This window comes from Passer montanus, unplaced genomic scaffold (assembly GCF_014805655.1).
Source record: "Passer montanus isolate IOZ18808 unplaced genomic scaffold, ASM1480565v1 scaffold129, whole genome shotgun sequence".
Lineage (NCBI taxonomy): Eukaryota > Metazoa > Chordata > Aves > Passeriformes > Passeridae > Passer > Passer montanus.
Window position 1 is genome coordinate 74,950 of NW_024359721.1, and position 60,948 is coordinate 135,897.

General features: G+C 41.1%; 1 protein-coding gene across 2 annotated transcripts; it reads right to left on the reverse strand.

The window, feature by feature from the left end:
• Positions 1-27,265: 27,265 nt before the first annotated feature.
• Positions 27,266-57,526, reverse strand: INO80C (INO80 complex subunit C). 2 transcript variants are annotated; one of them, XM_039698712.1, is made up of 5 exons: positions 57,148-57,443; positions 37,144-37,254; positions 34,043-34,154; positions 32,285-32,352; positions 27,266-28,003 (listed from the first exon to the last, which is right to left on the reverse strand). In XM_039698712.1, exons 1-5 carry the CDS (start codon positions 57,280-57,282, stop codon positions 27,872-27,874), a joined length of 558 nt encoding a protein of 185 aa, XP_039554646.1. In that variant the 5' UTR covers positions 57,283-57,443; the 3' UTR covers positions 27,266-27,871. The 2 variants fall into 2 exon arrangements, with proteins under 2 accessions (XP_039554646.1, XP_039554648.1); XM_039698714.1 differs by lacking the exon at positions 37,144-37,254 and having other exon boundaries at positions 57,148-57,526.
• Between the last annotated feature and the right edge of the window lie 3,422 nt (positions 57,527-60,948).

Sequence of the window (60,948 nt, forward strand, 5' to 3'; positions counted from 1 at the left end):
ATTCAAGAGAAAACTAATAGCATTTTCATTTTATCTAGTGTTTACCACAAAAATAAAATCTAGCACAGACAATATTGACTGTTCAGAAATATAGATGCAGTCATCAATACAGGAAGAAAGATTGGTAGGACATTTCTCCACTCTTGAAAGTAAACTTTAAGTGGCTGCAGCATTTTTAATGATGTTGACACTTGGATGGTTACAGTGAAGCTTCAGCACAAATGTCTTCTGGAGATGAATGAAGCTGCTTATGATTCAGAAATACTATTTCAGCATATGATAGGTGCTGTTTTCAGACACCACATCAATTATACCTTTTTTCATGATAAAGATTTTCCTCACAAGCAAAGCAGAAAGGTTATACAAACCATCAACCAAAAAAAAAGTCTTTATGTTCTGAAAAAGAAATAATGGTGTCAAATGAAAGAAAAAAAAAAGGTTACTGAGGAATTTTATTTTACTCTGGATGAAAGTTTTGGTTAGCTATAATAATTCCTCTGCTAGCAAATATATTCTTTCTGCTTTACTGCTGACATAGCCTCCCTTCTTTTACTTCTCTGACCTTCAACTTCAGACTTTGTATAATTTTGGTTTCTTCAATAGGTTGTTGCTAAAATTTTGTGTCTGCTTATTTCTGGTTAGTAATATTGTGCCATCTGGAGCATGTTTCATTTTTTGTTTTATGTTGCTTATTATCTGTTTCTTTATAAAAAAATACAATTTTCGAATTATTCATACAAAACATAAAATCTGAATGAGTCCAGAGGAGGGCCAAGATGATGATCATAGGGAGGGAACTCCTAAGCAGACAGTCCAAGAGAGCTGGTGTTGTTTATGGTGGAGAAAAGAAGGTTCTGTCAAGACCCTATAGCATCTTCCAATACCTATAGGGAGTATAAAGAGAGATGGAGAAGAATTTTTAGCAAGGTCATGCAGTGCTAGGAGAAGGGGGAATGTCTTCAAACTGAAATAGATTTGGTTTAGATTGGATATTAAGAAGAAATTCTTTACTGTGAGCATGGTTAGACACTGGAACAGGTTTCCTAGAGAAGCTGTCGATGCACCATCCCTGAAAGTGGGCAAGGCCAAGTTGGATGGGACTTGGAGCAACCTGGTCTAGTGGGTGGCATCCCTACCCTCGGCAGAGGGTTGGAACTAGTTGATCTTTAAGGTCCCTTCCTACCTAATATGATTCTTATTCTGTGACTCTGTGACTTTCAAGTTGTTGAAAGAAATTGCCCTGACAGCACCAAGTATCCACTGTCCTGCTCTGCTGACTCAGGGTTACCAGTGCAGGAGGCTCTCAGAAGAAAAGGGGACATGCTGCCTGCCACCTCCACCCCAGAAGACACTGCCAGAGGGTTTTGAGTGCTCATTGGAGGTGTGAGTGCTCATTGGAGGTGTGTGCAGTAAAGCTAGTCTCCTGACCTCCAAGAAACACTGTGCATGTGGTGTGAATATGGCCATGTTACAGGGGGAAAATGTCTCTCCTTAGGATAGTTTGCCAAGATGCAAAGAGGTGTACAAAATGGCCAGAGCTGGCATCCATGAGAAGTCTTGCTTTGAGGTATGCCATGAAAACCTGTGCTGAGCAGCCAGCCTATATGCATACCAGAGAATAAGCAAGTAGGGTGCATTTTGGTTTGATTTGTCTTTTTCTGGATAGTCTGCTTGTGATTTTTTTTACACAATCAGAGCATCCAGAAAAGGGATTGTAAGGTGATGGTTAGGGAAGCCATCATTTACATGATTACTGAGATTATTTATTCAACAGTTACTTATCTCACCAATTCATCATTGTTTAAATTTTAATTCAGTGACAATGTAACCTCTGGAAAACACTGCTTGCATCTATAATTAATAGATTGTTATGCTCTGTAGTTTAAAATTTGATATACTTCCCTCAAACTCCATGAAGAAATGTTTCATGTGATCTCTTTCTGAATTCACAACAGATGAAAATGGCCTGCTAGGTTTCATACAAGGAGGTTCATTTGTAGGGAGATGCAAATCCAGTTTGCTGTTTGCTGTCTAACACAATTTAGTCGGAACAGCACAGCCCTCCCCTTTTCTCCTGACAGCAATTCTCCCTCCACAATGAGGTTCTGGCAGTCTGCTTTTGTACAAAGTAGACTCAAATGTAATTATGCTGCTATGACAACTTAGTCTTAAAGAACTCACAGTCCTTTTTCTTCTCATCTTCGTAGTGCTGCTATGAGTAGAAAGTGATTCTGTTTTTTCTTCTTCCAGTATAAATAGAAAAACACATCAGTGAAGTCCAAGTTGTACCAGTATAAGGTCAGTGTCGGTCCCAGTATATTAAACACTTGTCTCTTCAAAATATTGTAATGAAAAGAGGGAGAAAATGTAAACTTCTTAGTCCCCCAGCCCTGTCTAAATGAAGGCCATGTTAACCACCCTGTCCTCACATCCGCATGGGGAAGGAAACTTTCTTTACTTTAATATCCACATGGAAAGAGAGCAGCCATGGCCACATCTCTCCCTGCCTCACCTTTCCTCAGGAATAAACCACGTGAATTCTACAGAGCCCTTGGCTGCAGTGTTTAGTCCTTGCAAAAGAGTCTTGCCTGTGCTCCCATGTGGGCTGCTCCTGGGGCTGGGATGGCTTACATCCTGAGTCACTGCCATGTGGGGTGCCAGCAAAGGAAGAAAACACACCCATAGAACTTCTCTGAAGGAAGGCAGACGAAGGAGCTGGGTTCTTCATGGGAAGAGCCAGTGAGGAGAAGATGGCTGGAAGGACCAGCTTACTGGAGGGATTGGCTGTTCTGGTGGGAGAACATCCCAGGAAATGCTTGACAGCAGAGGAATGTTTTATGGAGAGTGGGCACATGCTTTCTGTTCCCTCCTGCCTGTGGCCTCTTAGGGCTCTGAACCTGACATCTGTGCTGAAAGCAGAATCTCAGCTGTAACAGGTTTCAGCTTCCCCTTAGACTTTCTCATCCAGCCTTTGAGGCAGGCAATAGAAAATGTCTTTCGAGGGTGACCTCAAAATTTGGAGCATGGTGCAGGCACACTAAGGCAGAATGCCCCGGGCCAGGCCTGAGGGAAGAACATGTGCTTTCACCATCAAGATGTCTCCGGTAATTACTACCAAAGCCAGAGGTTTTCCATGTGTTTACCTTCGATGAGTTATGTCCTGCAAAAAATTGTAAGTGTAGCCAACATAACTTAATTCACAGTGACACCCAGGGAGCTGTGGAGAGGTGCCAGAGGTGTGATGGAGAGCATTTTAGGTTTGTGTGGCTTCCTGAAACTCCCTAGAGCACACTAAAAACAGTGCAGGTATTTTTTTTCTTTTTATTTAAGGTAAAAAAATATTCCCTTTCCAGCTGTGAAAGCAACTGCATAGGCCAGAACAGAAGGTGTTTGCGGTAAAAAGACAGAGAGGCTTAGCCAGACTATTTTGATCTTTTTTTTCCCTCCCTGAATTCTCCAGGGAGGAGAGGTGCCAGCATCAGAGGATAGAAAAGAGACCCAGGGATTCTATTCTTTTTTTTCTTTCTGAGCCAAGGTCTGGAAGAAGTAGAAACTTCTGTCACTTGATGTCCTCTCTGTCACATAGGCTGAGACCTGAGGTCAGAAAAAGACTGTTCCCAGCTGGTGTGGCTGAGAGAGTGGCCAGAGCCAGTGAAGGGCATGAAGGAGGTCATGTCACTGCTTCTGAAGCAGGCTCTTCTCTGGAAGCAGTGACCCAAACCATACAAGTATCAGAGTCCCTGAAGTCCCATGACCCTCACCCCCATGTTCTTCTTCCTCTCCACCATGCAGTCACCTTGCAGTAGAGATGGAATTCCCCAGATTCTCCCTCCCCAAAGTACACCAGAAGCTGCCATGTCAGAACAGTGTGAGCACCAGGGCCTTAGAGGAAGTCACCCCTCCAGCCACTTAGGGTGCCACACTGAGGCCTCAAAACCAATCTAAGGAATAGCAAGTGTTAATTTTTGGCCCTATGTAAACTGTGGCTTGCCCCCCTGCCTGTGCAGGGCTGTTTCTAAGTGTAACCCTCCATAGCCCTGGAGCACATGGGACCTAATTCCCTAGACAGGAGAGCTCTGACAGCCACAGTGGGTCTGGACTTCTGTTATGCTCTCCCACCCTGAGTGCTCGATTCTGGGTGATCCTGGGTGCTGCAGAACCTGTGCCTCCATCCCTGGCTTCACCCTTCAGCAATGTCTGTCAGCATGGGCATCACCTACACCCATGGGTGGCCTGGTAACTCAGACACAGAAAAGCTGCTTTCAAAATGGCATCTGTCAGCCCTCTCTCCTCTCTCCCCTGCCTCAGAAACAGAGAACAGACACCACTGCAGGTGTTTTCCCTGTCTCGTTTTGACATCTTTGTGAAGTGACACTGTCAGAGAGATATCTTTCATATGAAGGAGCACCTTCTTTTCCACTTGCTCCTTGACATTTCAGTGGCTGAACTAAGACAATTCTGGCCTCTATTTTAATCAAGTAAGACAGATTTCATGTACAGGCTGGTCGCCCTAGAGCTTGCTACAGCATATGAGAGGTGTCTTCACTGAAACACAGACCTAAATCCAGCACTTACAGCACAAACACTGTTTCTGTCTCAAGCCCCATGTTTGCTTCTGCATGTTTTCTGACCTGTCATGAAGTTCTCTGCTAAGCACCTCCTGGCTCAGACCTCACCTTTGCTCTGGTGGGTGGCTCTTTCCCTGGCTCTGTCTTGCTGCCTAGACTTCCTGTGTTTTGCAGAATAAGTTTGTCTGAGACACTCATGAAAGCTGAGACTGATCCTTGAAAAAGTAATGTTGGTCATGGCTGAGCGAGGTGAATCTGGGAGCAGAACTTCCTGTGATTCCATCGACCTGCTTGTCAGATGGTTGACTGCTGCAGCCTGTTGGAGTTCCTGGGGAACCTTTCCTAGGGGAAGACTCAATGCATCTCCATATGCATGGCAGCTGTTCTTCTCTAGCAATCAGTGTTCCCAGGCTGATTGTATATCATGTCCATTTTACTCCCAACCTCCCTTCCCTCTGGCACATACTGTTCCATACACCTCCCCAAAAGGACACCACCACCCCACTTTACCTCTCACCCACTTTGTTCTCAGCTCCGAGGGTACTTTCCATACAATCCCGGTGCAGTTCCAGTCTGCAGCAGGTCTGCTGTGCTGCAGCTGCAGGCAGAGCTGCATCTCAGCCCCACACAATGGCTGCTTCATCCTGTTCACGTGAATAATTCCCCAGAAGTAAAACCCCTGGTTTTATCTGAGATTAGAATACCTGAGCATGTTCATTACTAAAGTGCACCACACTCACAAGAGAAAGGGGCATATGAAAGCTTTATCTTCTCACAGTCTTGATTCTTCCACAGTCTTGTACCATCAATCATATCCCTGCAGAGTACAAAACAATGTCCAATGCTGTCTCTTGTATTTACTTTCTAAAGATGTTAATGACTGTGGGAGCAAAATGAAGTGGTCCTTCCCTGAGGAGATAATACCATTTTGTTCTGAGAGGCAGGTCATAACAGATGGGATGTACGTGCACTTACTTTCTTGTGTGCACTTCTCATTCCTCCTTCCCTGGTTTTTTTTTTTCAGAAGAAAAGTTAGAAGTGACTCATACCAATTGATGGTTGACAGCAAGATAAATATTCTCTGTTTTGAGGAGTTTGTAAGAGAAGAAATGGGAATCACACTCCTCCCTCCTTCTCTGCAGAATGAAGTCTCATGAAATGGTAACTTTCTTCCAGATTATTCTTATACCTAATCTTAACAATAGCAATTTGTGATCAATGAAGTAAAAGTCAACTGATTCAGCAACATAAAAAGAGCTCAGAGCTCATTGGAATTCTAGTTTCATTTCCTTTGTTGGCTTATATAGTAGTTGGACAAACAATGTTTCCTGGTTCTGATTCCATAATAGATTCTATGGCTCTGTATTTCACAGCTACCATAAAAGCAGGTGCTGCAGTGATGGGAGCCATATAAGAACCTGGATAGATGATAAAAATATTGTTGCTGAGCGCTTCAGGGCGTACTTTGTGTGAGGAGACACTTAATCTAAAGAATAAGGGATTGTTAAATTTTACTATATAGCATATGCAATACTAGAATTTATAAGTCTATTGTTCAATACAGGAACTGATGTGCTGTTTTAAGTATTTTTTTAATCCATGACATAAAAGAAGTTCCCAAACTTCCTGACTCAGTTTTCCTGTTTGCAATATGTGAATAGTGTTGAGACTAAGTGAAAGTGCAATAAATTAAACAGCAGAATAGATATATAGCACACAGGTGGAACATGATTCATGTGTGTCCATGAAAAGATCTGGGCTTTCCCCAGGCTAATAAAGGACTGATTTCTAGCAAGGTAAGGGCAGAGAGCAGATACTGCTTGCTCTCCACATGCTTGGGAGTGTGCAGAAGAGCTGTTCGGGGTTATCTATACTGTGGCACTCTTCAAGCTGCCTGTAACCAGTAGTTAATAACACACTGTTGTGTGGATGTCCAAAGCTGAGACAATTCAGTAACTCAGACTCAGAGGGCTGAGCACTCATTACTTTCCATATACAATAATAATTAGTAGAAATTAGTGACAACCTTTTTTTTAATTTCATATGCATGCCAGCCAACACATTTTTTTATTTGTGCATTTACATTCAGTTTCTGCTTTAAATTGACAGGTTTAGCCCATAGCTGCTTTCAGCACACTAGGAGAGGAGAGTGCCATTTCTTTACCTCCCTGCTGTTTGAGGGAAAAGCAGTTGTTCTTTACACAAAATCTCTATCAGTGGCAGCTTTTAAAGACTTCCTTGTGTGATGTCTGAATTTTTAAAAGTTTTGAAGTGCCAGGTTTTTCTGCATAAAAGCTGCTTATCCCTCAATAGCAAGAACTTCAAACAGTGCTGACAGCACGTAGACAGCCCCTAGTTAAATAACTTGAGTTGGTTGTAGCTTCTCTTGGCAAATGGGGGAGATTAAGGGCAAAATCCTACAATGATGAAGATCATTATGCTGAAGTCCCTCTCTGCTCTTGATCTCTCCATGTCTCCAGGCCCAACCAGCATTTCCCTGCCTTGCAGTCAGTGTGCATCTCTGTTGTGCAGATCCATCTGCAGCAACAGCAGCAGCAACCTGTCCCTCTGTGCTCTCTGCATGCTGGAATTTCACTCAGCCAGGAGGCAGCCTGGTGCTTACACATGGCTGGTGTTTGTCTCACACTGCTTTGTGCTAGCTTGCAGAGCTGAAGTGGCTACTTCACCCATTTTGGTGTCTGACACTACTTCATCCCTCCTCCATGCCTCCAGAGCAGTAGAAGAGCACAGTCCATTTATGCTTTGTTAAATTTACACAGGAGGCAGAGAGATGCATTTTAATTATTTTAATCTGGGTATGTGCAGCACAGAGGGACAATGTATTGATTTTTCTGTTTATTTTTTCCATCTCTGAATGAATAAAGCTTTTTTACTCAGCAGCTGTATGCTCATAACTCAGGCTCCCAAATATTTGTAATTTCAGTTGACCCCTCCCTCCAACTTTCACTAACCTGTTTCATACATTGAGGATCTACCTATACTGTAAATGATACTCACAGACATAAAATGTAAGATATACATTGATATCTACTCCTTGGTTTTTGGGATCTGAAAGGAGAAAGCCACTATGGGAATAGGGACATGTAGCAGATGGGAAGCTGACCCCTGTGGCTGTGGTGTGTACAAGATGCCTGAGTGCCTTTGGGAATACAGACTCTGATGTCTGTGTAAATAATCTGCTGTAAAATCAGTACCAGGGTCTGCAGCATCTCTGTCTGTCTATCCACACCCAGTTTCTACTGGAATAAGCAGAGACACACAGGTCAGTATTTATGGGAGAGGAACTTTTTACTGAGGGCTTTTTGGATGCTGTTCTAACACGATTCCCAGCAGCAGGTGCTGGTAAGACACAGGTGATCCTCCTGTGCCTTAGATTCTGTCAGCACTCAAGTCTGGATGCACACACAGGCAGTGTGTGCATCCAGACTTGCATCCTCATGGCAAGCTTTGTCTCTTTTTTAACGTGGTGCAAACACTGGGTGTCTAAGGAAACTCCTCTCTAACAACAGGCTTAGTATCAAAACACTGTTTGTATGGGTCCCCATGTTAGAAACCATATTTTCACCTGACTCACAGGGAAGTCTGCTGCATTTTCACTGTAGATGGAATGAAGATAGGCAGCTTCACAAACCTCATAGAAGTTTTATTTAGCAGGCAGACCAAGGCTGTCCCTGAACACAAAAGATACTTTTGGAATGGAGTGAGGCAAGGTACTGGAACAGGTTGCCCAGAGAAGCTGTAGATGCCCCATGTTGGGAAGTGTTCAAGGCCAGGCTGATAAAGTCCTGAACAACCTGATCTACTGGAAGGTGTTTCTGCCCAGGGAGTTGGAACTAGATGATATTTAAGGTCCTTTCCAACCCAAACCATTCTATGATATCTTCTGGTTTTTATGCTTGTGCTGATATTCCACACTGAAAATAGCTGATGATCCCTGCCTGACTCTTTGGCCCCCTGCAAAGCTCCAGCAACCTTCCTGCAAGCTGTTGCTTTAAACCTAGAGAAAAATGAGCAGCTGCAGCCTTTTGGGTTTATTTGGAAACAGCTGTTGCTTGCCAGTGTGCTCTCTCTCTCGTTCATCTTGCAAGTATTCTTGTCCTTTTTTCCCCTTTGGGCTCCTTTCTTCTTTCATTTTAATGACCTCTGTGATTTAAGAGAATTGGTCATGAGAAGAATTTGGTGGAGGACACAGAAACTTTCTTTCCAGTACCCATATGTGGCAGTGTGCTGGGAAACCTTCTGAAACCCTTCAGCCCTGTCAGAAGGTAGAGATTTGTAAAGCACCAAGGAGCACTGTGCTTCTCTTCTTTGTCTTCCTCCACCCTGTGCATGCATGGGATCACTGGTACGAAGGTGAGGAGCAAAACCTTCTTCCCTCTGAACAGCCTGGTCCAGTGTAAGGTGTCTCTGCCCATGGCAGGGGGATGGAACTAGATCATCTTAAGGGTCCTTCCCTTCTATGATTTATCCCCTCTTTCCTGGCAGCCCTGTGTGTAGACAACCCCCAGAACAGCCATGCCAGTGCCAACTCAGGGGAAATCTCTGCACTGGCAGAAGGTTGTTCAGTCGTTCCTTTCCTTGCCAAGCCCCTAAGTGTGCCAGTCACTGGTGGAAGCTAAGATTTGAAATGCTTTTCCTCTCTTTCTGCCAACACAACATATGAGATGGTTGTACTCTTTGTGATATTTTAGTAGTTAACAAACATGTGCATGCTGTAAGAAAAGTCCTACATGGAAATGAGATGGTGTGTAATATATATGCCTTCCTTACAACACCTTTTAAATTATTTTTCTTTTTTTTTTATTTTTAAGAAGACTGTGGAACTGGAGCATAACACAGAAATATAGGACAAGCTGAGAAGAACCAACTGAAAGGAAAATCTTCAACTTTGTGCTGCCTTCCTTACAATACCTTTTAAATTATTTATCTTTTTTTTTTTTTTTTTTTTTTTAAGAAGCCTGTGGAACTGGAGCATAGCAGAGAAATGCAGGACAAGCTGAGAAGAACCAACTGAAAGGAAAATCTTCAACTTTGTGCTATCAGAGCAAAACGCAAAAAGGTAGGATTACATCCATGTGGTTGTTCATCTTTTGCCCACTCACATTGACTGTAATGAGACTGCCGGCTCTGTGCCCCTGCCTGTTGGACCCTCACTTTATAAAGGTGGAAGGGGACATTAAGACTCCAGAAGTTCAGGGAGATGGAAGCCAGACCAAGGCAGACTTTAGCAGGCTTGTGCTCCAGATGGTTTGGCTCCAGGAAAGCAAGCAAGGGCTTGTAGTGCTCTGCATAGGAGTTGGCCCTCTCCAACCCTGTGTCACTGTCTCTTTGAGACCAGCCCAACTTCACCACCAACTCACATACAAATACATGGAAAAGAGCAAACCCTGCATTTTTTTGCTGAAGCAGCTACCTGCTTAGTGTTCAAAACAGTGTCTTTATTTCCATAATGTTAGATGGCAGCATCATAACCTTTAACAGCACATGAATCAAAAGTTGTCAGCTTTTCCTCTTCTGCCATGAGCCTTGTGATTCTTGCCATGTGCTTTATTTTCTTGTGGTTAGCCCAAGCTTGCATGCAAATTTTTCCGGTTTAGAAATGTCCATCATTTCCTGTGGTCTTTAACGAGAGAGGAACGGCAGCCAAGGCAGGCAGTCTCTCCACACAGCTCGTTGCTCATACACACTGAGGTTGCTCTCGGTAAACAAGGTCGCTGCCTCTCCCTCTCTTGAAACAAATTGCAACAAGACTCTGCTTTGTACCCTTGTCCTGGCAGGAGGGGGGAATTGGGAGGCTGAAGGGGAAAATTTGCTTGAAAATGTCAAAAAACAAACCAATCCCAAACCCCAAACAACCAAAAAGAACTCCACAACTTTTTTTGTTGAAAAAAAAGCCTTATATACTTATGTGGAAATTTTCCTATTACTGCTATTATTTCAGCTTGTAGTTGGCCATGGGAACATTTCCAAAAGAACCAGTACTCTGGGAAACCTTTTGTTTTCCAGAAAGGCTGTTATTCAAAAGCAATTAACATAAAAACATTAAAATTGTCTAACTTCAGAGACAGAAAAATGGAGGAAGGAAATGTGAGAGAGTGTGTGTGTGCATGCAGGAGGGAATACCACAGTCTGGGGTAATGTAAGAGACAGAAGGAGGAGAAAAGATCACTTGGGTCAGCATGGGATGGGTGAAATTGCCAAAGAGGCTTGGGATGGTGAGACCCCATGCCTGTGGGATGCAGAAGCTGTGAGGTCAGCCGGGGGCTGCTGTGACCTTGGAGGGCAGCACAAGGCAAGGAGAGGTGTGGGGCCTGGGGCAGCAGGAGTCCCAGGAGTGACAGTAGAGATGCTAAAATGTCTCTCCATTCTTCAGGCCTGGTATGAAATGTGTATTATGTGTTTTGATAGCACTGAGTGCCTGTTATCATGAGGTGCAAGCTGTGGTTTTGAGGTCAGGCTTGTGCTCAGCAGCTCAGGACGGTGCTCCCAAATCCCTTTGCTCCCCATTGCCAATGCTTGGTGAAGGCACTGACAGCAGCAGTGTTGGGGGTTTTATTTTACATTTGTACTGTGCAAGTTTTCTCCACCATTTCTCAGCAGGTTTTGAACCAGCTGGCTGATTTCAGCCTCACTTGAGAGGGCAGAGGGTCACTAGATATTAAAGTACTGTCTGCTTGTGTGGAAATGGAGTTCGATCAGAGGGAGTTTCCTGATGCCCCAAGGCAGACCTCCCTGCCTTTTTCAAAAGAGCACAACTATTTTAAAGTGTGAACTGTACCATATGCAACCTGAAGTAAGGTGTTTTCTCTTGCAAAGGGGGTGCCATAGCTGTAAATGTACAGATTATCTTTTTTGGCCTTTTGATGTTTCTATCAATTTTTCCTCCTGCTATGTTATCTCATCCCTGACCCTGCTCACGTCCACATGTGTCAGTCTCAGCCAGACTGAAATGTGGAGATGTCAGTCCTCCTCAAAGGGGACCCAGGGGACCTGGGAGTCAGCCAGACATAACATATCTGGGAGGAGACCCATGGAAAGAAGAAGTGGCAGTACTATTGGGAAGGCTATTTGAGTTCACTGTGACTGGGAGACATGAACTGGAGTTGCAGGAGTAGATGAAATATCCCAGACTAGCGAGGATTCCTGAGATCAGTGACACTCAGAAGAGCCTACCTCTGTCCCAGAAGCACATTTGAAACAGAAATCTACAAAGACCTTTGATAGATAAAAGTCGGAAATGCAAAAGCTTGTTCTAAACTAGACAATGGTCTCAAACTCTGAAAAACCCAGAGAAGTGGAGCAAAAAGCATTGCATAAAAAGACAAAAGGCATGTGAACAACAGGGACTGCAGAGCAAAAACTTACTTCAAAAAAGGCTTAGGGTGGCATATAGTGCCACTGGAAGGTGTGGAGACATCTTGGACTGTCCTCCTGCCACAGAGGGAAGCTTTGCAGGTTTTCAGGGCAGTGTCTCTGTGCTGGTGTTTTCCTGTAAGCCTTCCATTAAAAGGGCAAAAAATTATTAAAAGAAAAAACTTTTAATAGATCATCAGTAGCTGGTACAACAGTGTCCCCTACTTCCATCCTTCTGTCTGTTTCAAGATCAAATTTTAATTGAAGCAAGATGTTGTAGACAGGCTGAGCATCTATAAACAGGTTCTAAACTGTCACCTTAAGAGGAATGTATGTGACCCAGTTCAAACACCAATATGAAGAAAGAAAAATTTGTAAACACATAGTCCTATTAGACACAGGAAGGTCCCCTTGTAGATTGTTTTAATCTTTGAAAGATATTTATTTATGCTGGTTCCAGCAAATGATAACGTATTTTCTGCTTTGGTGCCCAGGAAATGCATTTTGATAATAGATTCCATTCATACCACACATTGTCATTGTCACTGAATTTATGGCACAGATAACATGCATGCTTACTAGCTTCCCCTTCTTTCACAATTTTCAAGGAGTTTAATTTATGTATTGTGTTACCTGATATGCAGAAAAGATTTTGTTTGGCTTTTTAACCATATCTTCATTTCAAATATAATTTTTGATGGTATAATATTCTAGGTTGACCAAAAGATTTATCTGAGAAAGCATTTAGAATATTGTAGAGGTTGTGAAACCCATGCAGAGTGTTTAAACTTCCAGTTCCATTTATATAACACAGTATTTAAGTTGTCTGAGCCCCCCAGAAGATTACCTGTATAAGTAGCAAAGGCAGACAGGATTCAGCTTTTGTTATTCAATCTCTTTTCAACATATGATATGCTTTCCCAACAGCTGGTTATGTAAAGTGAGGTTTATTGAGGTTGTTTTTCAGTACTTGACTCTCAGCACTGCATATTTCTCATTTGTTATTTGCCTCACTTTTTGAGGGCTTGTATGTGTAATCCTTACAGCTGAGGTTCTGCAGCAGCCTGTGTATTTTGAGGAAAATATTTATTTGAAGCCTAAATATGTTTTCATGATAAAAAATTCTAATCTCGGAGTGGCTTAAGTATGCTTATGCAAGTTTAAATAAATGCAACATGGACTTTTAAACTTTATCCATATTCACTGAGCTTGATACAGTGTTAGTACAGATAGGCAGAACTCAGAGCCAGCTACCATTTAAAGACCAATAACAACAGTACTGTGTTTCTAGAGGTTTTATCAAAATTAACTGCTCCTTATCTGTTCCGTGAAGCTACAGAAAACTATCCTATAAATGATGCTGGCTGCTTGCACACACACTGCAGAAATTTGCAAATCTTTTTATACCACGCAAGGGTCCAGTTGGAAAAAAATCTCCTCACTGAAAGAGTGGCTAAATATTGGAACAGGCTCCCCAGGGAAATGGTGGAGTCCCTGGAGGTATTCAGTAAACAAGGAGATGTGGCACTTTGTGATATAGTTTAGGGGGCATGTGGTGTTCAGTCAAAGGTTGGGCTTTATGATCTTGGAGATCTTTTCCAACCTTAATGATTCTATGAAATTGCTTGAAAGCAAAGTAGTTACTGCTTCGAGGTTAATACAGCATATTCACCATAGATGCAGACTACAGGCCTTAACAACCAAATATAGGTGTCTTTTTGTTTTGGGTTTTTTGTTTGGTTTGTTTTGTTTTGCCTTTGTTAATTGACTGGTAGATTTAGAAATAACACCCTAATGGAAGCTGTGAGTTTTAGTATCCTAGGCAGTCTTTAGAAGAAGAAGTCACAGAACTTGCATTACAAGATAAAATATAAAGTTGCCTCCAGCCACAGACAGCAAGCAGTTTGTTTTGATAAGGTTTTTGGGACAGGCTGACAGTTTAGTTCATTGACTTTGCTATTGCTTGAATTTGGGGGTTAATCTTGTTATCTAATGGATAAATCTTAGGACGTGTTTTAAAACCTGTTAGCCTGAATACCAGGGTACACAAAAGCAGGATGAAGAGCTGCTTCATGAGCAGGTGGAGAGAGGAGAAGAAGGGTGAGAGGTCCTTCCTCCTCTCAAGAGAATGACAGGAGAAAGAGAGGTCCTCTGTCTACAAGCATTAAACACACATTCCTTAGCAGAAAAGCACAGAAGACAGAAATTTCAGGAGTCAGTGGTCTGCTCCTATTTGATTTTTTTCACCAGTTTGGAGACTTCTGTCTGGACACCACATCAAAGAGCCTCAATTGCTTCCAGCACATTGTTGATCTTTGTGGTGGCAAAAAGTCAATGAGAGAAGAGAACTTTGAGCTAGGTGAGGTCTGAAGTTCCCAGCAACCAAGAAGGCTGGGCTGGCACCTAGGGCTCCTGGACCCTCTTATGCCCCTTACACACCTGAAGCACTGTACTTAGCCAGCCACACCATGGTATGAAGCAGACAGCCCCTTTCAGAGAACCAGTAAATATATAAAGTTTGAAGTATGTGCCATATGAAAGTAAGCATCTCTGTGAACCTTCAAGTTGGCATTTGTATTTCAAAGCAGAAAATTCACCTGTTTGCACCTTTTGGAATAAAAAATTTGAAGTATACATGTACAAGGAAGGACTTGGAGTAGACGTCTTGAGTAAAGCATCATCTTGGAAGGTGTATCTGCAAGCATAGAAAGAAGGTGAGAATTTTGAAGTCTAAACTGCACATGTCCAGCTTTACATGAGGTACTTTCTTTTGCAAGAGGAGGGAAGACTGCTGTATTTTCTAAAATTGACTCTCTCCCTCCTTTCAGAGCCTTTTTATATTTCCCAGATAGCCCTGGCCTCTATAAGAATCTGGGTAGGGAATAGAAACCGTATTGTGTAATACCAGTGACCAGCCACACAGCATATTTGAATCCTGAACAAAAATGCTTGGAGATGTTGTTACCATTCAGCAACCCGCAGGCAAAAAAATTATTTTATTGAACTTCTTCACCACATGGTTATCAGAAAAGACTGTAAGAAATGTTATCCTTTTGTGGACAGAAGTATCAAGTACAACAAATTACACTTACTGAATACTTCAGTTACTATACTTGGCAGTGGATTTGCTTTAACTCCAGGAGAGCATTACAAATGAAATCTTTAGAAGATATGTGAACCAATTGTGCAATACTGAACTTTTTGTTCCTCAGGCCATAGTCCTGCTCCCAGTCTCAGATTCACTGTGCCTATCAAGAGATGCATTCTGTTAAGAAAACAGAAAATGTGAGCAGTTCCTCACTACAGAAGGCAGCATAGCAGCCAAGATATTCAGGATGAAACCACCATGAGACAACTGCAGTTCCAGCAGGATTTGGCTCAAGGATCATGTGGGAAGTCTTTCCTCTGCCAGACCAGTGATGAAAAAGAGACAGAAGGTGAGGGGGACACAGGCTCCAAGTTGTGAATCACCCCTCATGTTGGCCAAAGAGCCTGCAGACGGAAATAGGAGGGAAGTGACCACTGAGGCTGAGCTCTGCAACCTTACTTCTCCCAGTACCCACTTGGAAGAACTGTGCTTTGTTTCCTTATCTGAAATTTGCCTTTTTATACAGCATTTGCCATTATTAATTGTAGCATCTCCCTCCTGCATCTTAATCAAACAGTGCTGGCAAAGAAGAATCATTACTACAAGCAGTGTTGGACATGTGCTGGCCAATTCAAGCCATGAATTGCTTGCCTCAGGCCTGGCAGGTAGGGGTGTCAATTTAATTTTATTCAGAATGAAATCACTAACAGCAATGAAGCATGTGTAGACCATCCAGAAAAGGAAACAGCCCCTGTTACTGAGAGAGCTCCGTTTCTGTTTTTCCTTCAAGTATGTTTAAAACATTGATACTTTCTCCCATAGGAGGAAAATACCACCAGGTAAAAGATGGCAGCAAACACATTATAATTGGTGCTACAGCAAAAATCAAGAGGTGAAAAACAGCTGAGAAACAGTTCGAAGTCAAAACTGCACACATCCAGAGGTGCCCCACATCTTAGTAAGTATATCTTTCAGTCAGGGAGTTCCTACTTCAGGGCACAGGTACACTGTGTCAGACCCAAATGTCCTGCAAGTGGGATTGGAGGACATCCCCCCTGGGAGTGGGATTTGGCCCAGCCTGCAGTGGAAATGCATGTCAGCCACATAGTGGCTTCCAAGTCTGGGTTGTAATGTTCCCCAAATGTAGTACAGAAATGGAATTTTGCTACCAGAAAATGTTGTTGGGGGCCTGGGCTGATTTATCAAGAAACGCCAGGGAGCTGCACTCACAGAGTGAACTTCACGAGAATGTAATTCCAACAAGGGGTGTGCTTTCCACCCCGTTTCCTGATCCCTAGAGAAACAACTGCGGAAAGCGGGAGCCTTTGCAGCAAGCCTGACCCTGTGTCGCAAGAGACGGAGCCACCTGCGTGTGCGTGTGTCACTGTGCCCGTGTCCAAGGCAAACAGCTGCTTCCTGGAGTGCCGGCCGGCGGGGAATGCCGCGGTGCCCCAGCCCGGGAGCGGAGAGCGGGCGGCGCTGCCGGGAGCGCTGGCCGTGCCGGGCCGGGATGCGGGGAGCGCTGGCCGTGCCGGGCCGGGATGCGGGGAGCGCTGGCCGTGCCGGGCCGGGAAGCGGGCGCTCTCCGGGGCTCGGCGCTGCAGAGGGCTCCGTCCTGCGCTCCACGGAAGCGGGGGAAGGGACGGGTTTTCCCCGGAAACTTATCTGTCTGGCAGATACCAAGCCCGGCATCCGTGTGTTCTGGGAAGTTCCGATAGACGCGTCGCACCACTGAATCATGCCCTGGGCTCCGCAGCTGCTTGGCTCGGGGTGGGTTTGACCGGCAGTCCTGCGTGAGCCTACTGGAAAAGTTCAAAGGGTATTTTCTCTGTTCTTCCCCCTTCCACTGCTCCTGCCAAGGCAGCAAACCTCTGCTTCCTTTCTCAGAAACGAGCTAAAGCTTTGTGCCACTTAGCCAACATGGGAAAAAAAAAATAAAAGAAAAAATAAGTCAAATATAACGGTTAATATATTTTTAAAATGGCTTTTCTCTAGAGAAATATGTTGCAGATTGGATGACAGTCATGTTTCTTTCCTTTTCCTGTTTCTCTCCCTCTTAGCCATGCACATACATTTTTTTCTGTGGTAGGGTTCCCATCCCTGAAGTTTTGGGCAACTTCCATCAGACATTGCTGTACTGGGGCTGGGCTAGGACCACAGGCAGCAGGCCAGCATTCTGGGATAGAAGTATTCCCCCTGTATGGAGAAGGAGGACAGAGGGACAACATGCCTCTCTACTTTTCTTGTCAGCATATGGTGGTTTAGATAATGATAAGGCACGCTGAGGAGGAGTGTATGCCTTTTAATCTAAGCTCATCAGCATGGTGTGTGTGAAATACTGGCTTTAGTGAGCTACGCTGGCTCTGGATGGAGGGGAGAAGATTTTTCAGCACTTCTGTTTTTCCTCAGTTCACCCAGCCTGGCTCCCTGCAGGAAAACTTATTTAAAGGTGGATTTATGAACCAAGATGCCACCCCCTTCTTGCAAAGCTCAGTAGCTGCTTGATTGCTTTTTAGCGTGAGAGTTCAGAAAAACATTCTTAAACCATGATGTCTCCAGAGGTTTGTGGTAAGAAAACAATGTTAATTTGCCCAGTCTAGAAGCAGAAAGATTAAAAAAGAGTAAAGTACACTGTGTTCTTTGTTCCAATTACCTGAAATTAGTGTCTTTGTTGGAGATAAGTGCCATAAATGGCTTTAACATTTTCAGGTTTTTCTCTCATTTTGGAGCAGTGCTGTATTGCTGCCACAGCACTGCTGCACCACACAGCACAATCCACCTATTAACACTTTTTAATGGGCAGTGACTCTACTGTATTGCATTAGCTGTGCCTCCATTATTTGATTTCCAAAGGAGAGTGTGTCATAATAAGCTTCTAGAAAAGTTCAAGACAGCTGCCTGTGTCATGGAAAAATAAGACTTGATTAACAGAGGATGTAGGAAGCCAAAGTAAATACTAGAAATGTGTAAAGCAGTTATGGTGGTGTAGATTAGTACATATGAAGGGATGTGTAAATCGGAGTGCTTGACATGATTGATTCGTATGTCAAAAGGGAAGCCATTGTGTTATTTTTTTTTTTAGTTGGAAAGCCATGCTGACAGCGTTGGAGCACTCAATTAAAAATCTCAAATATTGTGAAGAGTTGGGCCTGTGTTCCCATTTTTCCTGAATTTCAAATGTGGAAGGACAAGTAACAAGAGAGGAAATGCTAAATTTTGAAGACTGTGCCCAACAGCAAAAAACACTGGTGTGTACATGCAGCACCTCTTTGTTTAACCCCGTATCTCATGTTTAAAAATTATCCCACCATGAGAGGTAAATGTGATGGTAGCTGGGTGACAGGACCATCTAGAAGGCAGGAGGAGAGCTTTGTGAGCCTATGAGTCTTGCAAAGCCTTTCAGATGTTCTCACCTCTCTCACACATTGCAGGCAAGTGGGCGAAAAGCTGCAAGTTACTTAAACCAGTCACTGTGACACATCCAGTTAGCTTGGTTATGAAGAGAGCATGAATAATGATATTCTACTCTGTCATTTAAAGATAAATGTTTTACAGCACAAATCCCATTATTATGTGTACATTCTTAAGAGAAAGATTGTGTTTTGTTTTGGGTCTTTTAGTTTGCTTGGTTGGGGTTATTTGGTGGGGTATTTTGTTGGTAGTGGGATTTTTTTACAGCAATTTTAAGACTGCTAGTCTTGCTAGGAGGTAGGTCCAAGTTGTGGTTAAATCCTGCAGACGATAGTCTTGCTGATCTCAGGATTTTCCAAATATTAAAATACATGTCTGGATTTCTCAAAACCCCACAAAACTTTAAGAACATTAGACCTGTTTCACCTTTCCCTAGATAACTAAGACTGCCATAAACTGCTTGAGTGTCCTGGTCCTAGCAAGATTTCTTGTAATAGGAAGTCTCTTGAATACCTCTTAGTGGCTTATTAGCAACTTCAGGTATCATATTTTAGCAAACAAAATCAAAGTTTATCCCCTAGATTTTGCTTAACTACAATAAATTATTTATAAGGTGCAGCCCTATGTCATGTAGATGCTTTTTCCAGTCATGTTGTTTTATAAAAAATGTCATGTGGGGGGGTTCTGTATGGAGATGTGTATGAAGTAGGAGCAAAGAAAAATAAATCTCCCAGTAAACCCTGTCACTCTTGTGACTATGATCACTGTGCCATCCCCAGCACTGCTTCCTACAGGAGCCTGAGGCCGAGGCTGGAGGTTGGTACACGCAGGCTGCATGGCTCTGGATGTGGGCTGGTCTAGATGAGAATTACTTTTAGCAGAATCAAATGGAAGTCCTTACCTAGAGATAAGCCTGAAGTGCTCATGCACTATTAAGTTCCTGGCAAAGTCTTTACAAGGCATATATTTACACTCAGGATTTGTACATACATTTACACTTGGGGTTTGCAGATATAGTTACAGTGAGACAAATATCCCTATTTAAACAAGATGACAGGAAAAGTACAGAATAAGTACAAGAATCATAAAAGAACAGAATAAGTGTCCATGTGCCTTCTTGAGTGAGGTCTGGAGGGTTTCAGTGTGTGCATGTGTCTTTTTCTTTATTTACTTAAAATGTTTTAAGTTTCTCAAGTGGTAACTGCAAGCCTTGGGCAGCAGAAATACACTTACTGAAGTGTGTTTGTCCTGCATTAGGACAGCTGGCTGGCCCCATGGCAAGCCATTATTTTATTTTCAGGTGAAGCTTCTGGCTTTGGCCGACCCTGGCATTTTGTTTATCCTCTGTAGAAATCTGTCTTTTTTGGCAGCATAGGTCATTAGTTTTCCTCTTGTAGTTTCAGCTTTTCTTCTTGCTTTTCACTTGGGATTTTTCTTCTTCTAGTGGTTCTTCTCTTTTCAGCAAGCAGTTTCTGCAGATCTGCAGGTGAATTCTAGTAATTCTGTATAAACCCCTTCCTTTTATTAAATCAGTCCTGTATTTTTCAGTCCTCATTCTTAAGATGAACATCACAGAGTTGTGGTTTGTGAAGGGTTTTGGTTGATTGCTTATTGGGTTTGTTGGAGCAGGGAGGAGAAGAGAGAGATGGAGGGAATCACATCTTCCAGGGAAGGTGCTGTTACTAATTATGCCTTGGAGATTATTACTTCATGGTTCAGATATAATTAGTACTTGATCAAACTCCTATGTGCTATTTAGGACAAAAGAAAGCCTCTCTTTCTGTATGACCCAAAAAGCCAGCTGTTACTTCAAACATTTGTTTGTAGGGGTTCAGGGAACAGCAATTCTGTAATTCTTATGAGTCCTAACAGCCCCTGAACCCCTTCCAACAGCTGCCATGCCTGCAGCCCTCTTCTTGCCAAAACTTTACCACGTATGGCAATACAGAGAAGCAAAGGAGTTCTTTTAGGACACATCTTAGTGCTGGATTCTGGCTGTCTTTTGAGAACTCCTTAGAAATGTATGTTGTAGGACAGGATTTTTAACCTTGTCCATGTCTTATCCATGTCAAGTTGGCAAAAGCTGGATGTAGAGGGTAATGCAGCACAAATCATGAAGGTAATGGGACTGTGACTTCAGAGGCAGAGAAGTTCTGGAAGAATGATAAGAGGACCCCTGTCTGACCTAAATTATTTTCTTTGTTCCTCTAATGCTCATATTTCACCACTTCACATCCAGTGCAGGGAGCAATATCAGGTGCCTTCTGGTGACAAGAAGTGTGTGTTCTGTGAGCTGGTCAGATGATAAAAGTGTTGAGTCAAAATCCACTGAATTGGTAAGGCTCATTCCCAAATCTTCAGAGGGCTGCAGATCCCCAACAGAATCTGGGCTGGAGTTTAGGCAGCCTATACCCAATCTGCATTCCTCTATCCTCACATGGCTGCTGACTGGATGATTTGGTGTTACCAAGCTAGCTGCAGCTCCTGCCTTTGAGCATGCCCAGAGGCATGTCAGCCTCAGCAGAACTGAGCAGCTCCGTGCCAGGTCTGTCCCCCAGCAGCAGACACAGCTCTTGCACACTGCATCTGCAAAAAGGCTGTTGTAGACTACTGCCTTTGTTTGAACTACTGCAGGGGTGCTGCTGCAGTTGCTGCAGCTCCCGTTCTCCTTACCCCACCACCCAGGGTAAGGATGCTTCCCTGCACCCAGCCTGGTCCTCTCATATGGGCTCTTCTTTCATCTGACAGATTCAAAGAAGCTCTCCCATTCTCTGGGGCATGTCTGAACTTCCAGGGTTGGATATAACTGTTTTGCAGTGCGTGCAATCTGATTTGTAAAAATGGAAGGATTAATCAAGAATCTATGAAGTGCAGTGAGCAAGGTATGTGTGTGAAAGGTGGAAGAGCAGGATTCCACTGCTTCTGCCAGAAATCATCCTGTGGCTTATGCCTACTTTTCATGAAAGATATAAACAGACTTTGGGGTGACATTACTGCCTAAAGGCTCTGGAGAAGTCTGTGTGTCCCAGTGGCATTGTATACAGGAAATGTACAGGAAGAATGGCATTTGCACTCCCTTCCCCAGTGTGATGCTTCAGAAGGACATTTCAAGGTCCACAGAGAATTTGGCTTCCAATTCATTGTTAGGTAAATTATAGCCATGTGGAGAAAGCTGTTTCATGTGTTTCAGGGCTGCGTTTCACAGTGGGGATCAATGTGCTCTTTCCCAAGGGTTCAGGAGGCATGGGCCAAACCCATGGACACGGAACACCTTGTACCTCACTAAAATGGTGATAGTAATTCTCAGTTTACATAGCTCATGGGAAGGCCTCACATACCACTGGAAAGTTGCTGCTGGTACTTATTTCTTCGCTCTCTGATTTTGTACAGCCTGGTAGAAGAGATGAAGCATAACAAATTCTTGGTTGTTAGAGGCCAGAAATATTTGGTTGCCTGTGCTTTACCACCAGTTTCAGTAACACAAGTCACTTTATTTGGAGGAGAATAAGGTTTGTGCCTATTAGCTGCTGCCATTTGTGCACATGAGACTGATGTCAGCCATCGACTTCACATCAACAGCTATGACATATATACACCTTCTTGAAAAGCACAGTTTGAAGTGGTCATTTAAGCTCTATTTATATTCTTTATTTCAAATATTAAGGCCACCATAATGCTGTATTTATTACTTCAGAGAATTACAGATCACACCACAGAGTGTTTTATAAATTATTTCTCTTCAATGTAGCCTTATATTGTCAGGACAATTGCTTCTACAGTCCTACTTCCAGTCCTTCCACCTTAGTCTATGTCCAAGTCTTGCTGAAATTGCTGAGATTCTTCTTTATTAAGATTATTATCAGATCCCACACTGCCTCTGCTGCAAGAACAAGACATTAAAACAGACAATTTATTAAAAGATCCTTAATTCTGTCCCCTTTGCATTGTCCTTATCCATTAGTCATGGACCTAATGACCAGACACACAGTATGTAGGCAATGTACGTGTATTTATGGTATCCTTTTAAAGGCATTTCTTCCTCCTGGGAGAAGAGAATCGAGAGAAGCTGCTGTTCACCAGGATATAAGTGGGATCACAGCAAAAAATCAAAAAACTCCCTATTACCCTTGCTTGCTCAGTGCCTAACTCACACCAGGCATCAGCCAAGCAGACCAGGCCTGCCTCTCTGCTCACAAGAGTTTATTGCTGTACATTTATCAGCTCCCTACAGCAGCACTGAATGCACACACACCCCATTTATTTCAATATGACGAGGCAGGAAACCCTTTCTTCCCATGCATGCGTAGGCAGCTGTCTTCTCCTTTGCCATAAATTGTGCTTTGGATTCAAGACTTGCTGACAAAAGGGGCACTATTCACATGGGCTCTGACTTGTAAATGATTTCTGCACTTGAGTAGTGTTTACATCCCATACTGGGGATGTTGGAGAAGGCTTCAGGCAGTCCATGAGCCAGATGCAGTTTCCTGGGGTGCAATGCTGGGTGCAATGCTGGAGTCAAGTAGCAGAGCCACAGCAGTCAGCATGCAACACCTGAGGGGAGCTCTTGCCCAGAGGAGAATGTGCTGGTAAACAGAAACCACAGCCAGACCCAACTTACTGTCTAGTGCACTAGTTCTTTGCTTTTTGTGGAGAGATTATTGATTTCAGACTGCAGTGTCAAGAGACAGCAATGGTCTGTACAAGTGACCTCATAAGTCATAAACCATGTGCAATTACACAGGCAGTACTAAACTACTACAGTAGATTAAACAGTGTTTGTTAGTTGTTGTTATTACCTCTCCCAAGAGCTTAGTGCTATTGCTGCCTGTAGGCTGTGATTTACAGTAGTGTAATCACCTGAAAATACTGGGTTTGTTAAGCTTCTCAGGTAATACAAAAAACCGTCAAGCAATACTTACAGATACCAAATAGACTTAAAATGTTTTTCTTGCCTGAAAATGTATTATTTTATTATGTTCCACCCATCCACTCGCCAAGCGACAAAGTGGTCTTTCATTGGGGAACACTTACTAAAAAAAGAGAATTATGAAGGAATTTCTTGACTTGTAATATTACTGGTATGACCATTATAGTGTGACTGAATGTTCAGTAACAATACAGATACCACTTGACTCTTGTTTAAATGAGCACTAAGTCAGGGTTTTCCTCCTGAAACCTGACATCAAGTCTGTGAAACTCTCCTTTCTTGAAGTGATCCAGGAAGAAAAACTATGTGCCATTTGAGAATGTAAGCCACATACATTGTTAGAGATTATAAGAGACCTTAAAATCCATTGGTTAGTTTTCTAGTAATAAATTGTTATTGCATTAATTTGTTAAAGATTACCTAGCCCTTCAGGAAAACTATTGTAATCATGATTTTCAAGCTTTTTTTCTTAACAGGGTGGACTTGGAAAAACCTTTTTAAGCTTATACTGGTTAATTTTCAGCTTGATATTTCATACTAGTATAAAGCCCTCCCCTTTGCTTGCTTTCATTTTCCTCTGTCAAAGGAGATTAAGGTACATCTCTTTGAGTATGACTGCTACTCCTGTCCTCCATGGAAGCCCATATATAGCAATTCCATAGGGATCTAGAACACTATGATGGGAGAAAGCCAAGAAATACAGGACAGCGAAATGGAGGGGCTCCAAAATGATCTGGCCCAAGGCCTCTCTCAATTAAATTTTGCAACTCTCTAGGATGTGGGGCCAAGGTCATTCCTACTCCAGATGCAACAGAGGGAAGGGCCGGGGCAGGAAGTTTCCATGGGCACACACCTGCTGTTTGAAACAGCAGTGGATAATCAAGGGAAGAGCCGTGGAGCTCCAGCACCCTGCTTGCCCTTCCTCTAAAGAGCGCGGAGGCAGCAGCTGCGGCTGTTGATAGCTTCATTCCTGTCACGGCTCCCAGCAGATCCCTTCCCTTGGGAGCACCTGGCTCTGAAGTCCCTGACCCCACTAGCCCAGCCCCTCCCCAGCTCAGCACCGTGGCCACACCAGGCAGTTCAGCTCCAGTGGTTCTGCTGCCCTGGGGCAACAGCTGCCTGCTTTGTCTTGGCCTTCGAGGGCAAGCAGATCCACCCAAAGCTACTGCAGTCTTAAACAGAACCAGAAAATCCCACAGTAGGCTGGAGACAGCTCCCATCTCCAGTGTTTAATGGGCCAGTGGTGTGTGCTGGGCAGGAAGCTGCACAGGAAAACAGGAGCTTGGCCTCTGGTACAGGGCAAATGAGGCATGGAAAATGTACTTTCCACCTCCCAAAAAGACTGAGGCTAAAGCTCTGCCAGTTGGATTACACCTTGAGAGTTGCTGGACAAGCTCACTTCTCATTAATGTCAGTGGGATTTCTGTGGCCACTTAGCAACTGGTGTGCCATAGGCCCTTACAGGGGCATGATGGGGAACATCACAAGCAAATGCGTGCAAGGCTGAAGCCATCCATGGCCTGTGTGAAGTAACGCACTCAGGTGATACTTCCCACACAGTAATAGTTGTACAGATTAGTCCTCACCCTGACTGCTGGCTTTTGCTTTAGTAATATGGCAGTGCTCTTAGCCAAAACACATTCTCCCCAAGTCTGAAATGGTATTCATGGCTGTTTCTCTATTCAAAAGCTTTTCTTTTGTCCTTTTTTCAATTTTAATTCAACATATGTATGATTATTTAGATAATATCCTGTAAGTACTTTTACATATAAATGTGCTTTGCAATTTTTATTTCTTCTAAAGCTGTCAATAAAACATTTTAAAAGTGCTCTGTGGCACAGATAAGCTGTTCACTCATCCATATTTTCTCTTAAATAAAGTGAGGGAGGTACTCTTCAGTTCTCTCATAAAAGGTACTGATGAGAGAAGCAGGTTCATGAGCTCTTTTCAAAAGGAACCCAGCAGGACTGAACGCCATTGCACACGTTGGCCTCTAGATCTCTTGCGTCCTCAGCTTCCTGCTAAATGAAACCTGGTTTGATTATTCCACATGGTAAACTGTTGTTGATTGATGCAATGCTGGATGGTGCTGGTGGCTGATTCATCACTCCTGGCTTGACCATTGCACAACCTAATGAGTAAAAGGGAGATACTGCTGACTAGGAACAAAAGGCCAACAAGGGAAGAAACATGGAAGGGAAGAAAAGGGAATCTCATAGCCATCATATGGACACAGAGCATTGAGAGAAGAATCACTAAGTTTTTTGCCAAATTTAAGATGTATTTGATTTTCTGATGCTGATTTATTCAGCAACACACTTAGATTTTGAAAACAGAGTGCATAAATGCTGCATGGGAGAAATTAACTGAGAAGCAACATCTTAATATAGAGTGCAGGAGTGCATGGAGCACTTCTGACAGTGGAGGAGCCTGGGCTCCTACACAGTCATTTCCAAAGAATGTTAAAAATATTTGTGGGAGAGAACAAGCTTGTGAAATCGATTTTCTGAGCTGTGTCTGCTTTTTTAAAACAAAAATGATCTTACAGCAGTTCTATGTGTTTCCTTTTCATATCAGTGTTAAGCTTATCTTATAAACACATGTTCAGTATGCAATGTAAGTTTAAAATATCCATTATAAGACTCAATGCAAAGAGAATGTGGCTTAGATGCTTGCTGGCACGTAGAGAGATATCCTGTCTTATTCTTTTTTGTACTGCGATACAGTTGTAGCATTATAGATATCTAGGTCTTTGAAGGATGTATTGTAAGCATGTCAAAGACTTCTAGAATTTGTATTTGGCAATATTAGATCAGAAAAACTCAGGAATTAGTCCCATCAACTTTCATTGAACAATGTATGCCATTATTGTTTTTCCCATTTTGGAGTTGAAATTAAACTAGCATTAATAACACTCTGCATATTTATTATTTCAATCAGAATAAATTTTCTTAACTATTATCATGTTTATAAAAATGCATTCAAAACACAGCTTAGACACTGAATAGTCACCACTGTGTACTGCTCGTGCAGGCAAAGAGAAGAGTGTGCACAAGAGAAACACCTTGCACAAGATCCTGATGTCCATGGTGGAGTTTGCTGAGTCAGGACTCCTGTCTCCTCCAGTGACCTGGGGAGTCCAGGACTAACTGTGGCACAAGTGTTCCACTTGGCAGTTTTGCACATGGGAAAAGAGCATTCCCACAGCAAGTGGTAACTTGTGTAGCAGCCAATTCTAGTGCCACCATACAGGACTGTTGAGGGAGTGTGGGAGTGAAGGCTGTATAACTGGGGGCTGGGAACAGCTGCGCCTGAATTTGGAGTCCAGATCACAACCTAGCAAGAGTTTAAGGCTGGGACAAAGACTCAGAAGTGGGAAGACAGTAGCATATCATAAGAAAGAGGACAGAAAGAATGGGCAGAAAACCCTCTGCCCCTTTGCCCCTAAACTTAAGTTTCAGGAACTCATGGTCATTCTTATGCTGGTCTGTAGGCATGTACCTGTCAGCCATTCCCTCAGCAAGAGTCCAAACTTTCTTTCAGTCTCCTTCTTCCAAAGTATGACAATATTCTGTTGCTCTGAAGTATTCTTTTGGTGTCTCATGGTGCTAAGTTCAGTGTTCTAATGTAGAAGTCTTGCCTTGCTGAAGGCCATCTGGGTGTCAGAATGCCAATGGAGAGTGGAACTCCTGCTTCTAACCATTTTTTTTTAAAGACTGAGAAATTAGTACTTTTTTCATACTAATTAAGACAAATAATGTAATCACTAGGAAAGGCAGAAGAATGTTTAGGGTGAAATGAAGCACTCAAAAACTGCAAAGTCTCATGATTAAGATTTACACAGTGATTTGACTGGATCCTGTTACACATGTTCACAGATGAACACGTAACAAGCAATGTATTTTACAAGCAAGTTTGAGTCCAACTTTATTTATGGCAGTTAATTAAATACAAACATTTGTGTCTTCATTTCCACAGTGCCACAGAACCTGAAAAGTCATCACAACAGCATCACTTGCTGGCTATTTTAGTTTCATTTTACAGATGGGACAAACTTCATAGCCAAGTGGCAAGCACATCTGGTAAGGCAGGTTTAGACATTTGGATATCTTGTTACCTTTTCCTTAAATCAAATGACAGTTTCTTCTGTGCCAGGATAGTACATAAAATATACAGGGTGGAGATGAAATCCTGTCTTTACAGAAATTAATATAAATTATAGTACATGAGATGTTTTAGTACAGATACATATCCTTATGGTCTAAGTTATTCTGTTCACCAAACTAAATTGCTAACAAATTGGCAAACTAACAAATATCAGCATTTGTGAAAATTAAATCCATATGTTCTTCAAATGCCTGTATCATCAACTACTTCCAGATGTAAAAATCCATGGGTAGTTTTAAAGAATCTCAGTCCCACAGTCAGTTTCCATCACGATACTCCAAATGATATACAAGAATATATCTGTTCACAAGTAATATACAAGAATATTTAGTCAGTTCAGGAAACAATACTTGTTGCTTTCCTTAGAGCCAGGTATCCTGTAACCACATCTGAAGGGAGCATCCGAATATAGGCAAATTCTTCGATAGTACTAAATCTTAGCTTGCTCTGTGGATCTGTGTAATTTGCCTGAAAAAAAAAAACAGTAGAGAATATGATTCAAATAAAATTTCTAACCATAATAGTAAAATAAGTATCTTAATTACAACACCATAAAGCAGTAAGTTTCTCTTCCCAGTAACAGCACTGCTGTTCTACCATGCGGCCACAAGTCTGTCTTTTTTTCTTTCTCCTCATGTGAGAACTTATGAGAAGTTAACAGACCCCCTATAAAATCAGATTAGAAATGCATTAAACATAACAGAGGGCTGAAGTAAGTTTCCTATAAAACACAGTGCAAAAGAAATTCCTGAACTCTCTAAACTCACCCTAGCAACTCTGTGCCTTGTGCAGTCTTTCTCAAGGCAGCTCTCCAAATAGTCAGGCTGTTGCCAATAAATTACCCACAAAGAGGCTGAGTTATGGGTGCTCTGATAGCTTTGGACTGCCTTTCTCTTGCTGCATACAACTTAGCTTTTAATTTACTTTAAAGTGGTTGTTAAAGCTAGGGAGTCTCAGCTTATGGTTCTGTGACTGAACTGATAAGAGATTTGAACCCAGCATTGTGGTTTGCTCCAGATGCCTGCTTGCAGGATAGCAGCCTGGCCAGCTCACCCTGAGCTACGCTCGTATCCTCTGCTATATTTGGACCCTGGGTGCCTGGGAGCGGTGCCAGTTTCCTTCTATCCTCTCCCCTTCCTTGTTGCTACAGAAACCTGGAGCTTGGCTGAGCTCAGGGGTAGGCCAGGAGGCTGCACTGGGAGAAGGCAGGCATCAGGGCATTGCCTCTCCACACTCAGCCTCCAGGACAATCCCTGCCATTTCAGCACTGCATTACCAAGTGCCTGCCAAGGCTCTGAAGGTGTCTTTTGTGCCTTTCTTTAGCACGAGATGGTGGCAGGCTGCAAGGCACAGGCAGTTGAGATCCCTCAAGACATTGATACTAAAAATAGGAAAGGCCAGGAAGAGCTGGAACAGTCCCCCATGCTACACAGTTATAGTGCAGAGCTCTCTACATTTTTATGTTGGAAAGCACCTGTTGACCATGGTAATAATCCAGCCAATCATTTGGTCTTAGAAAATTTAGTGTTATTTGTAGCTTTGTTTTCTTTACAAAGAAATGCTGCCAGGTTAATTAAATGTAGTCAGCTAACAGTTCAAGCCATCAATTAAGTTTCAAACAAATGGCAAAGTTAGAACGTTAGGAGGTCTAAATTTTTACAGCAGGTATAAATTTACTTTTATTTCACTCTTTACATCTGGCCTCATGTAAGAAAAAGCTGAGCAATTAGACTGCTCTTCAAATGTGCATAATTCTGTAATAGAGTAACCAAGCAATATCTGCAATTTGTATTGTGCACCAATCTAGGTTAAAAATATTATGGCAGCTCTTGACTGTTCTGGTACTATGTATTGGGCTGTACTGTTTGCAGACACTAATGTATTGTAACCAGCCATTCGTGCCATGACTTCAGCCTGAAAACAAACTTTACCAATACTCCAGCAATAATTAGAGATAAGAATATTAAATTAAGATGAATTTGCAAATAAAAAACTCTGTCATGTTTAAAAACTAAATCAAAGGCCATGGAGACATGCTCTTAAAATACAATAAATGAGGTATCTCAATCTGTTTCTATAGTAACAGGTCTGATCCATTTTCAGAAAAGGAAGAGAAATAGAAACATTTGAGGGTTTGGGTTTTTTTTGTTTGTTTTTTTTTTTTTTTAATCTGCTTTACAATAAATTACTCTGTTTTGAATGTTAAAATATCTAAATACTCATTTTGCAAGTTTGGAAATAATAGGTTTATTTTGCAGTGTCAATACAGTATATAATAGCTTTAGAATTCTAGGCTGCCTTACAAATATAAATTGGCTGTTCTGCTGAGACCATTGGTAAATTTAATTCCATTTCTGCTACACACAGAAAGAGAAGGGGATCAGTCGAATTTAATTGTGGCATCTAATATAAGAGCAAGTATGCTGATTGAGAATGTTTTAATACACTTCTCTTTCTGTACCTAGTAGACAATTTAATTCTTCCCTAAATGGGTAATGCTAAGGAATTCTTTTTCCCCCTCAAGGGGAATCCAGCATTCCCACAGAAAATATATTCTTACACAAATGCTTTTATATTTTACACAGAAAATACAGGGGCATTTTTCTCATACTACATTTCTACAATATTCCATTGTCCCACATATGCTCCTACTAGGACATGATCTTGAAAGCATATTTAGTGCTTCTTATGAAACATTTCTAGCCTAGCAATTTAAAGGACACACTGTCTCAGCTATTTTAATAACAAAAGGGTTTTTTTAAGTGTGGTAATTTTATCATAGTCTGGAGAAACCTTGCAGGCCAGGTAAAATAGGAAACTTGACTCACAATGCAATTAGAGGATGGAAAATTAAGGGGAAAAAAGTGGAAAGAGAAGAAAACAAAAGCAGCACTGAATGGATTTCTATAGAGTATCTATACTAAGCTAGAATAGTTACAGTACATAAATCGCTGACGGAAAAGTAGTGCTGGTAAAGAAAAGCTGAGGAACTGAGAGAATTTCCTACGGTTTAACTGACCTTTAGCTCATAGGGATGTGGTCTCCACTCTCATCCATACCCTGCATCATCAGCTCACTATAGGTGCAATGACTGATTAGTTTTGAAATACATCAAAGGTTAGTGCTGGAAAGCATTATCTGGTTCCTTGGAGATGGGGCAGGAGTCTACCTGGCTGGAGAGAATTACCTTCCCTGGGTTTGTGAGCATTCTCTTCCTTTTGCTCTCTGCCAGTTCATCTGTGAGGGAGATGTTGCTTTTCCACTTCCTCTTGAACACCAAGGGTTACCAGCCTTATCTGAGCAACTCACTCCCTTTCCAAACCACATTCAGAGGCACAGGCTGGACACATGCCACCTCCTAGGTGCCTCATTTAAATGCGTAACTTAAAAAACAAAGTCTAAGAAAATATATGCTACCAAATCAAGATCAAATGCTAGGATGTGCAGGATTTCAGTTGGAGCTATAGCTATTCTTTGATGCCTTACACTAAATATCCACTATAAGGCAGCCCTTAGTTAAGTGCTCACCCATTTTCTGTCCTATTGAGGACTTTTTGCCTAATTCAGTGCACATGTCCAGGAGGGAGTATCAAGCCTGTGAAGGTGTGCTAGTGCCCTATGGGTGAGAAGCAGATTAAGCTAGGGGAAGAGATGCAGAAATTCTGTGCAAAGCTCTGAGACATTATGAAGTTTTCATTAGTGTATCTATTTAGTGTAACCATTACTTAAGCATTTTTTTTCCAAAATACAACATTCCCATTCAGTTGTAAGAAATGCACAGACTTTTGCAAAATAAATCACTGTCATTTAAAGGTGAAAAACTGAAAAGATATGCTGTTACTAATACCCATTTTGTTGTAAGTAAAATTATTCATGTAACAGAGGAACAGTTTCAACAGGAGATACAAAATTTTTGTTGGGCAGAATTCAATGATTTTACTTCTGTTTTGTGCCAACAGAATCTTTGGGGAATTCAGGCACCAAATTGTAACTACCAAGACTTACTGGAGCATGTGCAAACTGTATCTAAGTCAAATGTGGTTGGTTTTTTTTTTCCCTTTCTCCTCTTTCTTTAACAAAAACACATAAAAGAGCCCATCTGTGATACACAGGCTATACATCTGCCAAACTCTAACTTCCAGCTCTGAAGCACAGGGGTATCTGAAATTCTCAACAGTCTATGCCAAGTGTCTGTTTCAGGCTGATTTGTTTGAGGCAAAGTTTGAGAGCAATGATAACAAGGTTGGGTTTGTTTTTTTTTTAACCTGGTGGAAAAGAGGACAAACAATAAAATTTTGCCTAATCTCATTACTGAAAATTGCTGAGCCATCTTTTAAAAACTTCCTCTACAAGCTACGATGAAATAAATCCACATCAGGCAAACAGCATGGAAAGTTTCAGTCAGTGTGGGTATACCTTGGCAAAGTCAACAGTTACGGAGATTGTGGACTACCAGCTTTCCCTGCAGCTATCTTAAGAATTAGAAATGATGGGCACCAATGTAGATTCTACAGGTGAGAAAAAGGTGTCATAGGAGTTACTTGGCAGGACAGTCACAGTTAGTCTGTCCTGACATCTATTAATAACCTAAGGATTTTGTGACATAGTGAGAAGTATTTGGGGTTTGGTCCTAAATCACTGGATAATTATTAAGCCCAAGTCTGAATAGGAACTTCATAAACAAGGCACCAGCACTATTTCATTGTGGAAGTTGAGATGTCAATTTTGAGGAGGAAAAAAAATACTTACTGGAAGTCCTGAGATGTCTGAGTATTTCTTAGCAGGTTTAAAAGAAGGAGGAGCATCAATATTAAAATCTGGAAAGAAACAAAGGAATAAACTCAGTGTCTCTTATATATATATTCTAGAACATAAACCTTCTCTCTGAGGTCTCTATTAACTAGCAACATTAAGGCAAAGAAATATGAAGCAGAATCACCTCTGAAAACATTTAGCCTGTTAGCATGTAAATCACAGCCTGATCCTGCTCATCTATTAATAAATTTCAGCAAGCAGAACTGCCCTCCCCAAAAGGAAAATGCCAGAGACATTTAAAATGTGTCAATTTCTTCCAAGTCTTAATGAATTCCCTTGCAGTCAGTCACGTGCAAAGAATAACCATTATCAAATGCATACTGTATGTTAAGACCGTGAAACATTGCTCAAGATTGCAGCTCTGAAATACTATAATCCACAAAAGCAAAGTAATCTTTTAAATCAGTTAAATCTTTAAGCATGTACCACTTTAAGCCCAGTCAATGACCTAGAAAATTGTCTGAATGTTTAAACTGAGGGTTGGAAATTGCTGTTCTTTGGTGCCCTTTAGATAGCAATTATCATTCATAAACATTTTTTAAGATACAGTTGGTATGCTTAAGTAGTTAAATCCTCAATTTTGGATGTTTACAAAAATATCTTGCACCTGAATGATTTCTTTCCACTTTCCTGATCTCCCTTTCAATTCATTCAGATGCTATGTTCAATTCAAACACCCCATCTATATCAAATTTCTAACCCATCATCTCATAATTCAAAAGACCCTAATGCCACAGACAGCTGGTTTTAAATATGAAACTGAATTTCTTTTCCCTCCTTCTTATAAAAAAATACTGTAAATTTCTGGTTGCAAACAGAGCATAGTAGAAATAGCAACATCAGCAGATTGTCAGTTACAATGGCCAGGAACACACAGCAGTCTGCATTTTTCTGTAACAGTTGCATCTAAAACACTTCAAAAAACGGCAAGCTATTTTTGGATAAAGCACCAAGTCTGACAAAAAGTGTATGCATATGCTCAGTTTTGAAATGCCTCCACTTGCCTAAGTAAAATTTCAGGATTGCATTCCGCCAGCAGCTACGTTCAATAGTATCCTACTTTACAAGTAGACTTGAAGAATATCTAGATTAAGACAACTACTGTAACTCTGCTCCTCCCGTGGATGTAACCAGCTAGGACTGCTAATCAGCACTGCTAATAGTGTAGTTTCAGCTGTGCTGCACTAAAGAGAGGATGTAGGATTTAAATCTCCCAAGAATCTAGGATAAGGAGCTGGATAGGAAGCTTGGTCTGAAATCTAAGCTACTGCAGGTATGTGGCTTAGCAGAAACTACTTGAAAAGTACTCAAATATAGCTAATCAAGCAGCAGCCACCCACCAAAACACCTCTGGACTGTACACAGAAGAAGAGGTGCCTAACCAGTGAAAAGGTGAGAAAAATCTCGTGGGAACAAGAGTTTCTGACTTGGTTTGGATAAATATTTTTTCCCTTATTAAACTCTCCCCCAAAATGTATTTGAACTTTGCCATGATACTCCAAATTATTTGCTTCCCCCTACTTTCCACTTGGGGCTGATGAGTATGATTGGAGAAATCTTAAATGTACTACTGGACCCTGTCCAAGCAGGATACTGCATGCACTGATGAAATAATTTAGGTTAGTTTTAAAGAAAGTTATTTGTGTGGATTCTATTATTTATAAATACATGCAAAGCGTCTAAGCAGCTTACAGCTAGGATCATTTAGTTGCCATGGCAATGCCCTTTCAGAAGCAAGAATTTGTTTTAGGTTCTTCCATGTTCTGTTCTTCTTGCCAGCTGCTGCTCCACCAATGCCGGAGTGCTAGAATTAAAAATATGGTGTTAGAGAAAAAAATAAATAAAGAATACTATTTCAGAGCATGACACTTATATTTCATAGTCTTTCTGATATGTCTCATCTTGTCATGAACCATTTGTTATTCTCACTTATTTCACTAGCAGACTACTATACTGTACACTTTAATCTTGGCTGCAAGCAAAAACAAAGCTTTTTGGACTGTGTCAAAGCTTCTATGTTTCCCATTAACTGAAGGAAATTAAAATCTGTTTTTTACATGGAAACAGAAAATCAATGTTGTTAGGCTTAGCCTGAGATTACAGGATTCTGTATGTACTTCCTATCGTATTAGAAGTTATTCTATGAAGTTGTTTCTAAAATTGTAATTATACAGCTAAATTTTCTATCTCCTCTTTATGGCATATTACAGGTGCAGCTCTTTTACAAATTATCCGTGACTGCAGAAAACACAACTGATCTTGCAAAATGTAATGAATACTGAGAAACTTTCTGGAAATTTTATTTTTCTTTCAAAGGCTAGGAGACAGAATAATAGAAAAAGAGTAATAAATAGAATGTTGGCTGCCAAGACAATTTTGCATTTTGAAAGGAACGCTAATGGAAGGCTTGCCACAGGTACTATTATGGCAGATGCCGTTATCAAATGTGATTGCTACAGAGTAATTTATTTATGTCCCTCCAGAGACAGAAGCTGCACAACATACTGTACTACTTCTAAATGATCAAAGGACACAGATTTACAGCTCAACTTCAGAAAAAGAAAATGTTCTTACAATTGAGAAGTTGCTATTTCTGTTAATAATTACTACTTGCCCCATGAGTCTCATTGAAACTCAGTGAAGTTCCATAAACACACTTTCACTTTGAATGTTTATAAATTAACCACTTAAATTGATGAGGATGAGAGGAGGAAGGATTCAATGAGAAAGCTTTTTTTTGTAGACTTAAGATATATTCAGAAAATATGCTCACGGGTTGATGATATACTGGGTTTTGGTGATGGATATCTGATTTAAAAGACAGAAGCAAATATTTGCTCTTAGGGTAACACCTTAGTCATCTAAAGATCATTGCATAATAGAGACTGCTACAGCATGAGATGAAACTACATGTTCTTCCACACTACTAATTCAAATTCATTGCATGAATTTTCCCCCAAATCACTGCATAATGATTTTTTGTTCAGTATTCTCAAAACCAATCTGTTTTTATATGAACTTATGCCTCCTAAAAATGGGGCTGAGCATCACCTCACACAACTACAATGAAAAGCAATGACTGCCAAGCACATATGAACCAAAGTTCAGAGAAAGCTGGAGCTAGGACAAGTGGAGCCAACAATGAAAAGCAACGACTGCCAAGCACATATGAACCAAACAAAGTTCAGAGAAAGCTGGAGCTAGGACAAGTGGAGCTACTGCTCTACAGCAGCCACTGCTCTACACAAGTGTCAGAAAGTCTTTTTCCCCTCACCCATTGCCAAAGGATGTAAATTCCAATCAGAAAGTTTAGGAAAAGGTAATTTCTTCCTCCTTCTCTTCTCTTAAGTTTATCCTCTGCAGTGAGCTAATAGTTCAAACTTAGGCATACATATGAGATAGAGACATTATTTGATTTATTTTCTTCCTTTTAAGGCAAATTAGGCTGAAAAGATGCAAAAATCCATCCAAATTATTACTACCAGGTCACACCAATGAAATGCTGATTAACACTCAATGCATTTCTTCTCAAATTAGTTACTGTATTGGAGGGGACAATTTCATGGTTTTTATTATAACTGCCTATTATTTCTGCAGCAGTTGCCAAAGACCCTGTACATTCATTATTATTTCAAGCATGCAGACATTAGTATTGCCTCTTTGGAAATGGTGACATCCCTCCAAGAACTAAAGGATCAGCTCAGGGCTTCACAGATATTTAAATCCTATGTGGAAACTACATGAGATGCCTCTGGGCACAAAAGGAGCTTTTGCAATAAGCCCCATTTCTCAAAGATGCTGGTGCTTGCTGGAGGATTAGTGAGCAAAGTACACGGTCATTTGAACGCCCCTCTCATGACTGAAGTTGTCTGCAAAGCAGATGTAGAGCAACTCACATGTCAGAGATTAATTTCATACCCCCTGCCAAACCTGTGCTTAGTGAGCTGTGCATTGCCCGATTACTCGTTATGTGCTGTGGGATATTGTATCTTGTTCATGCAGAGTGAAATCTGGGATAAAATCCTTCTTTCTAAGTACTGGCTTAGGACCAGCAGTCTGAGAGGTTTGCTTGTCTAGAAAGCATTTGTACAGTGTGCCAATGAGTTGGCCTTGGCACAGCAAGATAAAAAGATATCAAAAACAAACCCAGCGTTACTAATTTAATCTTCTTCACCTTCTCTCCTAGTTTAACCCTCAGAGTGTTAGGAGCCTGCATTTCATCAGCTGTCAGTGTTTACATGACAATGTTGGCCAGCCAGACTTCTAGTGAGCACAGAGCATTCTGCTTCTTAATCTAGCCATTACTGGAAGAAGACACCACAAATCTGTTAAGAATTTCAGGGACCAGAAAAGGAGCAAAATGCCATTTGCTAATGACTCTCTGGCTAATTTCTAGGTCATCTGCTTTGCAGCCTGCCTTAACTAGGAACTGGAACATGGGATTCATACATTCACACTATTAATTGTTCCTCTCTAGCTGTGGTAGTTTGTGAGATATCGTTTCATAAAATTTCCGTACTTACCTGCACCTAACAGGTTTCCTCACTCTGTTCCAGAATTTAATAGCACAGTTCTGCCTCTGGACCAGTGCCATTTTCATGCTACAATACAATGTGCATTTTAGATCGTAGTGTTACATGAATTGAGATGAATTTCTTAAAAATTGTCAACCTTTTATTTGGCTATTAGTCTTATTTTCTTAATATTTACACTAGGAACATGGTTAAATAGAATCCTAGTAAGTCTTTTGTGGGAAAAGTTTGAAATTTCAAATTGTTAAATAACATACTTACAATGAAGTTTGGGTCTTTAAATGGTAGTGGTTTGGCAGTAGTTTCCACTGATCCTGTGCTGGAGTCTGTGTTCGGAAATTTATTTTCACTCACAGCCTCTCCACCTGCACTCTGCAGAAAAAATACAATCTTACTGCTTGTTACTCTGAGCAAGTTTAACTGGAGATGGAGGCATCTGCTGTACTACCTACCTGTTGCCTTTTTAGCTTTTCTATTTCTTTTGAAACTAAAGATGTTGTATGCCAAGAGTGGGGAAATATGAAACAGAGTATTTCCCAATCAATTTACAACTGAGACACAAAACGGAGGAGGGGAATAGAGTGGCCAAAGCCCACTGAGTAACAACTGCATGGGATTTACTGCAGTATTAATAAAAGCACTTTATAAAGTGCAAGACAGTATGTGCAACCCAAAACAGCAGAAATGTAAACTGTTTTAGAATGTTCTGTTTAAACCATTAACAGAAATATATAAAATTAATGAAAAGGACTTTCATCAACTTTCTAAAGAAAAATGGATTAATCATTTTATTCTTCATCCTTGGTGCCAGCTCTGCTTGAGTGAGGACTGAGAAAAAGTATTTTATTATATATTATTTTTATATGCAAGCTTCACAAAATCTACATGGGTGCTAGTTAGTATTTTCTACATTTTCTTTATAGTTTGTTTATTTATTTAACAGGAAGAGCAGTCAGAAAAGGTGTGTGTGACTGGAAAGCTAAAAAAGTTGTGTGGCAGTCTAAGCAATTTCTGATAATTCTGCACGGCTGAGTTTATGGGTTTTTTAAAATCTGTTAGTGACCTATAAGGCTCCAAATTACCAGAACTAGCCCATGCTACACACATAAATGTCTATTTGAAATCCTCATCTACTCCAAAGTCAGTACAAATTTTGCCACTGAGTTTGGTAGTTTAGTCAATAGGCATTCATACCTTGATTTTTTTTTTTAACTTGGAGTAAAAGCTTGGCTAAAAGCTAAGTCAGTATTTACTGAGTGGATGGTTAAAATGTTCTTTCATGTTATGTTTAGACAGATAATACTTAGGGGGGAAAAGTGTTTTCCTGTAAAAACCTTTTGTGTTGATACAATACTCATTTAAGTATGAAAAAAAGGACTGCTATAATTTGTGGCTTATTGGAGTATCTCTACAAACTGGGCTATATAGCAAAGGCCATGGTTCAGCATATCTTTCTCCATGTGACTACAAGGGAATTGTTTTTACTCTTAATACATGCAAAAGTAATTACAGGATTAGAGACTAGGCAAGTTGAACTCTTCTTAGGGGAAATACTTCCGTCATTCTACAGTGCCTGTTTTCAACATAGCAAAGAGAGATCTTAAATATTGGAAGTATACAGTATAAAAGCTATATTTCTAGTGCCTTACTAAAATAAAAATTTGAATAGAAATAATCTGTTTTCAAAAAACACAGTCTTCTGTAAATTCATATTACAGGAGATAAGGCAATAATAACATCAGAATAAGCAACACTGAAGCCTGTATCTTAAACTTGATTCTTCCATTGAGGACAGAAAGCATTAAAAGGCAGTGACTGTCAGAGAAACAGAACAAATGCAGATGGATGTTTAGAAACATGTACATTATATGGCAGTGAGCAGAGAAAATATCTTCATCAATCCTGAGTAAAGTGGCTTTATACACTGAGTTCCTAGGTTTCAAAGTATATTCTTGTACACGCATGCTTCCAGCACTTCAGATTTCAGCAGCAAACATTAGTCAGCTTTGAGAAAGACAAGGCTTGAAATACAAGATTATTTTTCATGAATTCATTATCTCTGATACTGCTCATTATCAGTGTAAATTCTCTTAAGTAGAAGAATCAGCACTCAGATTTATTCTTCAAAGCATTCTTGCCTTTTCTTTGGTACCATCTGGTTGGTTTTAAACCCAGTTCTACAGATAATTACTTTATCACTTTTGCCCCTTCAGTGATCTTCTTGTAAGTATTCTGGTTTCTATGAAACAGGCTTTGAGTAGTATTTCAACAATATCTCAAAGCAGTAACTACTACTTTGAGACTCAGCAAATAAAAGTAGTTAAATAGTAAAAGGGAAGAAACTTCCTTCTACACATAGTCTGCAATTTCTGCAGATAGATATACTTACATACTACCCTCACTGTCTTCAGTGTTTTTTTCTGTGTGGATTCAGTGCTAATCTTGCTGGTGCAGTGGGAAGGAAAGTCAGGAATTGTTCCTGGCAGGACAGTTCCTGAATGTAAATACTACATGTAATTTCTTTTCCGTACCAACTCCAAAGGGATTTCAGGTAATTTCAGGTATTAGAGCTGCTAATAGTCAGGCTAGTTCTCATTACAGGATAGATGTTGATTTTGTTGGTGCCAGTATCCCTTGCATGGTGGCAGAGGCAGCATGATCTAGAGCAGCAACTACTGCATTTTGGGTTTGTTGCCCATCAAGGCATTAGGTTCATGGGATGACCCAAATTATCCTCCAGTGCCAGTGAGACATCATGCCAGCAGTAGCCTCTGGATCTGTCATGGACAATTTGAGAGCAGCAGTTTCCTGTCCAAGGCAAAGGGTGCAGAGCTGTAAAGCAGTTTTCATATCACTGAGGCATGCAGCTGATACCATGATTTCAGAGCCCTGTGACAGAATGGGAAGCAAATAAGACTGACTATTATGATTCCAGTTAAATGCTGGGAACTGAGATAAAGACATACTGTAGAGGAATGCCAGTTCCCTCACTCAGCATTGCTTGTTCGAAAACTCCAATTTTTAGCAATGGGACCATGGCAGAGAGATGCTGAGCTAATGTGCTTCTCTTTCTGGAAAAACATTAAAGAGTTGAGCAGAAGCAGTGCTTCCCGGATAATGTGCTATTGCACAGAGGCGTGAACTCTGGCAGTACAGAGCTTTGAAAAGCTCTTCCCGTGCAGCCTGCAGAAGTCTCAGCTGATATCTTTTGCAGCTTTATAGCCACAAACTGCAAGTGCCTCTAAAATCGACAAATCTCTCTGGCCTATGTTTTAAACGTCAGGATTTAAAGCATAGGAAACTTAATGTAATTTTTCAGGTTTGTTTTCTGAAAGTTTTTTAAAGGCAGGGGATATGGATCTACCTTTGTTCTGCAAAACATGTGCTTCCTGAAAGTGAATAATACAGTGATAATATAAACCATTATTTACAGCCTGAAAAGAGATTTCTCAGTGAACAATTACTGCACAGTAAAGGTAATATTTAACGTTTAATATCAGTTGAACAAATCTCTCCCAAATGTGTTTGTTCCCTTGGTCGTTTAGATTGGAAGACAGTTCATTCTTCACTGTCATGTGCTGGGACAAACAAACAGGAAGAATTCAAATGCCCTTTGTAGTCCCGTGAAGTGACGGTGGTGTAGTGAGCACAGTGAGGAAGTGTCTGTCACCAGGGAACACGCTCTGCTCAATGTGTGCTGTAACCCCCAGTCACGTGTGGGGCAGCTTCCCCTTCCTGCCCAGTCCACAGCCCATCCCCAGCACATTTTCCCTACCGAGCCACTCTCTTAGCTAACTCACTCACCCCCAGACTCCTGGGATAATCCCAAATGCTTTGCTGTGGGGCTAAAAAGAAGGTGCAGCCATAGGCTGAAATGCTCAAAAGCTTCTTTAAAGTTTCTTTCTAACTGATCTTGTAAACAATCTTTAGGGGAAATTCAATATACGCTTCAAGGAGAGAGCAGCTTTTAACGTGCACTTCATAACTAAATTGTGTCTTTTAAATGGTAGTTTATGTAACTAGGGCTACAAGGAATTTGTGCTACATTAGTCACTAAGCAGTATGTTTTTCTCCATAGTCTGTTGAAGATCATAGCAACAAAGATTTTGGAGTGGCTTTACATTTACAGGCTACACCTGCATGGAAAAATGAAGATGTGATGTCAGTACAGCTGAACATGCTTATGCTAGTTTTACCTCAAATAAGGATAAAACCACTGCAGTAAAAACTGCAGCTAAGCCATCAGTAACTATTGGTAACTGATCCTCTCCCAGCACCTCTTTCTGTGGCTGTTAATCCCGACTGAAGTCCATGTTGCCACTTCTCATGTTACCCCTCTGTTCTTCTCCTCCTCCTCCTCCCAATATCTCCAGGCATTGAACAACCTTGACTGGAATGGCATGTATTAAAAGCCATAGGCGGCAGGTCAAATACTTCTTACAGGAGCACTTGTGCAATTTTATTCCCTCTGTAAAGTCATACTTATGTGCTTCAGCTGAATTTTAACTACAACCACAGTATGGCAAGTTGGCAACCTCCATCCCTCCTGGGATAGACGAGAGAAATAGTGAGGGGATGAGCTTCTATTTTGCAGCTCTTTTCACAAGACCATCTTTCAAGTATTCAGAGCATCCCTCCTGGGTGGGACAATGCCCTCCCTGTTATTATGTCCTAGGACTGGGTGACAGTCACCCAAGGGAGAAAGATGACAGAGGACTTGGTAGCAAAATTTTGAGAGAGACTGAAAACCTGCAGCAAACACTTGGGAGTCCTAATAAGTTGTTTTATGAGCAGCCAAGTCTGGGGAAAGAGACCTGACCCAAGCTTTGCTACCTTTACACTGGTTTCTTTTGAATAAAGCCAAACCCCAGGAATGAGCCTAGTTTGGACCCTGCTGTATATGCTGTCTGTACTGGGAGGAAACACACTGGGAGGCTGCCTTTTCACATACTACTTTCAGTACTAGGTTTTGGTAGATCTATTAATTTTTTGCATATATTTTGTTCCAAATTCCCTACCGCAGATGTTTTCACATGATTTCCAAAGACTGAGCCATCTGTCTGGTTTTATTTAGAGAGGACAAGCAAAACTTGTAGACCATGGAAGCCGATTTCTTTGTTTTGGCTATTTCCAGGTGGCATTAGCATTGTGGGGTTTGGAATGGGTGTCTGAAATGACTAAATACCAGGTGAAATTAGCTTATTAGGAAAGTGCTTGTTTCACACATAATTTCTTTTTTTTTTTTTTAATTCCCCCAGCAATGATTAAAATTGTGCAACATCAGTATATATCAGAATAGCTGATATATACTGAAGTAAAATTTCTTACCTATTTACTTTCAGATTATATTCTATAACATTTTTTATTATTTTGGACTAATACGATTTTACTATGTATTTAAAAACCTATGAAAATATGAAACATAAAGTCAAGATGTAAATACGTGCATTTCTGGCATCCTGTCACTGCATTCCACGCATATCATGGCTAAGAAAAAAAATGGATTTGCACATCACTGAAGGTATACTATGACCATCAATAGCCAGTTTCACTAGGTGTTAACAGTTTTACATGCTAAAACAAAATTTAAAACCAGAAGGTAACTGAATAGTGTGTTGGTAAATCAAAACAAATGCATAAATAAATTCTATGAGAACTGGAAAGGGAGTTTCTAATTTAAGGATGCAAAAACAATACTGAAAACATTGATTCTTTCTGTTTTCTGCAAATCATTAATTTGCTAGCTTTGAAAATTATATAGAGTACAGGAATTGTACATGAAGGTGATTGCACATGTTGGATTTTGGTATGGTTTTTTGTCTGCATTCAGTATTTCTGAAATGCCGGCTTTGTCTTACAGTGATGATGAGAGTGTTGTATATCACCATTGAAAATGAAGTAATTAGAGGAGTCTAGCCCCAAGCACCCAGTTTACTGAGGAACCCACTTATCTTCAACCGTTCTATGTGAAATTCAAGAAATAGTTTAATTATTTTTACCATCTTTTGGCAGCTGATTTTCATAATCACAATACTACTACAATGTTTCTTTAACTCAGCTTCAATAATGGTGCATGTCTAATTATTCCTGTAGTAGGTTACTTCCAAAGCAGCAATATCCAACTTGTGGCAACTTACTTGGCTTTTAGTTGTGTGTAAGTTCTGTGATATCCTGACAAGAGCTGTGGCATGCAGCCAGGGAAGAAAATGGTAATTTATAAAATCGATGGAAAATACCTGTATTTTCACTAGCAGACAATTACAGTGAGTGAGAATGCCGTGTGGAAACAGAGAACGAATGTCACTAGATGACAGCAGCAATGATATGAGCAGACTTTTTAAAATTGGGAGTAGAACCTGAATGTCAGCTATTTAACGGAGTGCCAGCTAATACTGCTCATACTGGAACATATATTAAGCTGTTTGATTAATATATTAGCTCTCACTATAACAAGGTTGGCCTGGGCTCTTGCACATTCTGAATATTTAAATCATTTAACTTTGCATGATGACATGACAGGGGCTATTAAAACTTGAACACGTACCCTCTGGCAGCCAAAAATGCAGCTCTTTACATTGCTGGGAATAATTCACTGAGAAAGGTGTCAGAGCTCAAGTTAAAATGATGGTTAAAAAATTTCTCACTGCCAACATTATAACCATGCTACATTTCTGAAAGCAAACTTACTGAAGACTCAGTAACAATGCAGGACTGACGAAACAGCACTGTCTAGAACAAGATTAACCATGTCTGTGACAGAAGGGTTTGCTGCAAAGACCTTTTCAGGAAGACATATAAACATGTCTTCCTCATCTGGTTGCATTTTACTAGTTCTTGGATTCAGCAAGAAAAACTTTTCCCCCTCTTCCTTTCCACTCACTAAAATGAAGCCCAGTACAACTTCCCCAGTTCAGCTTGAAAATGTTCAAATGTCAAGAAAGCAAAAAAAACCCAAAAACAAACCCCAAACCCTAATTCTGCATATTCACAGCAAATTTTGTTCCACTGGGCACTGAAAAACTGAATTTACTTAAAAACCTGAAAATCCTGAGTAGTATCCAGCTAGTAAGTACAGTGCAGATCGTTGTCCTCGATTTCAAGCAGCTACTATGGTTGGCAAGTCATTTGTGTATACAGTTTAAATTGGGAGTAAATCCATTTAAGTCAGTGGGTTTTTATCACTGTCAACTCATCCTAACAGACAAAGGTCCTGGTACAGGTTTTTGCTTCCATTGACATCACAAGTAAATACCCCAAAGGCTTGACAACAAAAATATTGTTGCTTAAATTACCACATTGTCCTCAGATGCTATTGCTGTTTTCACTTATAAAGAAAGCTGAAAGAGGGTCATTAAAAAGAAACATAAGAACACAAAATTTGAAATTAGATGTTGAACTATTATAATAATACTTTACAATTCCAAGTACATGTATCACTAAATGCACTTCTTCTAAGCATTTCCCAGAGGATTTTTGAGCCACGTACTACTTACCTGTACAAGACTTACAAAACCTGCCTTTCCTAAAGCACTGGTTTCCCTCTGACTTGCTGAATATTTCCACTGAGCATCAAGAGCTAGTCAACTGTGCAAATTAACTCAAACATATGACTAAAATTTACATATAATCTCTGCTGTTGGGTATGTAAGAGTATAGGGGAAGGTGTTTGAAGCAGGACATGGAAAACACTTCAACTGCAATTTAAATAAATAAAGATAATACACAAAGACACATAAGCTGCCCAGATAGCAATCTTGACATTATGCTTTCGAACTTGTGGTGTTCTGAGGCGAGTTAAACCTCTCACATTCCAACTGCCTCAGAAAGGCTGAATAAAATTTTACTCATGCACTAAAAGATTGGACTGTCAGAAAGTGATGGATGGCTTTTCTATGCTCTCTGTAGGGCATTTCAATACCATAGACTCCAAGTGCTCTTGATTAAAAGGCGACATTCTCATTTAGGGTCCTGTCAGTGCCTGAGCATAAAACCATTATCATTCACCTGCACTGGTGGTTCCAGTGACAAAATACTTACCAAAATGTATAAAATACTAATTACTTTAGTCACTTTGATAGAGGTATAAAACACCCTAATGCAAAGCTCTATTATGATGTGCGAGGGTTAGAATTCAAAATTAAAAATGCAACCAAAGGGAGAGTAAGATTTTAATTACATTCCCCACCTCTCAAGCATTTCTTAAAAACCTGGGGGAAAAAGACATAGCAAATTCATGACACGAGATCTCCTTTCATAATGGTACTGCTCACTTTTAAAAAAATCAACAAACAAACAAACAAACAAACAAGAAAACCCTCAAGTTCACTTTCTTCTCTTCAAAATTATTAAACAGTCAAATACAGAATAAGATGAGCAAGCCTCAGTAAAAAGCTTGGATTTATTCTCAAGAGATTTCAAATGCCAAACATGTCTTCCTATTTAAATACATTTAAGTACTGTGATAAGCAAATTTTTATAACTTACAGATATTTAAAGGAAAAAAATTACTATTTCCTGTGGGGAAAAGTCTCAGATAAAATGTAATTGGGACACAACTGTGAATAGCTTCACACTATCCCAGAAAAACTTGGTTTAATTTGCATTTGCCACAAAGCTCCCTTTGGCTTCAATAATAGCAAGGGATCTCTCACTTTTAGATTTCATTTGGTGGATTGGGACTACTCCTTGTTTATGAAGTTTGACAGTTTTCTTTATTAAGAAAATTGTAGCTTGGACAAATTCATAAGCATAAGCTGAATGGCATTGCCAAAGTGGCCCTAGAGCTGAAACTTGCAGTATATTTAGAATCCAAAAGCACATGTTGGATCATACTTGTATCAAGGGTAAAAGTGAGCTCAGCTAACAGAATATTTTGATCCCTCTAAATAAAAAAGTCTCATAAATTGATGGGCTTTAAGACTAAAAATGGATGGAAGCATACTAGCAAAAAAGAGTACAGTAAATCACAATTGAATTTTTATAAAAAACCTGCCAGTATGTTCCTTTCTCTATCAGAAAAAATCAGTCAAGGACTTTGGCTAAACTGCATGTTAAAGTTTAAAATACATCATTTGATACAGAACAGCTAAGGTCAAAGTACTTCTGGAGAAAAGAGTGGAGGATTACAATATGCTCATGTGCCATTAACATTGTAATGCTGCTCAGGGAGCATACCAGAATCCCTGTGCCAAGTAACAGCCTTCAGCCAAGGCAGGAGAAGGATCCAAGTCCATTCATCTACACGGGACTGAATCAAGGACAAGGAAAGCAAAAAGTTATCAGCTCCTATGATTGATGGGAGAATGTTTTTCAGAATGTTTTTTATTCTGAAAAAAAAAAACCAAAAAAACCCCTTCAGTTTCCAGATTGTAGTATATTATATAGACTATTATCCATTCTTACGGGAAACAACACTTGAGTAACAAAAAAAAAAAAAGAAAACAATATTTCTTCAAGGAAAGGCAATTAAATAGTTTCAACTGAAAACAGGGGGTATCTTTCAGAGCTCCTACTCTGTTTTGCTAAGGAAAAAACACACCTGAATTAGAAGAGTTAAATTTTACCTTCAAAATGTTACGGGCTATTGGGTAAACCAATACAGAAAACAAATATTCACTTTTGCATTTTCTCTATTTTTTGCACATTTTAGCACTTGATCCTGTTTTTCTTGTCACTTTAAGGATATTAAAATTCTAGTTTTATTTAATTTCTGCTAACCACACTACTTCTGCCATGGTGCATAGACTTCTAAGTCTAAAGTTACTTAGAAGAAGGTTTTTCCATTTGTGCACAGGTATTTAAGATTGCCATACTGAAACAGCACATCAGAAACACAGAGCTTAGGTAACTGATCTATGAAATAATGCAATGTTACAGGAACTGAGAATAAAAACATTCTTTCTACAGACCTTCCAAAAGTTATCAAAGTATAATGTGTCAGAGAACAGTAATTTTATTAGATGCTCCAAAGGTCTTTCAAAGAAGACAAGAAAATAAACTATACCTTAGACTTTAAACGTCTTCAAGCTAAACCTGTCATCTTTATTGTTTGTCTCATATTATGGGACAAAAAAATCTGGTTGCACATGCCCTGAATACTGCATGCACTTTCCTTTCTCTAGTAAACTTACTACCAAGCATTCCAACTTTAAATAGTGCACCAGTTTCCTGTACTCAGCAAAACTGTAGCTGCATTATCCGATGGATACCTACATTTAACTGGATAAAGAAAAAAAACCCCGACAACTGAACCAAAATAAACATATGGCAAATTCTAATTTAGATGAAAATAAGGTAATATAAGTATCTCGTGTAGACTATTTTGAGGCAGCTCAGGAGAAAAAAGGAAGACAAAGTTGTATGGTAGAGCTAATTTGAAGGCAAATTTCTGACATATTTCTGCAGAAACATTTGTACAAGTAGGTGGTTGTTTACTCAGCTATGCAAGTTCTGTGGCACTTCACCCTGATACCGTATATTGAAGTTGAGGAACTGCAGCAGATCTGAAAAGTGCCAGACAGTTCAGTGTTTTCAAATAAACTTCTATCCCAACTGCCTTTTTTGCTTGAAATAGAACAGAACTATTAAAAGATTTGCCTTGCCACTACATTAGAATCAGTGAAGTTTTGGTATCACATCCACAATTGTAGGTGAGAGGGAAACATAGTATTTAACATTTTGTGGTGGGTTTAACAGGATCCTGTTTTAAGACATTTCCCACAATGAATAATTCAGCAAACTAAAAAATATCTTTTGGACAGATAAAAAAAAAGGACAAGCATAAAAAGGGCAAGTCTGTATCTGTAAAAAAGGCAATTCTGGCTTCAACAAGTAGGTTTAACAAAAAGTCAGATGAAAATGGAACTTTGGACTGGAGCAAATTCAAGGTCATTAATGTGAGCCTTAAACTAGCACTTCTAGTTCTGGATTATGTAAATAAAGATAATCAATTTAAAGAACCTTTCCAGATTACTACTTTGGTTTGAGGAGTCTGAGTACACTGTGCATACGTCAAGGAAAAATGGCTTTCTTCTATTCCAGTTTGTTGACTTTAACAGCTAATTTTGCTGTCAGAACATTGTCCTGTCCTTTCAAGGGAAGAGCAGTTCTACTAAAACATAACCATTGTTACATTATAAGGAGACTTAATACTGTCTAAATGTAGTCATTGATTTTTGTGGTAATTTTCACGTTTGAATCTGCCTATGACAGGACTGTTTGTTTAGGGAGAGGACACACCCATCTTAGTCACACAATCATCTGGAAGTTGACACAGCAACACTGAATCACTGAGGCTGGAAGGGGTCTCAGGAGGCCACAGCTCACCTCCTGCTCAAAGCAGGGTCAAAACTGACCTTGGACTAGATTCTTGGGGCTTTGCCCCACCAGGCCACAAACACTTCCATGCACAGAGATTGCACAACTCTGCATGCAGCTCTCCATCTCCCCAGCTAGAAATCTATATCTTATAAAATAGAAGACACTGGTTTTAGTAATAAAAAGCTCTTTTGGACATAAGCAGTCGTATAATTCACATTAATTACTGCCCTAATTTCTTCATGTTCCAATTCAGCAGTATTTTGCTGTAGTCCTGATGGTTTCAGGGCATAAAAGTAACAACGTTTTTCGACGGAGGAGTAATCTTTTATTAAAGGTACCAGTTTATCTGGAAAATTAGGACAAGCTTCTGGATGGAATGCATACCAATACACCACACACCCAACAGAAAAGACTTTTTATGGCACATAACTTTCACACAGTTTCCTAGAAGGTTTTAACTCCCTCCACCTTTATCCTAAATGATGAGTGTTTTCACAATACTTTCTCCCTCACCGGATGAACATTGCCTATACTCCTGAGAAGCCAATAACCTTTGCTTCAAATATGGTTTCCTTGATTCATATCTAACCAAACTCTAAGCAGTAGTTCTGTATTTAGCTTGGTAAGTTGCTGTTTTATTTTCAAATATGAAAAAATACTTAAATGCCTGAACTTTGAGTTTTCCAGCTGTACTGCTTAAGTGACACTAGCCACACCTACAAACCTTGTCTAATTTATGCAGAAATAATCACAGGTGTCTCAGCCTTTCCTGCCTTTCTTCTTGTTCTCTCCTTAGCTCAGAAAAGTAAAAATCTGAGGAACCAATAAATAATGCTGTCATATACGCACACTGCATCCTTATGAACATCAGGGTAAGTAAAGCTACAAGCTTGTCAACACTCCAAGGGCAAAAACTCAAAAACAGAAGTTGCTTAAAACTGTGTAGAAGGTTTTACCTCTAGGGCTGTGGATGTTTGCAAAACCAGCTATCTTTTTTAATTACATCAGATTTTCTGTAGTACATATATTAGGTAGGTTGTACACAGAAGCATGGAATTTTGTGTGTTTATTGAAAATTAAGGACATGTGATACACAACAAATTATATTTATCTGTTTGATAAATGATAAAAAGACAAATATGATACTAATAGTCTATTTTCATGTCTATTTCTAAATCCCAGCAATGGCCTACAATGCTTTATAAAAGAAATTTAATCTTTTAATTCTCAAAAACACTTCTTATCCACAGCAGGTCTTTTAATCAGTAAGGACAATTCTTTCCTGAGTCAGCCAGTACTTAACATCGTGGGGCAGGACAATTTCAAGACATGTAGCCATAGATATTCACCCCTTCCAAAATGATGGCTCCACCACAGTGTAAGTATGTATTACTCACAAAACAGTTTCCTTCTATCCATTTCAAATTTATTTATTGAATTAACAGTATTGCATTTTTACTACATCATAAACACATCTTACTAGATGGCATGAGTATTTAACTTTTTCTCTAGAGCTTAGAAAGAAAATTAGTTCTGATCCCTGTTTGCAGAACTGTGCTTTTTGTATTAAAATTATCATAAGACAAAATATGTAACAGAAATAAAAACCTAAAATACATAAGCAGACCATTCTGATAACCATGCTCATTACCAAACTATGGATTTGTTCTCTTTGGAACAGAGAGAAAACCTCCATCCTTGGCTGTAGAGAAGAACACCTTTCCACACTCCCACCCCAGACCTGCTCTTAGCCCAATGGTTAGGGTGTGCTTGGGAAAAAGAGGGTTTGAATGCCTTCAGGCAGTGACAGGAACAGGTAACTTCAAGTGGAGGACAGATTAAGGAGCTGTAAGGGCAGATGATATAAAAAGCAAGTATCAGTGCATAAGTGTGCTTCTACTTTTGAAGGAAAGGATTTAATGCCGCTTTCAAAAAGGCAGATGTTCGTGGTCCTGAATCCCAAGTAGAACAAGTTTCCTAAATCTTCAGGGAGACGTAATAATTAGGACCAGTACATATTTCTTGATAACTTATTTTGGTGGCACCTCACAGTTAGCAGAATCAGCTGAGGGACTTAGAGGCTGACAGACAAGCAATATGACAGCTGAAGCTGTTACTTTCCAGGCCTTCCTGCAGGCAGGGACACGGGATCAAGCATTTCATTTAGTCTGTTACAGTCAATTAATGCAATCTGGAATTAAGAGTATGCAAGCTTATGAAGTAGGTTGCTTGTAGCGGACAAATGGTTTTCCTTGCCACTTGGTCGTGCCTTGTCCTTGTGCTACACCCCACAGCTGTTAAGACTTCCCTGTGAATCAGTCCAGTTCACCAGTGCAGCAGCCAGCAATGCAGCTTCCAGGAGAGGGGGAGTGTTTGGCAAGTCCTGACAGCAGACCTCTGTCAGTGGGAACGGGTCTGGGGAGAGCCAAAGCTGGCATGATGCACGCAGCAGGAGCATGCAGCTCAGACTTCTGGAGGTGGGTAAGAGGCTGGGACTCCAATAATGAGAAATTTATCCATTTGCCTAATCGAGCCTCTTAAAGTTGCAGGTGTGCTTTGCAGTGAGGCAAGACACGCTGTTTATGGATAGGAATTCTTGTGTCAGGGCCAGGCATACTTCACAACACAGTGTGTCACAACTTTTATGGCTTTCTGCAGGTTTAAATAAACAGCCAATCTCTCCATTCCACTTTCTTGGGATGTTTGAAAAATGTGTTCACAACCCTCCCTGGCTAATAAATTAATATTAGCCTTTCTAATCCAAAATGAACACATTGAATAAATGGATATTATATATAAATTATATAACTGCAAATGCCTTGCTACAGAAAGAATTGAAGTTACTACCAAACACAATTATTGCACTTTAGAAAAATGTGAAGAACAGTCTAACACCACTTCAAATCAACAATATCTAGACGGTTAAGTTACTGCAAATTTTCTTTTCTTAATCTGAATATTTTACAGCACTAACTGGATTCTGAGATCACTTTTTAGGGGTACTACCTCTCAATAGAAAATTTCATGCTAAAGTACACGTATGAGGTGTTTTAGATTGCTCTTTCTCCTTCAAAAAAATAACCTATCCTATTTTATCTCCAATGATAGAAGTGGTGACCCATCTTTATTAAGTCTCCTAAATTTCCTTCATGTTTATTATGAATCCTGAAACTAGGTGTGATCATAATAAGACTCCATTTTATGTTAGCTAAAGGAGAGATTAAAATTGTCTGCTAGGACAAATGAAGAAGGGTAAAAACCCCATGACACCAGCATACTGATGATCATAGTAAATGGCAACACACATATGCTTTTGCCTTTCTACAACATAACACATCTGTGTTTACTCTAAAACTAAAATATATTCACATTTGGTTGGGGGAGGTAGGTAATTCTGAGACTGGCATTGTCTGGTTTAGAAATTCACATGGTTTTATGATTACAGACCATCTGAAGCCTTCAAAATGTGATAAATGTTAAGCAAAGTTAATTCTTAGCTCTGTTTTGACAGTTTCCATTTTAACCTAGATTGCTCCATAAAAGCAATTCTCCTTTTTAAAATAAAGCTAAGCTTAAAACATACATAAATTTTGCCAGATTTCTCTAGAAAATCTGCTTTTTGTCTTTTAATTACCATTTTTCCCCATCAGGGACTGGAGGGATTCTCAATACTTAACAGATTTAACTTCAAATGTGCAAGTGACAAAAAATGGTGCTTCGGGATAATCCCATTTCTCCTTAGTGGACTGCCTGAAAATAAGATGTATTTTGGGAAGAGTATTGCAGCTATTCACTATCAGCTTTGTTGCAGAAAGTATCTTTGTGGTGCAGAGTCTGAAAGGATTAGATACAAGCAGTGACCCTCTGAGAGCTTCCATCTGAGAGCTGCAAGTCTGGGGGATTTTCTCTGTGGTCTGGTGACATGCACTTTGTGGGATAACTCTGCCAATTGAAATGCTACCTGCTAAAACTCTTGTTAAGACATGGCAATTTGTTTTGAACTGGCTGCTAGTTTTGTAAGAGCCAAAACTCTTGGGTAGGGTTTGGTACAATTGTGCAAGTGGCTGAACTGGAAGAGCTCACCTTAGCAGTTTTTATCAGTTACTAGCAATCACCTGCAATCTATCATATCTACATTTTATCCACTTGAAGTGTCATTTAAATCAATTTAATTAGGTTTGAATTAACATCCCATGGGAACACATTGTATATTTTAAAGATATCATTCCAGGCAAGCAGTAGCCTCAGACTGAAACTGCTTCACTAGTTAAATTCATGTATTTTTGATTACTGTTACAGTCTTACAGGATGAGAGAGGTTTTAAAACAAAAAGCGTAGTCTAGAGCATAATGACATGATAGCTTTTTAATAAACTGGCAAATAGATATGTACTTATATCTCCCTACTAGTATGCTGTGTCAGGTTCCTTCTGTCTTTCAGAGCAGGTGGATTGGTGAGAAATGCTACTTGTTTATTACATTTCCAACTACAAAGGAGAATCATGCTTTTCTGTAGCAGAAAGTCTAATATGGTCTAGCAAAAAGTCTATAAGTCTAATAAGCCTAATAGTAAAATAATTAGAATAAGTTTGGTATCATACTGATTGCAGTAAACAAGTTCTGAAGTGGTAAGTAGCTAATTTTTAATTTTCCCTCACAAAGTTGTCATACTGTGCACAGTGAAGGAGGTCCTCTAAAAGGAGGTTGTCCCAGAACGTGGTGACAGCAGCAGGTCAGCTCAGTCGCTGTAGTGGTACTTGCAGATTCTGTAGTTAAACTCATTCACCCTAACTTTGATTTTCAGGAACTAACAGCCAGACCAAATGGGCTTTTTTAAAAAAAAGTTATTTTAAAATTGATTTGATGGTTTCCTACTAAGAGTGCTAGGCTTGGTAATATGGCATGACAGGAGAATTGATTAAATTTACTGAAATTTAGGGCCAAATTCTGTGTGTTGTTTATGTATTAGGATAAGCTCCCTGCCTTCAGTGGGCAGCTTTTGAGTACATAACAGTAACCATGTTAATATGTACATATTTAAGTCCACTTATTGAACTTACAGCTGTCTATCAGAACTGTGAAATCTGATGATCTTCAGTTTATGAGATGAAAATATCATAATACAGATACATCTAACATAAAATGGAGTTCTAATTGTATCAGAATCACTCCATTTATTTTTGTGTGGTGCATTAGATGAGCTTATTTAACAGGATAGTAACAAAACCACTTTGATTTTATTTTCTAACATTGTTGTACACCTTTTGCTGTTAAACATAGAATAAGAAATACAGAAAGCATTAAGCAGACATACCAGTAGTATTACAGCAATAATAATAATTATAGATAAAATCAATATAAATACTTCACCAGTTTAAGTCTGAAGTTATTTCACAAATAATGTAAGTAAATTTATTTACCATATTATTTAGCATAACTTATCTCTTTAATTCTTCCTATGATAAAATCAGAAACTTTTTTTCCAAATCATTCTCCTATCTTACTGCAAATTCTATCTTTAAAGATTGTTAGCTGTCACAGAAAAACATTTTACTTTATTACTTACATCTTGACCTAGAATATACTCTTTTAAAAGCTTTCCTGTTGCAGTATAATTTATAAAAATAATGGCGTGAACATTAAGGTAGAGAAACTGGTGGCATTTCAAGATCAGTATCAAAGATTCTATCCCAGGTTAAGTGATAGTAATTAATGAGACAGGAGACCTGGAAACAAGTCTGAACAAGCGCCAGGGATGGAGCTGAATCAGCAGCTACTGGGAACCACTGGGCAGGGACATCTAAGGGAATGGTGCTGTATAAATCACTACAAAGCACTGGTTTTGACACATTAATGTTACCATTTAATATGCATAATAATCCTCAACATGGCTGCAGCAAAGACTGAGGTATTTTGCAGTGGCACAACAACATGGGAGGAATAATTGTGTAATGCTGATGAAAGTGAAGTAATCAATTTGCAATCATGCTTTCCTGTAAACTCACTTTTAATGTTACGTTTGGTAAATACAGGCATTGTGTCCAAAAAGCATGTGTCTCCTTCTGTAGACATGACTGACAAGCCCTATGAGCAATGTCCTTCCAAAACAAATATGACTCAATACCTTTGGGTCGGTAACTCACACAAATCACACAGAATGTTCTGAGTTGGAAGGGACCAACGAGGATCATCAATTCCAGCTCTCAAGTGAATGGCCCATAAGGGAATTGAACCCACAACCTTGGTGTTATTACCACAATGCTCTAAAAAAAAACAGATGAAGGATGTTTTTTGGTAATGCTCCTAAGGTGTATCTTAGAGAAAGTAGCAATTCACATGCTGGAGAACCAAAATCAAAATGTGGTTTATAAATATCTGTATGCTGTGTGATAATTTTGCCTTCTTGTAGGATATGCACAGTTACTCAACCTAGTTGATTACATTGCTATTGTTAAGATTTTTTTTAATATCAAAAAAATTAACACATTATTGAAATTTACAGTTTTACCAGACCAGCATGTCTTTCAGGGTGAGCATTGTGACAGCTGCTTGTGACATAGAGCACATGAGAGAAAATCTAAGTATACAATTTGCAGAACTAACAAAAATCCCTTTTTGCTTAATTTCACAAGGATGGAATCAGAGACATGGGGATGTTCCCAGCTGACACAACGTGAAGTGTATTTTCACACAGGCCAGCACAAGGTTCTCAGCAGAAGTTGCTACTTAATACAATAAGGAGTCCCCAGATCTAAGTTGATCCCTGCAGGTAGTTTTAAACCTTCCAGTAGGGATTATCTGACCTGCAGTTTGCTAGTTAACCAAGGAAATAATGTCAGTGTATTTAAAACACAAACCATTTAATGCTGAGCTACGGCATGACATATTTTGGTGAGCTATGGCATAATCAACATTTTTAACTCAAAACACACAGAGCCCCCATTTCATTTCTGTTTGAACTGACTTGCTACAGAGCTAGCCAGCAACATTGAATGAGATTGCTAGAATGAGCTGTTTCTTGTCCCATTCCTGAGGTTACACATTTTCTGAGGCATTTTTTTATTTTCATTGTGGGATTGATCTGCACTGCTGAAGTCAATGAATGCGTACGATGACTTGGATGTTGTGTTGAGAAATTACTTCTTCCTCCACTGAAATGACTTGTGAGAAGAATTACAAAAACTGTTTATCACACAGTATTGAAACCCAGCTTGAGTAAGAAATCATGGATTGTCTCATAACACTGGAAGCTGTCCACAAGATTAAGTTTGGTGTGGAAAACAGTTTTAGAGGCTGAAGGGTGTTGGGAAGTCTTAAGCATAAATTATTTTATACACATTTAAGTTATACATCAATATATAATGCTTTATATCTGCATACACAAACACACATATGCACAGAACAGACCACTCCACACTGGAAAATTCAGATCATCATCTCTGTCACACCTTGAAAAAGTTGTCAGACATGATCATGTCAGGCAGTAATTTTTCACAGTTGTGGTGCAGTTTGTTAGTGACATTAAGCACTGTGGTGTGTAGTCCCTGTCCTAGGATAAGCCCACCAGAAAAGAAACCATGTAACTGCCACAGGGTGAACACCAGAGCATCATTCAAAGGAGGAAGAGTTTGTGTCTGTGCTCTCGTGCGTGCACAATGGCTTCTATTTGCCTGGAGAGAAGATTGCTGAAAAATGCATAAGCATTTTTCCTGATGTGAAAACAAGCAACCTAACTGTCAGTAGGGCAGATTTGTAGCTTTGCTACTGTTATAGCTCATGAAATATTACTGAGAAGAATCATTTCTAGGGGGAAGAAATGAATTCTCCTTTTCCAACCATCTTTTGACCACTGTAGCTACCCAAATCTATCTAGAAGTAATCCAAATAATCCAAGACATAAGAGCTTCTCAAGTCTATACAGATGTCATGTACTCGCTGACTCCGAATATCTTCTACGACTTAATTTTGGAGCATGAGATGCCACCTCATCATCAAGTGGCACTTGAAGAACAGAACTTTTTTGAGTGATTGCTTATTTCTATAATGGTGTGATCTACACCTCATCAAGAGGCAGATGACATCAACTGGGGATGAGTGCTGGTGTGACACCATGCAGGAAATGATGCTGCACCACCTGCTGGGATTGAGGTTTGGAGTTCAGGACAAACTGACATTAATATCCCTTCTCCCTCCCTGACTGACCCTGTCCCCCAAAACTCGGGCTCTGAGGTTCCATCTTCACATGTCAATCTTCTACCCACTTAGTCCAACTGAGAGAAGGCCATGTGCGCCGCACACAGCACATCCAGCGGCTGCGGAACCGCGCTCTGTCCAGCACAGTCTGCCTCGCAGCGAACCGAGCACCCCGCAGGGTCACAGGTTTGACCCTGGGGGTACGCACGGCGCTCAGGCGCGGCACAGCCCGCGGACAGAGCTGCTGCTGGAGGCGAGCGCAGGGAAGGGCGGCTTGGCCAGGACGTGCCGCCACGCGGGTGTCACCACACGGCATCTCGGTGCTCACAAGCGCAGCTTCCTTACACGGCGTCCCGCTTAAGCTTTGCCTCATCCGGCCGCACACCCGGCGGGAAGGGGGAAAACGACGCTCCCGGCCCAGCCGAGCACATGGCGGGGAGGGGACACAGCCCCCGCGCCACAGCGGCGCGAAGGCCGGCCCGACACTCGGCGTCCCGACCTCTGACGGGCTCGCCGGCCCGAGGGACACCGCAGCGGGCTCGGCAGCTTCCAGCGCGGCCACAGACAGAACGGGAGAGAAGGAGGCAGGGGAGGCGGGGAAGGCCGGCGTGTCCCGGGACAGCCGCGGGTACCGGAGCGGGGGCAGCCCCGGCGGGAAGGGGCTGCGGGACTCGCTCCCAGCACGGCGGGAAAGGGCGGGGAAAGGCAGGTCGCTACCGCGCATGCGCGCCGGCCGCCCCCCTCTCACCATTACCTGTGAGCCGCCGGGCGCCGTCGCCTTCTTTTTCTTGGCGGCGCCGCCGCCGGTGCCCGGGCTCGCCGGGCGTTTCTTGCTGCGGGACGCGGCGCCGGCGGGAGACGAGGCGGCGGCGGGGACCAGGCTCGCCATGCCGCCCCACTCCGCGGCCGGGCCGGCAGCTCTCCCGGTCCCCGGCCGCTGTGGCGGTGCTGCGGCCGCGCATGCGCAGTGGTGGCGGCGCGCTCCGCCACCCCGGGCCGGGCCTGGTGGGGAGGCCGAGGGCGAGCGGGGTTCGGCCGGCGCTTGTGAGGCTTCGAGCTCGGAAGGAAACAGCTCTGCCGCCTCCTCGCTGCCCTGGAGGGTCACGGGCCCCTACTCAGAGACCTGGCTGCGGTGGCAGCCTCTGCCCCGGGGTAGCCCCTGTGCGTGGGAGGTAGCAGAGAGTGTGGAGGTGAGGGGCTGCTCCCCGTAGAGGGTGAGCGGGGCTGGAAAAGGCGCTGGGGCTGAGGCAGTTATAGCACAGAGGCCTTTGCAGTTGGACTTAATGATTCTAAAGATCTCTTCCAACCTTGATAATTCTATAACCTTTGAAAATGCAGGTTATTACAGCTAACATTAAAAATTTCTACAGCTGGCTGATGCTGATTGCCTGTCTGGGTAATTGGTACTGCTACAGATTTGCTTGTTTCTACAATGTTTTGGCGTGGCTAGTGGCCTGGTCCACTGTTTTTTCCTCTTCTTGGAATCTGGAATAGCTTTGCACTGGTGGAGCATAGCAGAATAGGTTTGAGGGGGTTTGGACTGTGCTTTGAAGAGTTTTCGCAGTCCTCTTACTGTCTGTGCTGTTTCACACCGTGCCCCAGAGGACTGGTTGGTGGTGAGGTGATGTTGCACAGTTCTTAAACTGCTTAGTGACTGAGAAAACTTCTGAGCTTTGTGCTTGCATGCATGGTGCTGGTCATCTTATTGCCAGGTTTGTTTGAGTTACTTCTATGCAGTGCCAGTCTGCTCGGTTTCCAGCTGCAGCTGCATGTGATCCTGTCCCAGCACATGCCTTGCGGAGAGGCAGAGGTCCAAGAAGTTGATATTCAGGCATAAAAATTAGGTCACATTTATAGACGGTGCTGTAATGAGGACTGAGCTTGGGCACAGTAGGGGTGCCAGGCAGTGCTGTGTAAAACAAAAACTTTGAAGGTGGCCTGAAAGGGAGTTGAAGACAAAAGCTTGGACTTCCAGGCTGTGTTCCAGGCACCTGTGTATGTAGCAGAAAAGCAGGACAAGATTTGCTTTCCAGGGGCATAAGCAGGGCCTTGTACAAACATCCAAGTCCCATATTCTCCTTTCTAATTGCAGTTGCTGTCTTTCTGTCTGAGCACGCAGGCTGCCATCAGCACCACAAAGCCAACTGGTAATCTGGATTGCATTTGCCCTTAGTGAGCGTTTTGGGCTTGCGTGTGCTTTGCAGTTCATGTTTCTTCTCGCTTCAGTTGACAGCATGCTCAGAAGGGTGACCTGCGTGTGGAATTAGCAGGGGCGCTGGGAATTGCAGGGGAGTTGTGTCCCTTGGTAAAGCCAGATCTGCTTTGCTGTGCGCTCAAAATGTTGGTCTTGTCTTAGTCAGCCTTTTCTTGTTCCCAGGGCTGGGTCCCATCCCTTTCCCACGCACATGCTGTGTGCTCAGCTCCCAGGCATGCCCAATTAAATAGGAAGCATACCTTATCACAGGGATGTTTTTACTGAGAGGAGCATCTTTAATGCAAGTGAATCATGCAGAGACTTAACGTGCTGCATCAGTGAAAGTTTTTAAATAGTGCTTAGGCAGGCATTTTCTTACCTGTACCCATTTTTATTCAATTGGTTTATTAAAAAAACACAAGGCCCATGTGTATTGCAGCAATGTTAAGTACAACAGAGTTTTACACAGTACCAAATGCTTTGCAGAGTCACAGAATGGGCCAGGCTGAAGGACCCACAGTGGGTCATCTGGTCCAGCCTCCCTGCTCAAGGAGGGTCATCCCAGAAACGTGACACAGGATTGTGTCTGGACACTTCTTGAGCATCTCTGGCGAGGGAGACCCCACACCCTCTTGGGGCACCCTTTTCCAGTGCTCAGTCACCAGCACAGTAAAGAAGTTCTTCCTCATATTCAAGTGGAAGTTCCTTCACATCAGTTTCTCACTGTTACCTCTTGTCCTATTGCTCAGCACCACTGAGCAGAGCCTGGATCCATCTTCTTGGCACCCTCCCTTCAGATAACTACAGACATTCATGAGATCCTGTCTCAGTTGTCTCTTCTCAAGGCTAGACAGGCAAAGTTCCCTCAGCCTTTCCTCATAAGAGAGATGTTGACCTGCTCCAGGAGCTGTTTCTGTTGTACTGAGGAGCCAAGAACTGCACACAGCACTCCAGAGGCAGCCTCAGTACGTCTGAGGAGAAGGGCAGGATCACCTCCCTCCGGCTGCTGGCAATGCTCTTCCTAATGTGTACCTCAGGATCTTGTTGGCCTTCTTGGCCATGGCTCATGGAGAGCTCACTCATGCTCAGCTTGTTGTCTGCCAGAGCCTCCAGGTCCTTCTCTATAGAGCTGCTTTCCAGCAGCTCAGCCTTCAGCCTGTCCTGGTGCAGGGGGTTACTCTTCCCTAGGTTCAGGACCCTGCATTTGTCATTGTTGAATTTCAGACACTTCCTCTCTGCGCATCTCTCCACCCTGTCGAGGTCCCTCTGAAGGGCTGCACAGCCCTCTGTGGTGTCACCCACTCCTCCCAGCTTTGTGTCATCTGAGTCTTCATCTGAGTCATTGATGAGCAAGTTAAACAGCACTGGGTCCAGTACTGAACCTTGGGGGACACCACAATGACAGTCCTTCAACAGGACCCCGTGCCACTGATTATGACCCTGTGGGATCTGCTGTTCAGCCAGTTCTCAATCCACGTCACAATCCTGGAACACCCATAACTCGTAGAGAAATAGGAACAATGGCAGTGTAAACAGTGACGGTGTCTGTGGGGGATGAGTAATAGAATTAGGGATGAGAGAAGGGATGTGGAGTTGTGTGGTGCATTCTCCCCATTCCTTTTAGTGGCTGTCTATAACCAGCTCTGCTGAAAATGAAGAGGTGTTTTTCTGCTGAATAAGTGTCATATGTATCTTGCTGGGTTCCTGTTTCACACTTAAATAAGCAGTCGCTTTGTGATACAGACGAGGCCTCATTTGAACAAGTGCAAATTGCAATTCCTAACCTGGCTTGGTGCAACAAGGCTCTTCCTGCTGTTAGTTGTGAACCTGGCTTGAGTTGAATACCTTTCTCTTACTGGTGCTGCAAGGTATATTTTTATATGCTACCTTGCTAATATGAAGATTAAATACAGCTTAGCAACCTTCATGCCTTCTGATGTGAGTAGTCTCCAACCTGCCTGTTTGTAATACTGTTAGGGAGCTGGAAAAGCCCCTGGTACTTGTTTTAGTAATATTTGGGGCAAAATGCAGGCATCTCCTGAATTAGGGAAGAAGATCTCAGGCTCCTATCTGAGATTTGTGATGTGGGGTTTTGGGTTTTTTTGTTTGGTTTGGGTTTTCAGCTTTTTTTACCCTTTGGTTGGATGAAAATTGACTCTGATAATTTTCTCATACGCACAGAGGATTAGTACAGTGTGAAGCTTTTTGAGGGATGTGAAGGGTGGTGGGTGCCTCGTGATTTAAGATTCAATTTTTTTCATGGAGGAAGAAGGTGCTGGGAGAAAAAAAAAAAAGTTTGGAAAGCCAGCTGAAATATCTTTTGTGTGAGTTAGGATAAGCAGATGGAGAGAGCAAGGTCCC

What these genes read in the sequence shown, in the direction of transcription:
- INO80C (XM_039698712.1), bottom strand. Translation starts at nt 57,282, where the DNA reads ATGGCGAGCCTGGTCCCCGCCGCCGCCTCGTCTCCCGCCGGCGCCGCG. An exon ending in TTAAAGACCCAAACTTCATT is followed by an intron (nt 34,155 to 37,143) that starts GTAAGTATGTTA and finishes TTTTAATTCTAG; the next exon opens with CACTCCGGCATTGGTGGAGC. An exon ending in CAGACATCTCAGGACTTCCA is followed by an intron (nt 28,004 to 32,284) that starts GTAAGTATTTTT and finishes TTTTTTTTTCAG; the next exon opens with GCAAATTACACAGATCCACA.